Below are 71,774 nucleotides of genomic sequence, written 5' to 3' on the forward strand. Positions count from 1 at the left end.
CTTCTGTAGGTGTCTAAGCAAGAATAGATATAAAGTTTTAGGCGTAAACAGGATTGTACGATTTTCCCTTGACACATTTTGGGAGACCTTTTCCACGTTTGGAATTAAAAGAAGAATGTCTTCATAGTGTTCCTTAACCTGAACTGATTGTAATTTTAACCGTTTTTTTGACATGTATTTTGGTTATAACTGAAGTAGAGGCTCTTAAAATGGTCAGTTGAGCCTTATTTTATTGAATTTAAAAAATAAGTCCTACCTGTTTTTATGTATTTGGTTTTTGGTCCTCCATAATTGATTTAAAATTATTGCTTAATGTCTGTCAATTAATCCATTTTAATATATACATTATATTTTTCTCATGTCCTTTCATTTAAAAGTATTTTACCATAGGAGTGTTTGAATTTGTAATTATTTGGTTGTAATTTTTCAACTTTTTCTTTGTGGCTTAGAGTGTTATATTTCATTTGGAAATGTTCCTCCTAGTCCGAGATTGTAAATAATGTTCTCTTGTGTTTTTTTTCTGTCTTTCTTTGCTTTTGTGTGTGTGTGTGTGTGTGTGTGTGTGTGTGTGTGTAGGTCAGATGTCAGTCATTTCTCAGGCGACATACTCTTTGTATTTTTTTTAAGCTAAAATTTCTCATTAAGACCTGGGACTCACTAATAGGTGAGGCTTGAGGGCTAACAAGCCCCCCAAAATCTCTTTATCTGCGCTTTCCACAGGGATATTGCAATCATACTTCAACATACTCAGCTTTTTCTGTGTGTTTATGGGGTTGAAGTCAGGTCCTTATGCTTGAGTGGCACTTTACCACCTGAGTTATCTGCCCAGCCCTTCTCTTGTGTTTTAATATACCTTTAGAATTTTTATGTGCGTGTTTCTGTGTGTGTATACCATGTCTGTAGGTGTGTACAGAGGGTAGAAAAAGGCATTGGATCTCTGGAGCTGGAGTTACAGATGATTGTGAGCTGCTAGCCGGGGTTTCTTGAGTCTTCGGGAAAACCAGCCAGCACTCATAATTGTTGAGCCCCATAATGTAATATTTTGAAGTTGTTTTTCAGCCTTCCTTTTTTTTTTGACATACCTGTAATCAGTTTTGATGAGAGTAATGAGCTGATTCCAGTTTCTTAGAGAATCATGTTGATTACATGGACATAGACAAACACTACTAGAGATAATTCCAAGCATAAAGCAATATGTACTCTTAAAATCATGTGTATTTTATTTTTATTTATTTATTATTTATTTATTTATTATGAAGATTTTTTATGATAATAAAATTTAAAATCCAGAAATAATGTTTGGAGATGAGGTATCTCATATTCTCCTGTCCAATCACACCTTGGGGATTGAACTTTTTTTTACATGAAGCATGTCTTAGAAAAGTAAGCTATTTCTTGGAGACTTGTAGTTCTTTTGTGAATTATATCTTTGCACCCTTAGCCATTGTTTGTACATACAGACACGGTTCTTTGACTATTATGTATGTTCTGAATGCTTTAGAAATTTCAGTCTGTAAGAGCTATCGAATTGCGACACTATCATTAGTTTTATTTATCTTTGTTTCATTCCTGTCTTCGGTGAGCTGTTCAGTATAATGGGAAGAACACTGAACAGAAGTAGAAAGAACTAGGTTTATGATACGGCGCACCCACAAGCTAGCTATGTAATGTGTAAGCTACACAAGGCAGGGCCCTGCGCTCAGTCTTTTTCCTTGCAAGACGAAGCGATTACCTCAAGCTCCGGTTCTACGGTTTTTATTCTGCAGCCACTGCATTTACAATGAACTTATTTTCTGGCAGATTCCCATGCTTGTCAGTAACTCCTATTTCCTCCATGGATGTGCTGAAGGGAGACCTGGGAATGTTAGTTAATGAGCAGAAAGGCACTGACTTCAGTTGTGAGGGTTGTGGTGGCTGGGTCAAACAGACCCCGGGCCCCAGAGAAGACGCAGAAGGGCTGTTACGTGAGCAGGGACTAACATCTCAGATGGGTCCTTTCCCCTATTTTGATTTCAGAGTTTTTATCTAGAAAATGGGACTTGGGGGAATGGAGGTGAGTAGGAGTTTCTGAGCCCTCCCTCCAGTTCTGCTTTCCCATGACATCACAAATAGGTACTGTTGTGTATCCGGGTCACAAGCAGGTGCCTTTATACTCCCAGGCTGGCTGTTTTTACACTCTACCCTCCTTGCTCCCTCACGCAGCATACACTTTATGAAATTGGTTTGGTTGTTTGAGAAGAAGGCTTCTCAACAACTTAAGAAAAAAAAAACCTTTGTGAAAAACATTGTATTTTCTCCCTCACCATGTTAATTATCAACATATTGCCACTGTAGAAAGAAAAGAGAGTTCATGTAAAAACAAACACACAAAAATCACAAAAAAACCCACCAAGAATCTGAGAATCTGCTATTAGCACTGTATTTCCTTTGATCTTTTCTCAGAGTTTCTTTTTTTTTCTTTACCTATTAGGTTTCTCCATAAACACCATTTAAAAACATGTAATATTAGAGAGAGCTTACACCTTACGTATATGCCATTTTTGTCCCCTTACTCAAACATCATTAGGCCATAGGGGAGAAGAACAGGTGTGACTGTCCCTAATATGAAAGTGGAAAGTGAACACCAGAGCAGTTACCAGGATTTTCCTCGGGGCATTGTGCTGACATGAAAAAGCATGAAAAAGCCCTGTGGTCTGTATTGGGTATTACAGTTAACAGTGTCTTCACATCTTATTTACTTCTCCCAACATTCTCTCAAAAAATAGTGGCCAGCAGCTCACATCCTGTTTCCTGGAGTAAATGGAGGATTAGAGAAGTGACTGTCTTACTCAAAGGAAGCAGAATCTGCAGCAAATCCAAGACTTGAACCACATTTTCTGAATCCAGGTTTAGCCATCTTGCATTCCCAGGTGAGGACTCTTTCCACTAATGTCCCAGTGCCAAGTGAAACTTGAGTGGCGCTAGTGGGCAGCAAGATTTCAGAAGTGGGAGGCCAAGATTGTTGCTAGAGGGAAAGCCAATCCTCTAATCAATTTAGACATCATTTATTTATAACGACAGGAACTCAGAGAAGGTACATGGCAGCTGAGGTGAAGGAAGCAATAGAGCTGCTCTCCAAGGAGCAGGGTGGGCTTCTGATGGAAGGGTTGGCTGTGGGGAAGCTGGGACTGGGGGTGGGTAGCATGGAAGGACCCAGCCTGATGATGATCCTGATGGAAAGAGTCTCTCTGGGTTAATCGAGTGGGTCTCGAGAATCCTCCCACACCTATCACTGTGCGTTAGGCACTTTAAAACAAATACGATTTAGTTCTTTCTCTGCCCAGCCCTTGACTCCCCTGGACAGAAATAACCTGAAAGAAATTGCTCCATTGCCAGAGCAAAATATGGGTTTGGTGTTTCTCCAGAAAGCACTTGTCTCAGCTTGGTTTGTCTACTGCTGACCTGTCCAGTGTGATTTTCCATCAGCACGGAGACTCCTTAGTTCTTGCACTTGGGTCTTCAGAACCGGAATCCTTGAGGGTCACCCCATAGAAACTGCAGAACAAATTTTTTAGCCCAGGCATAGATCCTAAGGCAATGGTGGTATCATGGTGAGATGTGATACAGAGCTGTATTAGGAGTTAGGGGGCTGGGTTTCATCCATCTCAACCACTGCATCCTTTAGGTTGAGACGGTCTCTCTTCTGAGCTCTTAGTTACTGTATCTCAAAATGAAGGGGTTAGAGCATGTGATGTCCAGGGTCTGTTTTAGTTCTAGAGTTCTTCTACTCATTCTGAGATAGTATAGTGTGTATGGCTTGTGTGTAGACTCTGAGTTATAGTGCATAACCTGGGCTTAAATCCTGGTTCCCTCTCTAGACATCTGAGAGAGCAAGCCACGTAACCTCTGCAAGTTCTATTTCCTTATTGATATTATAGAGATGTTTCCTTCCTTATTACATGACTACAGTGGTTAAATGGTTAATTCTTTAAGCATGTGAATAGTGCACAACACATTGTGCCTTATCAACTTTTTTGCTGAATAAATACACATTGTTATTAAGTTCAAGGGAGGTGGGAGTGGGCATCAGATTGGCCTCTTCTCTCCTGGAGGACCATAGATTGGGGTCACAGTTGTTTCCTCCTCTGTGAGGATGGTTGAGATTCCACTAGGCAAGTCAGCGTTGAACAAGTGATTCAACCTTAGTGGCTTTGGGAGAGCCTGCTTGCTATGTGATGTTTTAGTGCTAGTTGGTTTTTGTCAGTTTGACACAAACTAGAAAAAGGAACCTCAACTGAGGAATTGCCTCTGTCAGATTGGCCTGTGAGTGTATCTGTGGGAACATTTTCTTGATTGATGGTAGATATGGGAGGACTTAGATCACTGTGTGTGGTACTACCCCAGGCAGGTGCATAAGAAAGCAGGCCAAGCAAGTCACAGAGAGCTCGCCAGTAAGTGGAATTCCTCTAAGGTCTCTGCTTCTCCAGGTTCCAGCTGTGAGTTCCTACCTTGGGTTCCCTCAATGATGGACTGTGATTGAGAAGCGTAAGGCAATTAAACTCTTTCCTCAGTATTTTGTTACAACAACAGACAGCAACTAAAACAAACTCTTTTCTCAATATTATGATGCTGTCTGATATTATTACCTCTTACTCATAGGTAAAGACAAGGGTGTGTGTGTTGGAGGGATGTAACAGAGAGGAACAGATTTGGAGATGTGCCACGATTTCACCTTGTCCTGTCTTCCTCTGTAGTGCAGAGATGTGGCACAGATATTCCACCCATTGGGAGTCCCATGCTTAAGGCTACTGAATAGAGCTAATTCATTGAGGCCAGAAAGAACAGCTGACCATAAGCCAGACCAGGGGATGTGGGTGACTTTAAGAACTGATTTTACTGGCCGTATTAAGAAAAAAATCTAAAGATTTATCATGCTCTGAAAACCTTGTTTCCTTACCGCTGAACATTTAAGCTATTTTCAATTTTAAGAATCATTATGCACCTATTAAACTAGTAAAATAATTATTTCATTACTTTTGAAGCAGCTCCATGCACATATTGTTGAGTATTCCATAAATTGATCCAGTTTTTCAAGAGAACAATCTAGTAATATTTAAGTACTTTAAAATTATTTCTAACCCTTGACCTGATAATTTCACTTCTGAGAATAGACTCAAAATGGAAAAAAAAAAAGCTCAAAAGAAAAGAATTTGTTCTTAGTTGCTCTTATAAATGCTATTTATAAAAATCTGGAGGTAACCCAAATGCCCAGGCATTGGAGCTTGGCTTAAAGCTCATGGGGTATTTACATTTTAGAATATGATGTCGATATTAAAATGACAGATATGGAAATCCTGTGATGGACAAGTGTGTATGTATAAAATAAGTGATAAGGGGTTAAGTCTTATGCATTTATGATGACAATTACATAAAGCATAGGCTTGTATTTGTTCAGTGAATTGACAAGGATGAGATACAAACTGGTGATTTCAATCTTCATCGAAAGGTCATCGTCATTTGATGATTTAGCAAATGAGCAGGATCCACTACATCATTGCAGGGCCCAGGGCAAAACAAAAATTTCGAGAACCTTGTTTAAATCTTGACAGTTTCAAGATGACAGTGGTGACCTTTAAGGCAAGTGGGGACCTATGTGATTTCTCTGGTAGCCCATGAATGCAACCCTGACTGGCTCAGCCAACACCATTTGCTCATTATCTGTGAGAACACTAAGCTTATCTCTCCTGGCTCTGCTTAGAAACCTCTGCAGCACCATCATTCTGAGGTTCTCTCTCTGAGGCCACTAGCACGGGGAGGCAGTGATGTCGGGAGATTGTGGCCACAAAATGCGGGTCATTTGTCTCTAGGCCTTGCTTGCATCTCCTGCTGCACTTCATCCATTCATCTGTCCACTCATGAAGTATTTATTCATTGGTTATTGTATACTAGGGGCTTTTATTCAGTGGTAGGGACACAGAGGGCAAAACAGCTCATAGCAAAGAGACAAAGAGCTGTACCAGCTTTAGAATAATAGCTAGAGTAGTAGTGGTTGGTACAGGGCCTTTTGAGGTTGCTGACTGGCACTTGTATACTGAGGATTGTACACTTGGATGAAGATGAAGGGTGTCTAGGCCGAAGAGACAGCATGTTTTATAAAGCTCAAGTGAGGACAGTGTGTGGGGATCTGCAAGTAATGGCTTTTTAGATCTGAGTAGTTTATAAGGGATGAGTCAACTAAAGCTCCACAGCCTTTGCCTGGAGAAATGTTCCCAAGCTAGGCATTTCCCTTTGCATTTAATCAGCTGATCTTGTTACTCTTCAGCACATTGCTTTAGCCTAAGGATTTTTAGAAGATGGACACTGACATCTCTTGTGGCTTCATGCCATCTCAGTTTTGATCAGCATACCATCCTTTTCTGCATCCGAATGGCCACAGAGAATGCTGATCAGGACAGGACCAACATGGGCATCATGCAGCCTCCATGACCCTGCTTCCTGGAGACTTTTGAAGTTGTCCATAGGGCTTTGTGAGAGGCTCTGATGAGTATCTTCCTGACCTAAGAATCTTGTGGTAGAGTTTTCAATGCTTTCACTTAGTTTCTAGTTTGTTAGAGTTTTAGAAGCTCAAACATAGTACAGGCAATGAGAGAAAATGAGGATTGTCCACAGTAAGATTACAATGGCCAATAGAAAGCCCACATCTTTCTCCCCATCTTCTACAACACATGCTCTGTTCTGGCCACACGGCAGACCCAACTCTGAACTTCAGTGGTACAAAATTTCCTCAGCATGTGAAGCCTTGGGTTCCCTAGGATTCCCTCATGACCTTGGTCAAAGTCTCATGACTTTGGCCAATGACATTCTCCTATGGATCTCAGGAAAATGTCTAGGAAAGCTGGGACCAAATGATGGCCATGGTACTATTCTATTTTCTTGGGGCCTTTGCAGATTATCCTTCACTCACCTTCTGAGACTGTGTTTACTGCTTAGTTTTAAAATTAACTGACATTTCTCCATTATTTATATTAAAACAGTTGATTATAAAAATAAAATATCTATAAATAAAATAAAAATTCAAATTATAATTTTTGAAATATTATAAAAGATTTCAAAATTATTTGATAAAAATAAAAATATTACTCAAGTTATATTAATCCCCTCCTCTAAAATCATTATTAAAAGTCGAGGTAGGCTGGGCTCAGTGGTGCACACTTGTAATCCCGGAACTCTGGGAGGCAGAGGCAGGTGGATCCCTGTGAGTTCGAGGCCAGCCTGGTCTACAAAGTGAGTCCAGGACAGCCAAGGCTACACAGAGATTCCATGCCTTGAAAAAATCACACACACACATACACACACATAAAGTCTGAGGTAACCATCTGAGGTAAATTTCTCTTTGTGCAGATAGTCATAAATAGGTGGTACATGGATGGGTTTATTGAGACACAGAAAAATTATTTTATCAAAATGAAAACTATCCTGCCATTTGCAACATTTCATTAAAATATATTAAATTTAATTTAACTAGAATTTTAAATAGCACAGTAAGAAACTCAAGGTATGACACAAAACTTCTGAACATTGGAGAGATTTCTTTTTAAACAAGAAATATTGGTTCCTGAAACAACCTGCAGAACTAAGATAAAATTAAAAAAAATACTAAGAAGGTAGAAGAGAGTTTCAAGCAACATTTTAATATTAGACACTTGTTATAAAGGATGAAGAAATTAGCATGTTGCTCTCTCCCCTTCGACATCACAAGCATTCATTCGCTGCATCGCTTCGATGTTTTCCAGCTTAGTAACACACTTCTGCCCTTCTGGCTGTGATTCCTTACTGTTTAATCCATGGTCTGTGGACTACCGAGGATTGCTCACCGGCAGCTTTTTAGCCACAAATTTGCTCTTTGAGTTATTTTGCTTTACTATTTGGTTTGTAAGAGTTGCTGTCACAGCTTGTTTGCTTTCTTTTTTGAGGAAGGCCCCTAATTTTGAATGCATGATGACATCACTGAGAGGTGGGGTATGTCTGGGTATGTTTTTTTGTTTGTTTGTTTGTTTCTCTGTAATAGGGTTTTTCTGTGTAGCTGACCTAGTTATCCTGAAGATTTACTTTGTAGCCCAGACTGGCCTTAAACTCAAAGCTCTGCCTGCCTCTGCCTCCCCCAGGCCGGAGATACCTGGTTATCTTAAATGATGCTTTTTTTTTTCTCTTTAGAAGCCTGTGGCCTTTACTGCCCTGTCTGTGAGACTGAATGTAGTCAAGAAGACTGTGGTATTCCCTTTTTCATAGTCTGAATATGCAAAGTTACCATGACCCAAACTGACCCTCCCTTTCCTGCTATTCCAGTGCCCCCCTGTCTTCTCACACCTCCTTTTTAGTCTTTAAGCAAAGAGAGTTACTCTACCTTCAAAATATAGCAAATTCAGGTCCCTTCACATTTCCTCCACTGTTTCTGTCTCAGCCCAAGTCATCACACTTTTGCGCATTTTTTCCTGTATCTGTTTTTAGCAAGTATTGTTATTTTAATTGTACATATTTTTGGGGTGCTGTGCGATTATTTCATATTTGCATACAGTATGAGATACCATATCAGCATAGTTAGCATTTTCATCTTTGTGAACATTTATGGGGTTATATGAAATGAAGAGGGAAACAACTGCATGAAGAAACAGCTTATAGAACAGAAGAAAAAATTTTCACAACCATTCATTTTATAATGATTTAATGTCTAGGATATATTAAGGACTGAAAATAATCAATATCAAAGAAACTCAATAATATCTCGTGCTGTTATAATTATCTTCTAGCTAATTTCTTGCTTCTATTTTGTCCTATCTTATCCAACACTACAAAAATACACAGTTTTTTTGTTTTTTTTTGTTTTGTCTTTTCCTGCCTGGTTCAGAAAGCAGCCATTTTAACTTTTCTTCCCCACTTAATAAAGGATCTCTCTGTGAAAACAGGTGCTTGGGTGTGTTTCGTGCATAATCTGGGGTCCAGAAGGGAATCCCCGCTGTGTAGGGGTCTCCTTCAGAAACCTCTCATGGTTCCTATCACGTTTAAATAAATACGTTCCCTAAGACCGTGTATTTTCCTACTCAGGTGACACCTCTGGCATCATTTCTGACAGCCACCAGCCACTTGCTCACTGTGTCTTGTTGATCCTTGAAACAACAAGCAGCATCCCAACTCAGGATTTTTTTTTTTCTTAAATTTCAGAACGTTCTCTTCTCCAGACATTCTTATGGCTTCCTCTTCATTTCTTTCAAACATGGCTTGAAGAGTGTCCTCATCCAGGAGCTCTTTTCTAACTGCCTCTTCAGTAGGAAATAAAATCCCAGTTAACACTCTTTCTCTGAACATTGTGGGTTCATGCTCTTCATCACTTACATTCTGAAGTCTGGGTGCTTCTCCTTGCCTCATTCCTCCATTCCTCTCACTAGAAGGATGTTCTCTGGATCAAGAACTTTGCTTTTAGCCAGGCAGTGGTCATGCACACTTTTAATCCGAGCACTTGGGAGGAAGAGGAAGGCAGAGCTCAGAGTGTGAGGCCAGCCTGGTCTACAGATCGAGTTCCAGGACAGCCAGGGCTATACAGAGAAACACTGTGCTGAAAAACCAAAAATAAACAGAAGAGAAACAAACCACCAAAACCCCACAAAACTTTGCTCTGTTGGTTACTTCACCTCAGGGAACTTACATGGAACTCAGGAAACTCACTTGGGCAAGCAGTTAACAACAAAGAAATCAACATTTTTCACATTATATGTTAAATTTTTATTTTCTAATAGTCTATGATTCTTTATCCTTCAAATTCAATACTTTCTGTAGAATATTTAGGTATAGATTATTCTTCATTTATTTTTTTTCCTGCAATGCAATGTAACTTTGCTGTTTTATTGTCATTTTTTTATGTAGGCTTTTCAGGAAAGTTTTATTTTACTGTCTTTACTTTAGTTTTATTTTACTGTCTTTATTTTCCTTATCTTTATTATCTTTTCTCTCTGCACTTGGCAATAATATTTATTTTGTCTTTGAAGATATGCAGCTTTTGTCTTTTGGAGCCTGGCTCATTTCACTTACTAGACCATCTCTACTTCTATCCATTTTAATTCTTATATTTTTTCTTTCTTTCTTTCTTTCTTTCTTTCTTTCTTTCTTTCTTTCTTTCTTTCTTTCTTTCTTTCTTTCTTTCTTTCTTTCTTTCTTTTGTGGTGAAGTCTGACAAAAGGTCACCCTTCTGTAGCCAGTTGCCTCCAAGGCTCTCAACTCTACCCTCTCTCTGCAAAAGACTGACCCTAGTTCCATAGTTTGTTCTTTCCTAGAAAAATAGGTGAAGAGATATGTTACATAGGCTTTGGGATCTGACTTCCTTCGCTTAGCAAAATGCACTTGAGATTCATTGACATCACTGCATGTCCAGAGTTCATTTTGCTTTGTTGCTGAACGCACTGACTTTCCTATTCGGTCGTTGGCTGAAGGACATGTGGGTTCTTCCCAGCTCACGGTGATTGCAAGTACAGCACCTGTAATTATTCACACAGTGGTTTATGTGAGCATTTACATGTTCATCTCTCTTGGGGAAATGTCCGAGAGTGGGATTACTAGGCTACCTGTATGCCTGGCTTTATAGGAAATGATCATTTTCCAAGTGGCTACGTAGTCTGCAGCCAGCGGTGTATGAGAGCCAGCTGTGGTTACCACAGCTGCAGCAGCGCTTGCAACTGTCAGGATTTTTTTCACCATTCTGATAGGTTTGTGGTGGTATTTCATATGTGGTTTTAATGCTCATCATTCCTAAGGCCTTGATCACCTTTTCATGGGCTTCTTTTCCATTTATCTCTTCCCCTTCCCACCCCCCCCACCCCCCGTGTAATAGAGTCTCTGTAAATGTTTTCCTCGTTTTCAGAGGGTGTTGTTTTGTGTTATCATGTTTTGAGAGTTAAAAAAAAAAGCAAACTAGACATAAGTCCTTTGTCAGACATATGATTTGCAAGTGTTTCTCCCAGCATGTGGTCTGTCTTTTTTGTCCTCAATCCATCTCTCTCACAGAGTAAACGGTTTTCATTTTGACAGAGTTCAACTCACCGGTTTCACGAAAAGGACTGTGATTTTGGCGCTGCCTCAGAGCTCCCCGTGACAGACACCGCTGTGTGACTTTTCTCCTCAGTCTCCTCTCAGAAGTTTTATGGCCTTGTTTGACCTTCAGGGTTATGATCCGCTTTGAGTTTGTTTTCACATATGGTGGGAGTGTTTGTGAACATTCTGATGGCTTGCTGTGTGGGTGTGGCAGTGGTGGGGATATAGAAGTCTTTCTAAAGTCCCTGGTCAAACAGTCTAAGGATGAGAGCAGGTGCTGAACCTGATATATGGGAATGAGACAATGTCTCCAGAAATCCTCAGGAAGGCAAGGGCTTGCACAGAGTATAAGCAGAGGGCACGGAGAAATGTTTATCCAGAAAAACAGCTCTGGAGGATGTGAGGTCTAGTGGGAGGAAGACTGGCTATTAACAGGGTGAAAGTTTGAGAATAAATACAAAAGTGATAATGGCTGGCTTTTACAGAGAGCAGTGACCCATACCAGGCAGTTTGCATATAGATACTTTTTAGTTTTTATAGCTATCTGCCAAGGGCAGGCAGGTGTCATCACCCTTTTCGTACAGACGAGAGAGCCAAAGTTCAGAGAGTGTAAGTTACCTACTCAAGGCCACACAGCTATTGAATGGGCAAGCTGAAATTCAGACCAGGTTGAATCCTAAAGCTGGTACTCTGTCCATTCCGAAAGGCTGTCTTCCATCACTCAAGGATCTGATGATAAGACATGGAGGCATTTAAAGGGCAAGGAGAGATGAGGGTGGACTCTCATGAGGCTAAAAAAAATGGACTTACAGTGTCTGTAACTAAAGTAGAGGCTAAGGTTTGGATCAACAACTGTGGTGGCCACTGAGGAGCCTCTCATTGGCTCAGTCCTGCAGGAGCCATCTGTGTCTTCTGTTTTGGATGCTTCCTTCTGTGGCAGAATTAGCGTTATTAGGCCAATCCCACCCCGAGAAACTGTCTGGCTAACTAGGAGACCAAAGACCAAGCTTTTGCTTGCCATGTGGTTACCTACGTTTCCCGGTTGCAGCTCAGGCACGCCACAGCCAGCAGAAAAACAGTCCTTTGTTAACTGGTACTCTGAGGGATAGCCAGAGCCTTGGCAGGGGACAGGGAGTGTCCCCAGAGACTGGGACTGGAGCCTGGAGCCCGAGGAGAGGGATTTTTGACAAAGGACAGCAGTTCTCGACCATTCTGCTGCTCTCTGCGTAAAGATTTTTTTTCCCTCTGCCAAATATGGGGCCTCTGTGGCCTAGGTCACTGAGCTATTCTTGGAAGGTGGGCAGTGAGCCAGTGTTCCAGGCGGGCACCATTCTTGTTCTGTAAATAAATGCAGTGGAGTCATGGCCCACACCCCTGAGACCCACAGCCCAGCCTGCCTCCAGGTAGGGCTCCCAGAGCAGAGGGCCAGAACCACAAGATCTTGAGACAGGGAATATGGAGGGTATTGTGGTCACCTCTGGGTAGTACTCTGTTAACCCCTTGCTGGACAAAGGAGTCTCAGATGCAACCCTATCACCTGGCCTTAGGTTCTGAGCGTGAGGATCCGGGTGACTATGCCAGCACAGCTCAGTCCAACTGAAAAAAAAAATAAGTGAATAACCCAATATCTAACCTTCAGCTTAGATGCTGGAGCTAGCGCTAAAGCTGAGAGTCCTTTCTAGGTCCGGAGAGACAAAAGCTGAGTGAAAAGAGTGGGCAAGAGGGGAGACACCTTGTTCGCTGAGTCCATGAGCTCCATTAGAGTCTGGACAGATGCAGCGATCACCTCCCAAACCAGCATCCTGGAGTGAGGGGTAGCAGTGTTGTGGTGAGAGCCAGCCCCAGTTCCCCCTGGCTGTTAAGTGAGTCAACGAAAATACTCCGAGCCTCCATTTCATCTGCTGTCAAGTTTCAAGGTTACTGGGAGGAGAAATTGATATATGAGATGTGCGCAGCACAGTGCCCGGCATACAGAGAGTGTTACATAATTACAGCTGCAATCATCTGTATTCTCATCATTTGATACTTTTACTAGTGTGTTAGGAGTGAAAATAACCTAGAGTTTAGGCCACTTCTGACATTTAGGCATTAAGTGACCATGGTAAATGTACTTGACCATCATAAGCCTAATTCACAAACCAGGCTAATAATAATAATAATAATAATAATAATAACAATAATAATAATTTTCAGAAAAAATTTAGGATAGCTAAGTGACTAAGTCCTCACAACTCAAGTCTAGTGTAAGCTCCAAGTACAAATATTTAATCATAATGAGGAAAGTCTCTCCATGCTTAAGAAGGTCTGTTAAGGATTTCTCCCACAGAGCACTGCATTCTTACATGGCTGGAGGTCAGTTCATAGGCTTTATTACCCAGGAGATGATGTGGCTTAAAGTCTCAGTTAGGAGTATTTCAGAGTTTAGTAAAGAAACCCAACCCAAGAGAGCTCGAGGCACCAGGGGAAGTCATGGGAGGGCAGCAGGTGCAGCTGGATACAGATGGTTCTATGCTGTCATCGTGCACTGTCTCTGCATCTCTCTCCCTTTTCTATTATGCTGATGTCTCTCACAGACAGACTCTCTCCCTGTGGCTGCAAAGGCAGCTGCTGTTGGCACTGGGTCTGCAACATCCCACAGCTCCCACAGCTTCCTACAGAGCATAGAAAAAAAAACACGTTCTCTCTCTCAGGAGACTAGCTCACACGTCTCACTCTCTTAAAAACAAATTGTTTGGGTCACATGACCACCTCTAAACAAAAGATTGAATCTAGGTCCCAAGCATAGCTCTATGGCAGGACCCTTAAGGTCCTTTGATTGACAGTCCCAGTGCATTCTGTAGTGAGGGACTATTCCCATAAAGCAACAACCGTGTGCAGTTACCAGAAAGGAGAAGGTTCCCTGGGCAGGCAAATGCAATTGCTGTCGGCTAGAGTTAAAAATATGCTCTAGGTAAATCCCTGGATGATCTAATGCATCATCTTAATGGGCTATTTAGGGGAGTGGGGAATGCTTACAAGATTTCATTGTATGTTCACTCCATGCTTTGGCAAGATTTATGGACTTGGTCTCTGTTGTATTGCTTTGTGTTTTGTGTATGGCCTGTCCCTTAATGGCTCCTTTATCTACCTTCACCCTGTAGCCTCTCCCTGCCCTCAAGGCTCAACTTCTCCTCTTGAGCTAGGATATTCAGGAAACTTGAGGGTCCAAGACTGAAAACCATACCCTGCTTAAAAGAGTGCTGGGGGCGGATAGAATGGCATATGGACAGTACCAAAAAGAACTGGGCTTGAGATCTGAAGCCAACGGTCTATGCCAACTCATCTTCCTCACAGCTGCGTGACTTTGGACACACCACTGCCCTTGGCATCCCCTTCGCTAAAGGAGGGGCTAGGCTAGATGGTCTCTGACGTCTCTTCCAGGTCTGACATTCTGGGAATCTGTGAATGTTATTAAATTCATGAATCGGCTTCTTTGCCTGGAACAAGTCAGCTTAAAATACATGCAAATTGCACTAAGTATAGCTGTTCCCTTGCTGAGGAGGCAGCCTGGCATATTTACATAGTTTGAAATTGGCTGCTGCATGCACGAGGTGGGGGTGCAGTAACAGGCTCTGGGCTGGGCCAGCAGGAGCCACCTCAAACCCAGTGGGGTCCCTGAGCTTTCCAAGCCTGGAGTTTGCTAGCAGAAAGAAGGGGAGAGATACTCCATACAGGAGGACCCCTGAGATCCTTTCTTGGCATTCACAATCTATTATCTTATTTTAAGCCTCACTGCGGTCCTTGCTAGCAAGTCAAATGGATCCATTTTGCCAGTGAGAAGTCCCAAGGTTGTAGCTTGCCCAGGGCCACAGTGCTGGTCCACCTAGAGTTTGGAATGCAGGTCTGGTTGACTCCAGAACCCCTGTTCTTCCCTTCAGTAGTTTCTTCTTCACATACCCAAGCCCAGCCAGATATGTGGCTCTCCTACTACAGTCTTCTTGGCCAGTGTTGAAAGTCTTTATTCATTCAACAAACACTCCACAAGCATCTCTTATGTGCTAGGCTCCATTCTAGGGAGCCTAGGAACCAAGACAGGTCCTCTCGGAACTTATATTCCGATGGGAGAGTCGAAAATAAACAGGCGAATAAATACGTGAAGCAGATTGTGGGTTGTGATGAATGTTCAGAAGAAAATAAACAGAGGACAGATGCCAAGAACACGGAGTCCTACTTGTATGGAAAAGCTGTTTAGGAAAGACCTGCCTGCAATGGTGGCATCTAAGCGGAGGGCAGAAGGTTGTCAGGGATGAAGGTGACATCAGCAGCCCTGCTCCATGCCTCTTCTATGCACCTTCAGTGACTCACTCTGAGTTGCGATCCCTTCATCTGTGCAGTGGAGTGATATCCAGCCTTGTACACAAAGTGTTTCAGTGACTGACACATTAAAGGCATCCACTATCTGCCACTGTCATTGTAACTCTCCGACCCCACATGGATCTTGCACTTGTGTTACTTATGGCAGTGCAGGTGCCTGACTGATTACTCCATCTATAGCCATCTCCAAAGATTCCCAAGCCTGACGGGGTGTTCAGGTGCAGGGCTAGGAGTTAGAGCTGTGGTCTCCATGTTAGCTCTGCTTTTCAAAGTCCAGAGAACATACAGGGTCTCAGGGACTTCCGTCAGTGGATCAGCTCTGCCTCCCAGGATAGCTGTGACACCTTAGGACATGACAATGGTTTGGATCCCTCTGCTTACATTAGTCTCTCTATCAGTTTACACGTTCCATTGACAAGGTTCTTTGTGTCTTTGGACCCTATCCATCATCTGCCAAAGAGAGTAACGGTTCAGACCTCTCTGCTAGTGCAAGTCTCAGACAGTATTGAGAATGTGAGACCCCCTTCCTCCCCCTCCCCAGAGGGGGAGGAAACATAATTGCAGGGTTCTTTTTGGTCTTCACCCTTTCCTCCTCCCAGCTGGCAGAGGTAGGGTGGGCTGGGACTGCTTGGACAGTCAGTGGTGGATCACTGGGGATCAGAGGGAAGATATGCAATCTGTGGGCTATCACTGGGTCTCCTACGGTAAAGGAAGGGACCCAGTCTCATGAGCTGCTGAGTGGAATCAAATGATGCTTGCCAGAGTCAGTATTCTCCTGGAACATTCATTCAGAGGAAACTGGACTTGGGTAGAACTGGAAGGAGCAGAGGATGATTAGCAGTGCAGGATCCTGCTGTGTGTCAGTGAATCTTCACACCAGTGTTTCCCAGGTAGGATGGCCCAGTTTCAGAGACTGGAAGGAACTGGCTCAGCCTCACTCAGCTTGCAGATGAATCTGAATCTGCATCCGGAGTGGAAGTATTGCAGGCCCACTGGCTTTTCAGAGACTCCTCTGTGGATCAGCACAGTTGGGCTCTTCATTCTTTAAGAGAAGAAACCGAGGCCCATGAGGTAGAACCAATCTCTGGCCACACTTCAGTCCCTATCACAGGACTGTGATGATGGCTTAGTTAGGGTTTCTACTTTTACGGTGAAACATCATGAACAAAAACTGGAGAGATGGCTCAGGGATTAAGAGCATTGTCTGTTCTCCCAAGAGGACTTGGGCTTGATTCCCAGCATTCACATGGTGGCCCACAACTGTGTGTAAATCCAGTTACAAGACTCTCTGAAGGTCTCTTTTAGTCTATTCAGGTTCTGCATGCATGTGGCACACAGACACACATAAAGGCAAAATACCAAATACATAATAAATAAATTAAAAAAAAACGAATAAAACTGCAATGTTCAAAATTAACTTGAGTTAAGATACACTTTACAGAGTACATTCCATCCCTGCGGGAAGTGAGAGCAGGAGTCTGGAGGCAGGAACTGAAACACAAGCCATGGAGGAACTCTGCTCTTTGATTTGCTCTTCATGGTTTGCTCAGTCAGCCTTCTTCTAGCACCACCAGAATGGAGATGGCGCTGCCTAAAGTGAGCTGGGCCTTACCATATCAGTCATCAATCAAGAAAACAAACCACAGGGTTGCCTATAGGTGGAGGCATTTTCTCAGTTGAAGTTCCATCTTCCAAAATGGCCCTAGCTTGTGTCTACTTGACACAAAACTATCCAGCACAACAGGTCATTTGTCAACTTGACATACAAACACATTACTGTAAAACTATAACCTCTATTTTCTTCTTTATCCCTAATATCTCACATTAATATGAACATCATAATATGAAAGATTCCAACCTTTCAAAGTCCCATGGTCTTAAAAAATTCCGAACCTTTTAAAATCTAGTCTTTTTAGAACATCCAAAGTCTCTCTAAAATTTCAAAGTCTCTTGACTGTGGATTCCTCCAAAATAAAAAAAAATAAGTTAAATGCTTTCATACTCCAAGAAGGAAGAGGCAGGGAACAGTCACAATCTGAACAAAGCAAAACAAAATCCCAACAGTGTAAATAACTCAATGTCTAATGTCTAAGATTCACTCATAATCCTCTGGGCTCCAAAGGGCTTGGGCAGTCATATTTCTCTGGCTCTGCCATTCCCAGCACATGTAGATTGTTTCCTAGGCTCAGGCTGGCACCATTCCACATCTGCTTCTGTCCTTGGTGGTCACCCCTGGTTCTGACATCTCTGAAATAATCTATTGCAACTGAGCCCAGTAACTTCTGGGCTCTCCTCAGGGATTCTGACCCTGTTACATAATGCCTAGCCTCAACTTCTCTTCATGACCTCTTCAATCCCAGGCCCTCTACTTCAACAAAGGCCACCATTAACCAATGGCCTCTTCTGGCCTCTCACAGTGCCAAGACTCAGCAGCTCTGTATGAGCCTTTCATGCCTTCAACAACAGTACCATCTGGGAAACCTTGTATGTAACCAAGTTGGGCTTCCAGCCCAAGGTACAGCCTTGGACCTTTCAGGCCACAGAGTCTGTGTGATGATCCTGAGCAAATATATTTATGTTCCAAGATCAAAGATTTATGATCCTCAATGATTCTCATCTCCTCTTAATCACTGTTAATTTTTTAGTTCCAGCTAACTAGCATCAAACTGTCCCAACAAAGGACAGTTTTGTCCTAACAAAGCAAAGTTTTCACTTAAGTAGTGCTGTTCTCTTGCTAAGCATGGCTTATTCTTCAGCCCCAGCTGACCAGAAATACAGATTCTTAATTCAAAATATCAAACAGCCCCCAAAGAGTCTTTAAGGGACTCACAAACTTCCCCATGCAGCTTCATAAGCCAGACCTCCATTATCTGTACAGCCCTCAACATTAGTCTCCCAGTTCCCACAACAGCTCATGGGAAGCAAGGCAGGAAGCAGTATTACCTCAAATCCAAATGCCTCCACAACTGCTCTCCAAACACATGGTCATGTCTGTCTCAGCAGTACCTCAGTCCTGGTACCAATGTCTACATTAGTTAGAGTTTCTATTGCTGTGGTAAAACACAATGACTGAAAACAACTTAGGAAGGAAAGAGTTTATCTCACCCCACATCTTACAGTACATCACTGAGAGAAGTGAGGGTGGGAGCTCAGAGCAGGAATCTGGAGGCAGGAACTTAAACAGAAGCTAGTGCTTCTGAAACAGAGGGGTGCTTTTTACTGGCTTGCTCCTAATGGGCTACTCAGCATGCCTTGCTATAGCCAGGGACCATCAGCCCATGGTTGGCACTGAACTGGCACATTAGTCATCAACCAAGAAAAAGCACCATAGGCTTGCTTTTAGGCCAATCTGATGGAGGCATTTTCTCAGTCGTGGCTCCCTCTTCCAAAATGATTCCGGCTTGTGTCAAGTGTACAGAAAACTAGCAACTGCAGATTGTTAGAGAGAAAAACAGATGACACTTAGGTCTAAGGTTCTACACAGTGTTTTATAGGTGGATGAAGCCTTTTTTTCCTTCTGTGTAAGAGGATGTAATACCCAGTGTATGGATTAGACACATACTGAGATGTGCATTTGAAGGAGCAAATACATTGTAACGTCACCATAGGGCCACTAGGAGGCCAGAATCATTGCAAGTGCTTGGCCGAGAGGGGGCCAACCATCTAGCTTATTCTACCATCCAGCAGGATGAGGGAGATGCTGAGTGTTGTCATATGATTGGGCTCACGTGTGGAAGTCCTGATCCCAAGCTTATGGCACTCTTGGAAGGTGGTGTGACTTATAGAAAGTGGGGCCCAGTAGGAGAAAAGTATATCATTGAAGAGAGCGCTCTTGAGGCCGTATCAGACCTTTTCTCCCTCCCTCTTTGAGGTCTTGCTGTCATGAGTTGAATAGTTTCCACAGCCATATGTCCCTGTCATGCTATACTGTGTTGCTCCAAATTAAAAGTGACATGGCCAAGTGATCTTGGGTTGAAACCTTTGAGACATGAGCCCAAACTCCCCACTCCTTCAGGTAGGTTGATTTTTCTCAGATGTTTTATCATAGGTACAGAAATATGATTAGTGCAGAAAAGAGAATCAAGGAAGATGGGGAGAACTGCTGGTCATGGTCAGCTACTGGAAAAGCAGACACTGAGACCAGGGGAGGGAGTCTGGGGAATAGGGGGCTGTGTGTTTAAAATGGGAAATAGAGATAGCCCTGAACTGGGTGTCCAGTATTCTGGGTTCTTATCCTTGTTATCCACTTAATTCTGTTGCTGGCCTCAGACTTCTTATTCCTATGAGTCAGATAATTTTTAAGGGCTCTCTGCTTGCTCATGATGTTCCATTTCTTCATAGCTTTGCCAGCTCACCTAAGCCACAAGAATAGTTTTACAACTGGATAGAAACAAGAGATATGAGTTGTCTTTAGAGAGTCCCAGAGGAAGGTGGCCATGAGCCTGGTGGAGAAACTGTGACTGGAAAATGTGCATGGCACTTATCCTGGGGGAGGTTCTAGGCACCATTTTTGGCCTCATTTTGGAGCTGGGGAAAGATGCAATGCCTCAATATGCTCACCCGAGGGACCATGATGGGTGGTGTGCAAGGAGCCCCAGGCAGACATCCAATCATATAGACTGGAATTCTCCACCTTCTTCTTCCTATCTGACCCTGGTGTGCTGAGCTTCTACAGCCTGCAGCTTCATTTCTAGCAAGGTACTCCAATACACTTGGCAACCGAGCATGCTGTATCATTCTAGGAAGCCCAGGAACCCAGGAACCCAGGAACCCAGGAACCCAGGAACCCAGGAGTGCAGTCTTCCTTGGTTCCGCCCTGTTTCCTGGGTCTAGTAATAGGTATCTTCTTGAGTCCCCAAATTAGCACTTGGAGTTCCTCTACCCCAATGCGGAATCTCAGTAAGTTCCAAATAAATCAAGTCCCACTATTTCTGGTCCTGTTTCTTTCCCAGGAATCTTAACGTTCTAGTCTCAGACCACAAGTTTTATGTCATGGAAATCTTTGTTGTCAGTTTGACTAGATTTAGAATCACCATGGAAACACATCTCTAGGTGTTCCTGTCAAGATGTTTGTGGAGTGGCTTAGTTGAAGAGGAAAGACCCACACTGAATGTGGGTAGCACCATCCCATGAGTTAGGATGTGGCAAAAAATGGTGAGTTGAGCACCAGCATTTGTGTCTCCTTGCTTCTCGGCTACGCATGCAATGTGACCACCTGTTTTAGGCTCCCACCACCCTAACTTTCCTACTATGATCAACTGTACTCTCAAACTGTGAGCCAAAAGACACTCTCCTTACTTGAGTTTCTTTGTTTGTTTGTTGTTGTTGGGTATTTGTCATAGCAACGAGAAAAGTAACTAATGTAGTGTCTTAGACCTGTCTTCAGCTGGAATGGAACCTTCTCAGGCTCTGAGTGGCCAGTGACAAGGCCAGTCAAGCTTGCTGGATGGGGCCCAGGGAGCAGTGTGTGAGGCTAACTCCCTCTGACAAGTCCGGGAACTGCACCCCAGGGGCTGGCCAACTTGAGGCCCAGGGACACTCCTGCTGCCAGGGCAGCTGGTCAGATTGATCTTATAATTAAATCAGGACTATGCCTGGCTGACCATCTGGGCTCTATCCCTCTTGGCTTCCAAGATGGGCCAGGCTTACCTCTGAGAAGGCAAAGAATTTATGGCAGGGCAAACGATTTGTGGTAGGATCAAACTGACAAAGAAAAAGAAAACGAAAAAGAAAAAAAAAGTTTTCTCCTACCTCATGCAAGAGATAATCTTGATTTAGTCTATGTCTGAGGGATGTCCTCTAAAGCTCAGTTGTCCACATCCAAGACTGTTGAAAGATTGAAAGATAAATTGTAAGAACTTTGAAGAGCTTCTTGGGAAATTAAACCCTTCAGTGGTTTTGGCGGTTGATTTTTCTATCACTATACCAGGTTCTCAATCCCAAAACCCTGAGTTCTGGATGTTTTTGTTTCCCTTAGACCGAACACCCAGTCTAGCAAAAGACCAGGTGACTATACCTTCAGAGTACCCAGAATCTAACTATTTCATATCACCTTTTTTATAACTTATTTTTTAATTTATTACAACTTATTCATTTTATATCCCAGCTGTAGCCCTCTCCCTCATCCCCCCCCCAAATCCAGCCCTCTCTCCTTCTTCTCTTCCCATGCCTCTCCCCCAGTCCACTGATAGGGGAGGTCCTCCTCCCCTTCCATCTCATCAGGTCCCATTGTAAGGTCCCTGGTAAGGCTGCTTCCCGCCCCTCCACCTTAGGGGGAGGTGATCAAAGAGCCCACCACTGAATTCATGTCAGAGATAGCCCTTGTTCCTCTTACTAGGAAACCTACTTGGAGACTGAACTGACATAGGCTACATGTGCAGGGGTTCTAGGTTATCTCCATGCATGGTCCTTGGTTGGAGTATCAGTCTCAGAAAAGACCCCTGGGCCCAGATTTTTTTTTTTTATTCTGTTGCTCTCCTTGTGGAGCTCCTGTCCCTTCCAGGTCTTATTATATCTCCTTTCTTTCATAAAATTCCCTGCACTCTACCCAATGTTTGGATATGAGTCTCAGCATATGCTTTAATTTAAACCCTACTGGGTAGAGTCTTTCAGAGGCCCTCTGTGGTAGGCTCCTGTCCTGTTCCCTGTTTTCTCCTTCTTTCAATGTTCATCCTGTTTACCTTTCTGAATAAGGATTGAGCATCATACCCAGGGTCCTCCTTCTTGCTTAGCTTCTTTAGGTGTATAGATTTTAGTATGATTATCCTATATTATATGGCAGCTTTATCTGTAATAGCCAGAATCTGGAAACAACCCAGATGTCCCTCAACTGATACAGAAATTGTGGTACATTTACACAATGAAATACAATTCAGCAATTAAAAACAAGGAAACCATGAAATTTGCAGGCAAATGGTAGGAACTAAAAAAGATCATCCTGAGTGAGGTATCCCAGAAGCAGAAAGACACACATGGTATATACTCACTTCTTATCACTTTTTTGATGGCCCCCATCCAAAACTGACATAGTCACTTCCTTATGCCATTGGAATTATCCTTCACTCCACTGGGTTTCCACTCTCACTATACTTTCTGATCTAGCCATAGAAGTTTGTCCAATCAAATCTGAAAGGCCAAAAAGATGCTACAACTTCCTGCTTCACCAGAGCATGATCTAGAGTCCTGTTTTCATCTTACAGGCTGTCACCAGGTCCTCTCTCAACTTCATGCTTTCTTTTTCATTTTCTTTGGTCAGTTTGCTTCTGCAACCCTGGCCTTGAACACACACCTTCTGCTCCCATGGGGACTCTGTCCCCCTCTTCTGGGACCTGCAAAAACTCTTGCTTTGAAAGTTTAAATGGCTATTCCTGATCTCTTAACAGCCTTCTCTTTAGATATTACCTTATCCATGAAGCTTTTCTCACTTGCCCAACATAAAAAGCATCTCCCATCCCCTGCCCACCATATTCTATTTCCTTTCTTTTTCTGAATTTCTCACTCATCGCCCACCAGAAGGCCAAGTCAATACATGATAGCCGAGTTCTGACAGTGTTGTTTCTTAGACTGCCATTCCCTGTAAAGTGGATGGAAGCACTGGGATGTGATAAGTCTCATTCATGCATGCTGACTTGGTGACCAGGCCCCAGAACTTACAGGAACTCTTAATTACTGATGATCTGTCAGCTCTCTAGTGTGTTACAGAAGGACCTTATCACCTCAACAATCAGAGAGGTAAGTGGTGTCACCTCACTTTGTAGATAAGGAAGCTGGGACTCAGTGAGCCCAGTTACACAGACAGAAAACCAGAGTTGCCCAGTGTAGCCATGTGGGCACAGAGCCGGAGACTTTGGTTTACAGGGCACTTCTTCCCTTGAGGAGAAGGCACTATTTACTGCATGGCAGGTATTGTGTTAAGTGTCTTCTCCATTTTTTTTTTCTTCATGGTTATCCCATGAAGGCATTTACCTGCTCTTACCTCTGCTTATAAACCAGGGGGCTTGGTCAGATCTAAAGGAAGGGTGGTGAAGGCGATGCCTTTATCCGCTTGCTGGACCTTGACAATGTAAAGAGGGGACCCAGGAAGAAGCTCAGCAGCTCCATTCCTCTCTTTTTCTCTTTCTCAGGAGCAGAGGCCCAAGAGAGGAAAGCTTTTTCAGGAACTTTTAATATAGCATTTGCTCATTCACACCTTGCAGTCTCATGAGTGCCATTGACAAAAATATCCGAGGAAGGTGATCCAATTCTCCTGCACATTGTAGTCCCCAGACTTCCTGACTCTCCCCTAAGGCATCAAGGTGGTCACATCACTGCATTTTCCTGGAGGCTCCCACGTATCAGAGGGCTCAGGAGAATAGAGTCAGTGTCCTTGCCTGGTGTGGCTGCAGTGTCACTCCCACCTGGGAGCTGACCCCACATAGGCGGCCACGCTTACATGTCCTGGGTTTCAGTGACTTCCGGATGTCTTGCATCTGAGCACCAAATATGCTTCCCGTTAGCTGTGAATGTGCATTAATTTGCCTGTCTGCACTTTTAATTCCTCATCTAAAAATTCACACAGTGACAGTGACCTCACAGTGTTGTGTGAGTTAAAAGAGATTGCACAGGCAAAGTGCCGGGCACGTGGCTGGTGTTCCTTTAACCATGGTTGGGCTTGAATCATGTGTTCTGTCTGATGTACGCAATGCCCCTCTTACTCTTGTCATCTTTCAGAGTCATCTAGAACCTTGCCCTTGCCTACCACGTGCGTGCGTGTGTATGAGTCAACACATGCATCTCAAATTGGTTCTGTTCCCTCTTTACCTCTGAGAGAGGCAGAAGAGAGACACACAGCTATTGTTTGAAGTATCTCAGAAGGCGAGTATTAGAAATGGGTGGAGCAGAAGTTATGGATGAGGGACTGTGTTTTGAACGATACAGTCTAGGGGTCTTGGTTGGGTTTATCTTCTCTGCCGCTAAAATGATTAAAAGGCAGGAAAATTCCCGAGTGCCATACTTGGAAGTGGAGAATCTCAGATACCTCCGATACCACGCTGCACCAGAGTTGATGAGGGAAGTTTATTGGGGTGAAGGAAACACATGCACACAGCAGACATATGGGGCAGGGCTCAGAAAACTGAAAAAATCCAGCTTCTTCTTGAAGGCTAGAGTGCTTTACAGTATCTGAAGAGGTTTCCTCCCCTAATTTAGGTTGGTTGGTTTGGTTAGAGTGGTTTATTGGCCTAGAACTGTTGTGTGACATGTCCTCATCTGTCCTTTAGCTTATTGAGCCAGTAGGGGGCCTGCCCATGGAAGACAAAAGCCTACAAAGCTTTTGTTTTAGCCACCAGGCTTTTGTCTCAAGGCAGGAGGGTGAGAAAGAATCTGGCCATATTGGAAATTCACTACCTTTATTACCTAGCCATGGCACCTCCCTCTGGCTGTCTGCCTACCAGGGAGTCTGTCTAACTTCTAGTCTCTCACTAAGATTTCTGATTCCACCCATTGCAAGAATGCTAGGCATACCAAGCCTAAATGGTTGGCTTGTGGAATGTATAGGCAAGGTGCCCGTCACCTGCTGCCTTGGAGTTTTACTTAGCTGGGGCCCTAGCCTAGTGTCTGTGAGCAGTGTCTGGCAGATCATTTACCTAATACCTTTGGAGTGTTTTGCTCTAGCTTAGCTTCCTTCCTGGTCTGGCTTCTTCCACTCGATGGGGAGGAACGGCTTCTTCTGTAGGCTGGAGCCTTTCTCTGCCCCACAGATCATTGATGACACTTTCCAGGGATCTGCACAGTGGGCTTAAAGCCAAAATCAAGGCCTTTTCCAACCTAGCTCTGCCAGGCTCTGTGGGTAGAGTTATTAAGGTTACTATCACAGGTGAGATTTTCTGATTTGTCTTTCTCTAAGACTTTGAATGCCCTCAGTTACATGGGCAAGAAGGCAATGGTAACAGGAGGATTCTATTGATTGCAAGGCTCATTAAGAAAGGGGCCTCAGCCATACAGTGGCTCTGCCAGCTCTTTGGCTATGTGACCTTGGGCTAGAAATACAACCTGAGTCTCAATGTCCTAATATGAAAATGTAAAGAATAACACCCTTCTTACAGGACTTGCAGGTAAATGAATGACATACCACCTGGGAAGCCCTTTTTTGGAGCACATAGTGCACAAAGTTAGTCCTTGGCAGATGCAGGTAGCCACATACCACCATTACCACTGTGCTACCCTCAAGTACCTTCACATATCTTGTTTTTGTGACCTTCATGTGCTCTACAGTAGAGCAGAGAATGGAACCCAATCCTGACTCCCAAGCAACAAGATTTCCCCAGACTTAGAATCTGGGAATCTTGTGAGAATCCTTCGGAGCTCTCGTTGCTTCGGATAGGGTTGGCCATGGGGCTTCTGTGGGATTTGGCTCTAGAGATTAGATGCTCTGGGACACGTGGTGCAGGGCATTAGAAAACCGGGGGAATTTTGGCCAAGGGCCATTTAAGTCTGGTGACTTAGACCTGCTGCATAGAGCTAAAGGGGTCCTAGACCATCACCCTATCTCTGCAGGACCAACAACAGGGACAGCCTGGTTACCATTGTGACTGGGTGGTGTGGTGTAGATATTCATTCATTCGGTGGATATTTGTTCTGTCTGGACCAGCATCAGATACTAGGTATTGGGAAATTGAAGAGATATGTAAGATGCTGAGGTTAGGCGAGAAAGGCTCCGTAAGTCACAGCAGTTTTCCTTCTCACATGACTGTTGGCTCCTCAAACGATCAGCAAAACAGAGAGTGTAAATCTTCCATCGCAGCAGACCCGGAGAGAGCCAGATTTTCTTTATACTGGCAGCCATGCAGATGGAAGATCTTCCCCCTAACTCCACTACAAACCATTAAGCATCCAGAGCCCTGGCTAGTGTTCAGGATGGAACAGGTACAAGGCCAAAGAACCATGATCTTTTCCTGATAAGGCAGTGATTTGTGGAAGCAGCTGGTTACTGACCTAAAGAGGAGTGTTGGGAGGAGGAGGTAGCCTGAGGGAACAAAGAGAGTAATAGTAACTGTGGTGAGAAAGTCAGGTTGAGAGTGGATCAAAGAGATGCGGGCTTGGCATTTACATATCATTTAAATAGCATGAATTTCACATCAAAACATGTGCTCCTTCCTGGCAGCTATGCTAAGCCATCCTGGGGACACTTCAGGTCTGGACTCTGGGGCTCAAGCCCTGGCACAGCTGCTGCAGAAAGGGTTGGGTAGGGGGTGGCCGTTAAAGCCTGGCCTGGCTCTGTGTCAGCCACTAACACCCCTCTGGGCGAGTTCCTCTCCTCTCTTCCTAGGAAGATGCACCAGGCAAGAGTATCCTAAGCAGCAAGTGCATTTAAAACAAATAAATGAAATAATTCTTGGAAACATCTTTTTTTTTTTTTCACCCCGGTTCATCAGGGTCATGATGAAGTCATCCAAATCTAGGCTGTAGCAATAGTTTTAATTCTGGGGTCCCGGGGACAGTCATGGACAGTTTCTATAGAAAGATGACTGTAATACGCCATGCCACATATGATTTCTGGAGGTTTCAAGCCTTTTGGGGTTAATCTTTGTACAGCTCAGGTTAGATTAGGAATATTTAGGGTAGAGGAGGTTGGTAAATGCTTCAACACCTCCCCCCTCCTCCACACACACACACACACACACACACACATACACACACACGTTGTGTGTAAAGGGCACAGGTTGATGCAGGTGTCTTCCTTAATCACTCCCCACTTTATTTTTTGAACAGGGTCTCTCCCTAAACCTGGAGCTCATCAATTCGGCTAGATTGTCTAGCCAATGAGCCACCTGGCCCTGTCTCCCCAGCCCTGGGATTGCACATGTCACGCCTCAGTCTCCAGCTTTTACATGCACATTGGGGATCTGAATTGAATATTCAAGTCTGCAGCAGGCACTGTACCCACCGGACCATTTCCCCTACCCCAAACCCTTCAGCTTATGTCTCAGATTGCTCAGTATCCCACCCTGTATTTGTCTTTTGTGCATGGGGATTCAAGAAAAGACACATTTTCATAGTTTTGTTGACATCTTATGGTTTACCAGGTGCTCATTTAATCTTCACAAGACTCAATCATGAGTCTTTTCATAGATGTGTGAAAACTGAGGCTCAAAGAGGATGTAAGAGTATGTTCCAAGGTCTCACAGCTGTTGAGGGGCAGAACAGAGACTCAAAGTGCAGCCTTTGGCCCTCGAGCTCTCCTCTTTCACCAGGGCAGGAGAGAACACTTTGTCTCTCCGTTGGAGCAATGCAGTGTTGCTTTTGCCTACTTAACACTTGGCCCCGAGCTAGATGGAGTCTCTTCTCTTCCCAGTAAGTATTCCACCCCATCTCCTTCCATGACTCTGAACTGGGAGTTCCTGGTAGGTACAGTTCAGGGGTCTGGCTTCCATGGTGGAGAGAGAACAGGGCAGGAGTTCCGGACCAGGCAGGGAAGGTCCAGCGTGCTCAGTTGGCTTAGGAGGTCTACACTGGGCTATCTGAGCACTCCCTCTCTAAGTAGAGAGACTACAGGGGACTTTACTGCTTCAGTTCTTACCCATAAAACCTTTTTCTTTCTTCTCCACCTGCTTCCCCTAACAAGATCTGAGCATTCAGGAACAGACAAAAGTCTCCACAGCTGCCATCCTCGGAGTTAGGAATTCCATTTCTGGTACTGTAGGTTAACCAGAGGGCTAGTCTGGGAGCTTGACTCCATTTCCCACTTTGAGAAAAGGAGCCTCAACCTGTTAGTCAGAGTGGTCTGCTCTGCAGACACACAAGACACTCACTGTGGGGTATGTTTCACATGTTTTCATCTTCTTGTCACCAGCTGCCTAGAAACGCAGCCTTCTGAAGGTAAGATTAGGAAGTGAGTGAGGGTGGGGTAGAGTACAGGGAAGGCTTGGCATTTTTCTAGGGACAGAACACGCTAGACTTTGCAAAGGAGAAACCGAGTCTGGAATGGGATGCTTGGGCCAGATAAGGGATGGATGTGGGTGAGATAGATTGTACTTGTTGGTGGCTAAGGGCAAGGACTTTGTTGTGGTCATACCCTATACCATGGAAACTTTGAGGCACCTGAAAGGTGAGAAGTTGGTTGTAGTAAATAATGGTGTGTTGGGCTTTATATCATCTATTATTCTTTGTCCGATGATTATTGTGGCAGTATTATTTAACTTGCTCTCCCCCCAAAAGTAAGAGACAGACACCTGTTAGATTTTATAATTGCCTTATTTACCTTGGGCCAGGCAGATACATTTCTACCTACACTATTTTAATAACCTCAGCCTCCATCTCTTGGCCCCCATCCAATACCATCCACCATAACCATCTTTATCTGAGCTACCTTCTATCCATAATCTTCTGAATACTTGCTTATGTTTGCTGTGTCTTCCATTCACACCATCTTTGGAGTCCTTTCTCCCAGCCCACGAGGTTCCTTCTCCATGTTAACCCACTGTGGCATACCTTTTTCTCTTCTCTTCCTTTCTGTCTGTTTCCCACGAGTCTCCTGTCTTCTAAAGCTCGGGAACCTTAGCCATGCCAACCCCCTTCTATCCTGCCCAAGTATAGGCCATTTAATACCAATGAGGTATGTCTTAGGCAGGTTTATACAACAAAGACAGGCATATCTGGGGAGTAACCAGATCTTGAGGGCCAGCATCAGAACAACCCCCAACAGAAGTCCAGTTCTGGATGCACTTAACCCTGACAGCAAGAAGACACATGCAACTCAGCAACGTGTCAGAACTTCCTCCAAGAGATGCCTTCATAGCTGGAGAACCAGGCACCCCCGTCTCTTAATTTTATTTCATTTTTGGGACAGGCTCCACGTATTCTAGGCTATCCTCAAACTTGACGTGTAGCTAAGACTGGCCTTACATTCCTGATCTGCCCGCCCCCAACTTCAGAATGTAAAGACTATAGACATGTGCCATCATGCTTTCTTTATGCGGTGCTAGCAATTGAACTTGGGGCCATGTGAGTGGTAGCTCTATCAAGCTATATTGCCATGGCTATTTCTTTAGAGGCCAAGGTAGACAGTACCACTTGAGAGCTGAGCTTCTAGTTAGTCCAGACTTTGTGGCACCTGCAGTGATGAGGAATGAGTTTGGGTATGAAGGCAAGGGCTAGCAAAGGTATATGAAGTAGAAGTTAAACGAGCTTTGGACTTTGTACTAGGCTTCCCTTTCCCGGACATTCTCAAGCTATATGGAAGATGCAGATGTGATGGAGGAGACCCCAAGCCCATTTATGCCGTCCCCATGTCCCACAGTGTCTACATGAAGCTTGAAGGCATTGGCAGATGGGCATACAGCCAAAATGGTCCTTGATGCACCACAAATGGGCAGCCCTGGTCTGAAGAGCTTTCAGAAAGTGGAGAGGAAGGTAAGCACATTTTTATTTTGTAAAGACAATAGTCCAGACCCCCCCCAAAAAAAGAGGATAGAAAGCATTGGTGTCTGTCAAAAATTTTATTTTTGTCATTTCACACAGAATGATGTTAAAATAAATCCTCAGTAATATATATTTATATACTTATTTACTTGTGTCAATATTTACAAAAGACTGTGGAGCTCTATGAAGTCTATGTACACCCATGATAAGGTGAACAGGCAATGTTCATTGAGGCACATATGTACACATATATGTATAATCTATGTACATATATCAGACCCTACTGACACAGGAACTCTCAGCTGCAGAAGTCCTGGGTGGGGCAGTGTTGGTGGGGCTGAAAGCTTCCAGAATATGTCAGCAAGAATGATAACATCTATACATACTGTGCAATGCAGTTACAGCTGGTGTCTAAATTTTCATGAAGCAAACAAATAGTTAAATGACTCCCAACTCCCATGAGTCCTCCCCACAAGTCCTGCTCCGCCTTCAGCTCTCATTGGTTCCCTGTCTCTTATCACCATGGAGACCTAAGTTCCCCTTCAGCATCATCCTTAGGAAGCTTTGCCATCAGCCTTGGAGTTCCTTTTCTTATTGATCCCGAAGAGGCTTATTTATCTTCCCCTCGTCTTTGAGTTTTCAGTGATTTTTAGAGACAGGACATGGGAGGGTAGCTGCAGAGTCGTTCATGAACAGCAATGAAGCCTGTGGAAACCCTAATTAGTCTGTGCTGCATGAGCCTAAGTGAGCAGCCATTTCCACATTGTGTGTATAAATATACATACACACATATATATTTACACACATATATAATATATATGATATATTATATATAGATATGTTCTCCAGAGACAGCCTATATAATAAGCACGTGAGCATACAACAGCCCTCACTCATGAGCTTTACAGCTCTGTGTGTAATGGAAACAGGAGAATCCTTGTTTGCTGGCACCATTAATCCTGGCTGTTCCAAGATTCCCCTCAGTGGAGAGAGGGGTGCATGGATGCAGAAACCTAGGAAGAGGCCAATTTGGCTGGGGCATTGTTTGCTCAGCAGGCTGGAGCTCAATCATGGGACTTTCCAGCTTCCTAGAGCCCTTCAAATGAAGGAACCATCCAAGCACGACAACAAAGGGAAACTGGGTCGCTGGCTCCCACGTGAAGGAAGAACTGGGGCAAGCAGAGCATGTTCAAACTCTCAGGAGCAGAGGCTCACCCTTGCCAAAGCCATCCAGGCTTCTCCTCTTGCTTTTCTGTTCCAGTTCCTAGCCTTGAGCTTGTGTGCTCCTTTCCAGCCTCACCTGGCAGGGCCTATGCTTCTCTGTCCTATACCTCTTAAGTTCAGAAGTCAGTCGCCTTAGCAGCTAATAAGGAAGTTGTCTGCTGGCAAAGCACGCCCCTGAATAGTCTCTTCCCTAAGCTCCTCCTTTGCTTTCTCTGCAGCTCGAGTGTTTATGCAGTCAGACAAACAAGGCAGTGGTGTCTAGGGAGTCCTTTTCAAGGAGAAGCAGGGCTTGGAGGCCTCTCACAAGGACCCAGAGACACAGCATGGAGTCCTCTGGGTAGCTACCTAAGGTCCTGTCACCCAGCCACTTCTCTACTCCCCTTAATTATGTAGCTGCAGCAGCAGCTGTCCACATTATTATGTAATCACACCTGCCCTATGCATCTGTCAGTAGAATGATGCAAGGACTTCTCAGCGGCACGCTCATCTGGAACATATCTGCCTATTTTAGGAGTGTAGAGGAGCACGGGAAGTTAGATTAGTTTCCATGCTGAGGCTCATGCAGGATGAGAATCGGCCGTATAGACAGGCTGTTTCTACTGCAGCACTTAGCAGCTGGTCATGCCAAGTCAAGGGTTAAAGGCTTCTGCTATTGGATGACGGCTCACTTGACCAGACTGTCGAGATTCTATGAATGCCGGGGACATGACAGCCACTGCTGTATCACCTCAATTGCTTCGGATACTAGTGAGGAATCCCTCCCACCCACTTCCAAGGAGAGTGCACACAGTCTAATGCAGGAGATGAGGCTGAAAAAAGTGTTTTTTGTTTTTTTTTCCATGAGTTTAACACTGCCAGGCAAGATAGAAAGAGGGCATGCTTCGGCTCCCACCCAGCAGGCTCCTGAACTGAGTGTATACAGCTCATCCCCAAAGAGACAAGTGAATTTTAGTTGCTCTAGGCCCAGCCCTCTGCCCTTGCATTTAATCAGACTCAACCAGATGTGGTTTAGTTCCATCAATCGACACGAAGCCCCCCTCCCCTTTGTTCATTCTTCACTGAGGATGTTTCAGAACTCATGAAATTCAAACCTAGGACTCTAACACTGACTAAGAGAAAGCTAACTAGACCAGCCCTGGGCCAAGTCTCTGAGTATTCCACTCCCCTAGACTTACAGAGTTGGGCATAACTTTTCTAGTCTTTAGAGATGAGATTACAGCCAACCAAGGCAGGCAGAATAAAGGATAAGAAAGCACCTGGCCCTTGGATCATGCTTCCCTTTGATCCTTGAGGCAGGTAGCCACCTGGCAGGGAAGGGAAAGAGGGACCCTGAGCCTGTTCTTTTGTTTGGATAAATGCCCTCTAGAGAGGTTCTTAAAAACAAAAAACAAAAAAACAAAAAACAACAAAAACAAAAAACAACATAAAAAAGAGCAGAGCTGGAGAGGTGGAAAGAATATAAAAAAAAAGTCATGTTAAAATTCAAGTAAATGCAGCTTATTCCTTAAAATATCAAATTGATTCCACACTAGTGAAACTAAAGAGATTGGTCAATGCTTATTTGTGTGATTTTTGAAATAATGGCATACATATATACATATACTATACATATACACACACACACACATACACACAGGTATATGTATATATGGAAAATCTCCAATAACTCAGGACCAATGAACTAAAACCTTTATTGGCAAGAATCATGATGTCTCTTTATACTTTTTGTAGGAGGAGGCAGGTGACAGCAATGGCATCATCTGAGAAGCCATGGTGTACCCCTCAGCCCACTTCCAGATCTACTTTGCAGCTAGCATCACTCAGCCTGTCTCTTTAGTCTGCTTCATCTCTGTTTTCATACACCAAGCACTGAGGTTTAGAAGGTTAACTCTCAGCCATGAAAGACCTTCTGTCATTTCCCAGTGCTCTACTTAACTACAGCAAGAGCTTATAACTAACCTATTTAAGAAATACTACTTTCTGATCACAAAGGCTTAACCAACCACACATTTTTCTCACCTCTCCTCAAATAACCAGGATTGCGAGACATCAGGGGCACTCTCCTCCCTGAGATTTCCCAAGGTTAGGCTATGCAAGGCTGTGTGGAGCAAGGTAGGCTGAGAAGGAATGGAACGGACTCCTGGGATTGCCAGTCTTCTCTGATTCCAGTCTGAATGTTAATAGTTCACCTCACAGATGTTCCAAGAAAGGGGTCCCTTCCAAAACCCTGGGTAATAAGGGAACTATTTGCACAACTGCACCCTGTAGTGAGAGGTGGGGTTTATTTCACTAATGGTATTCCCTGACCACCCACACTTCTAACCAAGGCCATAAGACTTGCTTTGCTCTGAAGCTCTGATGGAGTCTTTTTGGTTGAGCAAGTCAGCCTATTGTAACCGAGAATCAGAGGGAACTCCCAAATCTGCCCAAGTAAAGGATCCCAGGTTTATACCTCAGGGCTACATTTCCTTGTATTCATCTCCCTGGAGAGGGCTGCAAGAGAATCAAGTGATGGCTTTCAGTGCATGGAAAGGATCTTCTGTAGTGGCTCAGGATGCTTTATTCTTGTCTATCAGTAAGCTCTCTCCATTACACCTGACAGACAGACACAAAGTCAAGAGATGGGCTGGCATGAGGGTGTTCAAATGCTTAGAAATTTCCAGGGTGCTGCTAAAAAAATTGGAAGGAAGCTGAGGCAGGGGCAAGGGGTACAGAGACACACATACAGAGAGGTGCACAAAAAAGGGACAGAATGACAAAAGAATGCCTTCTGTGGGCCTTTCTTGGGTGCACACTGCACCTTTGTGTATTTGTTCATTCCGGAAGGAGGTCAGACCTCAGAAGACAGGAATCATTCATGCGATCGTGTGGGAAGAAAAACTACAAAAACTGTGAACAGATGTCCAGAGGTCAAGGGCATTATCTGATGATCTATGTACTATCTATCACTTTTCAGTCCTGAGAGCAAGATTTGTGAAAAGAGCTATTGCTAAAGAAAACAGTCACTATTGCTTTTATTGCACATTTCCTCTTTAAAAACATTAGACACAAACTATGAGAGATGGAGCTGAGTTCTGGAGGTAAGGGAAGCAGAAAGAAGGGCAAAGTAGGCTAGGCCAGTTGAGGAGCTTGTAAGGGATCCCTCACCCTTCCTTCCCTGCTTTCTGCTCTGTGTGCGTGTGCATGAGCGTGTACGTGTGTGTGCGGGCACACATGTGAATATGCATGTGTGTGTTGGTCTCAACAGGAGACAAATCCGAGGGAACAGATGATGGTCACAATAACTACCAAGACAGCGCCCAGAATATACTCCATGCTGGTTGACTTGGGTAGCCAATGATGTTAATGAGTTTGAAACCTGGACGATGGACACTTTATCAAGGCAAGAGGAACCTTTCCTGTGTAACCTGGAGTAGCCTACATATCAGAGCCATCCCATCCCTCACATGTAGATCGTTATAACAGGGGAGGGGAAGTTCACGGGAGAGCTCTAGGGTCATCCTCATTCTAGGTTAGCAAGTCAGAACACTGCACTCTCCTTAGGGCCTTCACATGCTGTTTGTACTTCTTGGAGTTTTCTCTGGGGAAGTTGAGTTTCTACCTCCTTTCCATGACTGTGGCTGCCACTGAATTTCCTGCCCAAGGATCTTCAGAAGTGCTGACTTTTCTCACCGAGACTTGACTCTAATACATCGCTGAAGTCCCAGAAAGGTACAGAGCCTTAACTGAATTAAATTCGGGTTCCCGAATTAAACTTAATTAATCAATGAAAACTTTCCTCCCGATAAATTTGCTCAGAAAGTCAACAGCTCTTTGCTTTCTCTTCCTGAAAACTTCTCTACCTCTCCCGGACTTCTTCCTTTCCAACCTCCCAGGAACTCCAACTTTTTAAAAACTCTGAGGCCACAGACACATCTCAAGAAGCTAGGGTGGATATCTATACCTGGCTTTGGAAACACAAGTTCCAGTGCGTTAAAGGTACAAGTTTTGGACCACATACCCATTCTCTCTGTTCTTGTTGCTTCCTCTATAGAGGCCTGAAGGGAGGGTTAAGATACCAGGACTATAGGTCTAGAGGCCAGGAAGTTTGACCCAAGGCTGGATGCAACTTCTAATTTTCATTTTGGGTAATGCCATTGCCAAAATGGGCTCTGGCCCCAGCTGGTCCTTTAGCAGGAAAAAGCAGACCCCAGGGCTTTATGACAGTGAAGAGGGGATCTTACAAAGCATTTAAATCTAGGGTTAGAATACAAGATAAAAATCGGGCCCTCTAAACATTAACTGCTTCTCTGGCCCTAGGTTAAAGTCCTTCATCACATTTTACTTCAGCTAAATTTGCTTGCAATCTTGTCAAGGCACAATGATTGAATAGGAGGCCAGGCTTTCCTGAGAGCCCTAGTTGGGAAACAGAGGGGAATGTGCCTAGATTGAACACTCATAGAGGGAGAATCAAGAGTTGACTTTAATGGATTCGTGCCGAAGAGTGAGTGAAATGCCACAAGCAAGGAAGGGTGGCTCATTTTAAGAGCTAAGTCTATACAGAGAATCAATTTTCTGAGCTGGCTCCAGACAAAAAAGTGCTTTGGAAGGGGGTAGTAATAAGATCTTTTGGCTTAAAGAAGATTGGGGGATTTCAACCTGGTCCAGGATCCAGAATCCTATAGTTTCTTGAGCCATCAGTGTTTCAAGAGAATAGGGATAAGTCTGGAGATCTCGGACACTTGGAGGGGAGTTTGGGTCATTGGTGGGAATTTCATCTGAAAGAAAAGGATAGGAAGGAAGCCCATATTACGTGTCTAGCTCTCTAGGTCATTTCACACATTCTGAGGGCCCTTTGGAAGAAGGTGAAAGGTCCAAGAGATTCCAGGCCTTGATGTGGTGGCACATCTTTATGCCTGAAACCTCCAGAGTTATGTCTCAGGAATGAGGCTGGATGTCAAAGATGAGGCTCCTTAGAGAATACTGAGGGATATTGATATGGGCAAGGAAAAGCAATAAAATCAGATCCCTTGCCTCCATCCATCAAGTTTTAGATGTGGAAGCAGAGGCATGATTAGTGATGATTCAATGTCTACATTTTGTGTGTATTCTTAGGCATGGGTGCTGATTGTTTTATGTGCACCTAGTAAAACTCTGTGCTCTGTGTATGTAAGCTGAACTTGTGTGCAGAAACAATGACAAAGCATCATTTACGTATTTTGCATCTATAACCATTTTCCCCCAGTTGGATTTGTATATTTTGCATCTGAGTTGCAGGCTGTATACATGGCATAAATACATCTCTTGTGGATATTCTATGTTGGTATGCACAATGTGTGTTTGGGCAGCACATATATGTTTTGTCTATTTTTTATGTGTATGCCTTTTGTATTATTTTGGCTTGTATGTATTTTGCATGTATGCTTCATATTTTGTATTTGTACATGACAATGATGTATGATTTGTTTTACAATGCATGCTCATTCATGAGTGTGGACATTTCATGGTTCCCAGGCCAAAGATTTTTTGAAAAGATAACTTCCTCTGGCCTAGGCCTTATGTTTGGTTTGCTTCAATCTTCTACCCTCCAAAGTATGTCCCTCCCACTCCATGTCATGAAATTCAGCACCACCTCCCACAAAGGAGAAGAAGAGAAGCAAAGAGGCTCTGTGCCTGGCATGGGATACCCTGCAGTCACCTGGGGATATTGGTGACCAGGAACTAATGAGCACCCTGGGCTAGCACCCTGAGCTGGTGCCCCCTCCCCCAACAATTATAGATACCAACTAGTGAACAGTGAGGCCTAGGCTGGAATCAACACTGAACAGACTGACCATGATTTATTGTTTGGGGAATTTAAGCCACTGTGTCAAAAGGCAAAGAAACCCAGCATGAGGAGGCAAAAGCTGTCCCCCACAACTCTTCCTAGGGCCAAAACATTCTCTACTTTGAGGTTGTACAGTGCTCATTTATTTTTACCTGTTCTTGGGGTGAGGGTAATTCTTTGCTCATCCTTTGGCTCTTTTTTAAAAAGGGCAGCTCTTATTACCAGTGTGCTAGGGAGAGAGTCTGAGGTTAGTAATCAAAATGATGCTTTGGGCCATTTAGGGAATCCATCCCTTGGCTCTGGAGGCTTCCTTTAAGTCCAGATCAGTAGAATCTGGTCCCAGGGAGTTATACTCCCTGGTTTCAAATCAGAGGATCCATCCTATGAACCAGTTGAGAATAATGTATGCAGAGCCAAATGACAGAGAATCAAATGGGGGAGAGGATAATAATGGAGACAACTAATGGGATGGATTGTAGGGAGGACGCCTGGGCAGGCCTGGCCCAGGATAGCTGGAGCTGTGAGGGCTTAGGACCCTTGTGCACTCAGTAAGACAAGCTTCAGCCTTGGGGAACTGAAGCCGCAGCACATGGAGGGCAGAGAGACAATTCTAATGTCTAGGAATCCATGAACACTGGAGTGTGTCTGAGGCAATGACAGCAAACCCAGGCCCAGTGGGTTTACCATACCCATCGGGCTTCTTATACAACCAACCCACCAAGCAATGGGTTTGCTCCTGAATCTAAACTCCAGAGAATGAATATATATGTGTGTGTGTGTGTAATGTACATACACACACTTGTGTATGTCTATATATTCTAGTGCACATAGTCAAACACATGCATAAATTGCCCTGTGTCAAAATATTGCATAAGCGTATACAGTGTTCAAATGCAATTTTTTTCTATAGAGGAACACGAGAGAGAGAGAGAGAGAGAGAGGAGAGAGAGAGAGAGAGGAGAGCGCTGATATATATTTATATACATTGAACCTACAGACCTGCCTGTCCTCAGGACCAATTCTCTGATAAGCTGTGCAGTCATGCCCATGACTAGATTAATTCCTAAGGTTCAGTCATGTGAGTGTTTAGACTCTGACTTTTCTGTTCATTCTTCTGGTGTGACAGGCTCTGTGCTCCCATTGAAAGACAGAGAAGGGTGGGCTGGGCAGGCCAGCCAGAAGTTTTGGTTCCCCGATTCCGAATAGTCTATTTGTTTTGCCCTGATGGAGGACTCTTGCCTTCTGGTGGGAAAAAAACCAAACAAACCAACAAACCTTAGTTCAATACCATCCCAAGGCTATTAATACTCTAAGTAGGAATACTGTATAGGCTACTAGGAAAGCTAGGTTTATCTCCTGTGTTTTAAATATTGAGATTCATGCAGTGAACACCCATGCAGCTCTATTGCATGACTGATATATTCCACTGCAGTGTCAGTGGAGCCTGGCCACACCACCAGGAAAGCAGATGTCTACAAACTCTAGAGTAAAAGAAGGAATCAAACGTGTTCTGTGACCCCAAAGCTGGCAAAATGGTATCTGAAGCTGAGAAGTCCCTGAATTAAGTAGCTTCTCCCCTTAGGCCTAAGGGAACAAATGTGAAACTTGGCAACTCATGTTTGGTCATATTAACTTTCCCTCCCCCACCCCCTGGGCTCCCCTCACATTGACACTGCAGAGAAAAAGCAGAATGCAGCATTTTCCCGTTACGAAACATAAGCCTCCGGAGCATCTAGTTGGCAACTGCATTCACAAACCCCAGCCTGTGACACAGAAAGTAATTCCAACACACAGGACTGTGTGTCCTTTCCAGTGCAAAAATGGGAATGACCTTTGGGAGTCACCAGAACTTTCAAACTAAGTCATGATGGTGTTCATCTGTGAATGAGCAGGTGGGCTGAGGTGGGGTGGTGGGCGGGGCAGGGAGTACGCACCCCTCAGGTGGGTTTGCATTTAGTTAGGAAGGGAGGATGGTGTGGATATGACGGATTGTGTGGGGGCCATGAGGTGGCTACCTTGTGCCTTTCTGAGCTGCTGGCTCCCTGGGTGACTCTGGTCTTTGGAAACCTGTAAGTCGGTGTTGAAGATTTCATGAAAGCCATGATAGATATTCTGTGTTCTAAATCAAAAATCAAAAGATCGAAAGTCACTTGCACGACTATTGCTTTCCATGCAGAACCAGATGCACACTGTAGAACACTGACTACAATGCAGGCTATTATGCAACGTCTGCATTAGTCCTGTTGAGCTGTGAGTACATTAGTCGGTCTCACTCAGACATCAGTTAGCATTTTGGTAATATTCACATAGTTTGTGTTAGCCAAGGTACAGTTGGCTGTTTTTAAGTTCTCCTCTCTAAAGTCCTCATTACTGTTGTTGACTCCCTCCTGGATCTCCATGTAATCAGACTTACTTATGGTAGAGGCACTTCTACTTTTCTTTAGGTCAGGGGAGGACGGGATCTTTGGACAGCTTGTCACTTGTAAGTACTGGGCCTGCTCCTCTCCCTCTGTCTCCCGATGGTAGAAGTAGTTGAAATTGGACACTATGACAGGGACTGGTAAGGCAATGGTTAACACACCTGCAATTGCACACAGAGAACCCACTATCTTTCCCCCAATGGTAGTTGGAACCATGTCTCCATAGCCTACAGTTGTCATGGAGACGACTGCCCACCAGAAAGCATCCGGGATGCTGGGGAACTGGGACTCTCGCTCATCAGCTTCTGCAAAATAGACAGCACTGGAGAAGAGGATGACCCCAATGAAGAGGAAGAATATCAGAAGGCCCAATTCCCTCATGCTGGCTTTGAGGGTCTGACCTAGGATCTGCAGACCTTTGGAATGTCTGGACAGCTTGAAAATCCTAAAGACTCTTACCAACCGGATGACACGGAGAATGGCCAGTGACATGGCCTGCTGGCCTTGCTGGGCGTCCTCTGGCTTCTCAGCTAACTCTGTCCCCAGGGTGATAAAGTAAGGGATGATAGCCACAATATCAATGATGTTCATGATGTTGGTGAAGAAGCCGGCTTTGCTGGGACAGGCAAAGAATCTCACCAGGAACTCAAAGGAGAACCAGATGATGCAGAGAGTCTCTACGATGAAGAAAGGGTCAGTAAAGGAGGTGGACTGCTGGTAGCCGATGGTGCTGTTGGAGTAGGTGTGGAAGGTCACCCCACCACCGTGCATGTCCTCATTCTCATCCCGGAAGATGGGCAAGGTTTCCAGGCAGAAGCTGACGATCGAGATCAGAATGACCATGACAGACACAATCGCTATAATCCTGGCAGGCCCTGAGCTCTCAGGGTATTCAAAGAGAAGCCACACCTGTCTCTGAAACTCATTTTCAGGCAGAGGACGCTCTTCTTCCTTGATGTAGCCTTCATCCTCCCGAAACATCTCCATCGCTTCTTCTCCTAGCTCATAAAAGCGGATTTCTTCGGAAAATATATCTAAGGGCACGTTCACGGGTCTCCTCAACCTGCCCCCAGACTGATAGTAGTACAAAATGGCATCAAAGCTAGGGCGGTTGCGATCAAAAAAGTACTCATTTCGGAGGGGATCGAAGTACCTCATCCGTTTCTTGGGGTCCCCTAAGAGGGTCTCTGGGAACTGGGCTAAGGTCTTTAGCTGAGTCTCAAACCGGAGGCCCGAGATGTTGATCACCACCCTCTCACAGCACTCGTGGTCTGCCTCTGGGTCATAGGTGTCCTGTGGATGCCCAGGGAGGGCAGCAGCCTCATCCACTGGGTCTCCGGTAGCCACTGTCATAATTGGAGCTGAGCAGCGTGTCTGAGTCTATGCCTTCCAGCTGCCTGCAGCAGGGAGCTCAGGGTGCTGGTAACTGGGCCCCGGGAAACACAGAAGCATCAGTCTGTGCTCCTGCAGGAGAGCCCCAGAGTGCTACGGGAGTTGGAGACACAGCCTCGCTTAGCTGAAAGAGAGGTAGGTAAGGACATGAGCCCGCCAGTCACTGGCAACCTGACATGAGCTGTACTCAATGCCCCTCCCCCCATCTCTCTCAGCCAAGAGTTCAGGACCATGACTGTACCATCACTTGCTGCCACTCCTACTTTCACCTCGTCACTTGTCTAGGGATCAGTAGGGTTCAGGGGAACAAGCTCTCAGGAAAGCTATAGAATGGCCTGCACTGTGGTCAGGTGGCTGATACAGGCCCCTGTGTACCACACACCCTAGGACATAGCTCCATGGGAAGAGGAGGAGAGAACAGGGCCCTCTGCCAGGCACTGTGCTAATGTTGTGGCAATACCTGCCCACAGGAGGTACTCATGGTGGGGTGTTTGGGGCCTGATTCTCCGTCATCGATACCACCCAGTGACTCATTATGGCTGTTATTAAGTGATTGATTGGTTTACCTGGCCTGGCAGGAGCCTGAGGTTCTCTTCCTTGACGAGCAGATCAGATGCCACGGGAATCCTAGATACACAAATAGGCAGCTCAACCCCCTGTCACATCTTCTCACTTGAGCTGGAAATAATGGTGAGTCATTCTGAGCAGGAGGGCAGGCTCCAGGTCCTGGAGGTGTGCGCTAGGACTGGACAGGGCTCAAGGGACCGTGCGATGCTTGGCCAGGGATATGCACGACTTGAGAATGGTGGAACTCGGGTCTGGAGCCTTTGGCAGGAAGGAGGTAAGATGCACGGTTCAGCAAAAGCCAGAGTCCTCCTGGTTATCCTCAGGAAGTGTGACGTTGCCTGGAAAACACGGCGACAAGGTGGAACCAGGGCATTCAGGCAGCTGGGACCAAGACTTGGAAGGGCTGACAGATCCTCTCACAGCAAGTGGCAAGCCCCACCCCACCCCGACATGCCTACAGGGTGCTAGTGACTGAGAAGCACCCTGTAGCCTCCTAGCCTCTCCTGGGTAAGCCTTCCCTCCCATCAGCTTGAAGCAGCACTTTCTCCCTAGTCCTCAGCTGTTACCTCGAGCAACCCAGCTTGCCCCATCCCTGGGTCAGAACACATATCTCCCAAGGGGAGGGTTTTCCTCTCTGACCTTAGCCATGTCCCGGTGAAGAAGCAATCCTTCCTACTCAATACACACTCCTTCCCAGTTAGAGAGGCCCTAGAAGCAGCAAGATCGCCTCTGCGGAATGCTGGATAGCTGGGGTCGCTGAACTTACTCTCCCTCCGGGATCCCTGGGCCTCAGGTCTTGCTCTGGGTTGAGTGGCATTTGAGCTGGGCAGGCACTGGACCACTGTTTTCTTCCCCAGAGAAAATCCCTCACATCTCGGCAGGGAAGCACAGAACAAATGCTCAAACCGCCTGACTGCTAGGCGGATTGGCTACACGGAGAAGGAGGGAGCCTAGAGGAAGGTGGCTTCCGGGGCTGGCCCCCAGCCGACCCAATACCGAGAGCCCGGGCCTGGGGAGGGGTCTAGGCCCTCTCCCACCGCCCGGGGCTCCAGCCGGGATTCCTCCGGGCGCGCTCCTTCAGGAATCGGGGCGGCTGACCCGGGTCTGCAGCGCCGGCCGGCTTGAGTGTGCCACCTTAACCCTTCCCTGCGCAGCGCGGTGGGCTCCCGCTGCGGGCCCGAGGACAGCCTAGCAGGTGCCTGCGAGGTCCAGCCGAGGGACCACCACGGCTCCGGCTCCGCCTGAAAAGAGAGGAGCCTGAACTCTGAGGGTGCAGGGCAGGCTTCGCCAGGCAGCTGCCCCAGATCTAGCATCCTTTTAGGCAAGGGTTGGGGTGGGGGTGTACACGGCAGCCCACCACCCCTGCCAAGTGGGAAAACAGCGGCTACAGGGAAGCCTATTTTACTACTCTGCCGAGAGGCAAACGCAACCAGGAGGACCCAAGTGACTCGGGTCCTACCCACCCACTATTTACCAGACATGGCTCTGCAGTCAGTCAGCTGCATTCCCATCACCCGCCAGCTCCAATCTGCGCCCTCCGCCCTATGTCACGCACAGACCCCAGGGTCCCCGAGCCCATTCTATGCACTCTTCTGCATGGACAAGCCTCCCTCTTAAGTCCTCCTCCCTCCAACCCCGGGCAGCCTGGCGCGGCTCCATAACCCTCCAGGCCGACCCCAGGGGTCGGCACCAGCTCGCCCGCCCAGACTACCGTGGTGCCAGGCAGCCCCTCTGGGCGCTGCAGCAGGGCAGAGATGGCAGCACGCGCGACCGAATGCCGGGCACTGATTTACCCTCGCGGGTGGGTCCCCGAGCCTCCATGTTCCTGGGTGACCGCCAGCGCCGGCAGAACCCGGGCAGCGGGCGGTGGCGGCGGTGGCGGCGGCGGGGTGCGGGCGGCCAGCCGGGAGCCGACTCTGCAGTCCCGCGGGCGGCGCGTACGGAGCGCCCGGCCGCCGCCCGCAGCCGCACCGCGCCGCACCGCGCCACGCAGCGCCGCACCTGGCCCCGCAGCGAACTCGGAATTAAAGGGGCCGGCTGGGGCCAGAATTAGCGAGGTGTGTCGCTCGCCACCGCCACCGAGCTGGCCACCGGGTTAGACGCCGCCCCCCCACCCTACCCCCGTGCCTCCGGACCCCCCATTCTTTGGCAGAACCTTGGTTACCAACCAAACTCGGTGCAGAGCTCAGCAGGGTGCTGCCTGGGCCGGGAGAGGTGGAGAGGGCAGAAGTTGAGGAGCGCTCGAGAGGTTCTTGCCAACATAATGAAGTAGGCAAGATGAACCGATCAATACCAACTATCCCAGGCCCGAGACGGGATCCAGCCCCGCGGGAGATGTGTTGCTATTATTACGATGCTGCCAGACAGATTTGCTGGCAGACCCCGGGCCCCCCTCTGACATTCTGCTCCTCTATTCTCTCCTGCAGCCCTGAGCCCCACATCGCTCTTACCCAGCACAAATTTGGCTTCTCAGCGCAATGCAGCAGGTGAGGGCCTGGCTGCAGGGTGTCAGAAATTCAGGGGAGTGTTAGGAACAGCAGAACTGCAGGGCCCAGCCTTTTGCCATTCTGACTTCCTTTCTCTAAGGCTCTGGAGAGAGAAGGCTCGGGGAGGGGGGGTGTCACACAGTTGCCCTTGGGAGAGCGGGCTCCTCATGAACGAACACTCTCACAGATCTTGACCACACTAACTGGCTCACGTTATAATCTGAACACGGGTCGGGGTGGGGGTCGGCTCACCCTAGCCTGGAATGGGTAGACTAGGATACCTTTTGCCTCTGAAAGAATTTGGGTTGGAAGTCCTTGGCTTTGTTAGGGATGGTTGTTAGGGATGGTTGCATGGACAAGCCTCCCTCTTAAGTCCTCCTCCCTCCAACCCCGGGCAGCCTGGCGCGGCTCCATAAAGGTTGGCTTGCAAGCCATGCAAAAGACCAAACCTTCACTGGATCAGTTCTGCAGACCCCTGTCAGAACCGCCTGTGTAGGTACTCCACAGAGAGACTCACTGAGATGGGCCACGGAGCTCTGTTATGGGAAGAACTCTTCTTGGGCCCTCCCTGCTAAGACAACCTTCTCTATGCAAGTATGAGAGGCTCTGAAAATTGCTTTCCCTGCAAGGGAAGGTTCTGAGGCATGTGGCCGTTCTCCAGTGGTAGTCTGCAGGGTGGGGTTTAAGACTGGGACTCTCCCAGGAGCTTCAGGAAGCGCCCAGAGAAGGTCGTGGCTTGGGTGGACTTAGAGGGAAACGGATGATCGGATGATTGGTAAGACCATACTAGTTTGGCTGCTGGCTCCTGGAAGACGGGCTGTTAATGCAGGATCCAGAGTCTGGGTGTTTTGCCTGCCAAACCCAAACAAACTTCAGTCTCTCCCAGTTATTGGACTAAGTAAGTCTACAACAAAAGAGGAAGCCTGTAGGTGGTAAATTGCACATGAAGGGTTTAGCATCTAATAATCACCTGATAAACAATGGTTTCTGTCTGCTGTCCTCAGACCTCCTAGCCTTCAGTTTGTGTTTCTCCTTGTACCTAACCACTTGTCCTTGCTTCTTATTCTTCCTGCTTCCCACAGTCTCATCTCTTCAGCAAAACCATACTACAATGCGCTGCTGGATGATTCCCCCGAGGGTCTCTGTTTCTCCTATTCGCCATGCTTACATCCACTGAAGAGTGTGTCTGTATTTTCCTTGCTTTATTTGTGGAACAAAAGGTGTGGATAGCAAAAAAAGAAACCCTTGTAGGGTAATTAATAATCATCTTAATTGGTGGCCTGTGCTTGCCGTGTGTCAGATGCTGCGCTAAGCACCTGTGACCCAGCACAACCTTCAGTCCTCACAGTCTTGTGACTTGCCTGTCAGTACCAGTCATGGGAAAGGCAACAAAGGCAGAGAGAGCGAAGTGACCTGCACAAGGACAAGAAGGGTGGCACTCGGTCTTGAGTCAGTGACTAACCGGGTCTTGGGATCCCAACTCCCTACCGTGTGTGTGTGTGTGTGTGTGTGTGTGTGTGTGTGTGTGTGAGATATTAGTATCCTCTGAATTTCATTTCCCTTTGGGATTTTCCTGTGGTACTTGCTATTGTCTCCTCACTTGGCATGACACGTTCCCTCTTCCCTTTAAAATCTTGCCTAAGTGTGAATAGCGATGGGGAAAAAAAAAAAAAAAACTAAAGAAGGAGAAAAAGCTATGACAACAGTTCTTGCCCTGAAAGGTCCCTTTCTGGATACTTTTTGACAGCATCAGGGCTGGAAATGAAATAGTAAGAAAGAGAACACGGGTCCATTTCTCAGCATGGATACTTGTTCGTTGTGAGAACTATTATCAAACTGTGTGAACAATTATCAAAAATCTTTGAGCTTTAATCTCTTAGTCTGTCAAACAGGGAGGCAAAGCTCTTTTACCATTGTGGGAAGGGCTAAGCTATAAGAAGCGGACAACTAACTAGTTTCACTGAAAGGGGTTTGAAGGGGTTTGATCATCAAGTCCCTTTTCCAAGTCTCCAGTTCTTAGTTTTGGTTCCAAGAGAAAAGCCAGAGGGTCCCTTGTTCCTTTTCCAGGGTGAAACTCCCACTCCAGACCTTTCCTTCCCCTTTTCTTTGGTTTCCTGTTTGGGATCCAGGCCTTGCCCTTAGGGAAAGGCTGTGGAGACCACTTCCGGGGAGTGGCAAGGGACTATAGTCCTTAAAAGAAGGGTTTATGTGGATAAATACTGAACAATCACACTGAGTGTCAGCATCGTTGTCGGCTCCATTTACCTAACACTGCATCTATAGGACAGGAAGGAGGTCAGGAGTTGCATGGATTGAAGTACTGGGAGGGGCATGGAAGATGGACTGCCAAGGGATTTCTCTGGGGGTGGGGCGATGGCTATGTTTATTATCTTGAGTGTGTTGATGGTTTTATAGGTATATACCTATGTCAAAACTTTTCAAAATTTTAAGCAATGCAATTTATTGTACAGAAAGCATACAGCAATAAAGTACTAGCCCCACCCCCCAAAATTGGGGATTATAATCCTCTGTGCACCCACCTCATCCTCCTAGGAGGGAGAAGCTCTCAGTTCCTCCCACCACCGTTTATGAACCCAGAAGGACTCCGCAATTCTTTCTGTTGGTGTCACCTTGCTGGTATGACCAGTACTTCTTTTTGGTGCTCTTATACCTGCTGTGTGCTGGCACAGTCCTTTTAGCCCACTGGCAGGCAGGGCAGGAAGGGCACCGTGGGTATTCGATTTAATGCCTATCGCCAGGCTTGGGGAAAGATGTGACTGGTTATTTCACCAGAGAAAAATACTGAAGCTCAGAGAGGGTCAGACAGTGGCTGTTAAGTTAGCTGGTAAAAGGTATGGTAGGGCTCTCATGATTGGGTGAGTGCAAAGGTTGCCATGCCATCCCGCCAATGGGATTCCAGGCTTCTTGGTTTAGGATGTGGATTCCGACCATTAGAACTCAAACTCCAAATGCACATCCTTTAAACAAAGCATTCATTTAATCACTTCATGACCTAATTCCAGCCCCTCCCTCTTCTCTTCTAGTCCCACTCTCACCTCCTTCCTCCTCTTTCTCTTCCTCCTCTTCTTCTCAGAGAAGGGGAGGCCTCTGATGGCCTCTCTGACACCTCAAGTCACAGTAGGACTAAGTGCATCCTCTCCCACTGAGGCCGGATAAGGCAGCCCAGCTAGGGGAAAGGGATCCAGTGGCAGCCAACAAAGTCAGAGACGGCCCCTACTCCCATTGTTGACCAAACTGCATATCTGTACATATGTGTATGGGGTCTAGGTCCAGCCCACGCAAGCTCTTTGGTTGGTGTTTCAGTCCTGTCAGCCCCCCATTAGTTTACTCTATAGTTCTTTTGGTGTCTTTGATCCCTCTGTCTCCCTCTTTCCATCCTCCCACTCTTCCACAAAACTCCTGAGCTCTGTCTATTGTTTGGCTGTGGGTCTCTGCATCTGTTTCCATCAGCTGCTGGATGAAGCCTCTCAGAAGACAGTTAGGCTAGGCTTCTGTCGAGTGCACATCGTCTTACCCTGGGTGGGGGGACGCCAACCTGACAGGAAGATGGTCGTAGGAAGGAATTGAAGTCAATGGTTACCGGGTCACATGTTAACTCGGGGACTGGAAACTGGTGGGAGCTTCCAGACTCCAATCCAATTTGTTCCAGGAAAGAGCTCGGTCCATAGTTCAGTGAATGCCTCTCATTTTTGCCCAGCCTTGGGCTAAGCACTGCTCAACCTGGTGAAAGGAGAGGACCAGACAACATCTGGTTTCAGTCTTGGTGGGAAGTGCTGTGGGGTCCATGGGATATCCACTTGCCCTCTCTTTTCAGGCCTCAGCTTGTGAAGTAAGTGCCACCTTTGCCCAGGCCCCACCTCCTTGTTCACAGGCCGTAAAGAGAGAAGAGAGGGCAGAAGGACTGAAGCTAACATTCACAGCTGGTGCATACTAACATCTCAAAGGCTCAAGGAGCTTTATGAATGGACTTGGCAACGCCCGTTGGTGAACGGGCTCAGCAGTGGACATGGCTGCTGTTGCTGTAGCTGCTGTGGTGTTCTGCCGGCGTGTTCCACCAGACCCTGGAGAACATCCTTGAGAGTAGAGCGCTGCCCCCTTCAGAAGTCTGCTGCTTAACTCAGAGTCAGGGTCGGTCTCTGTAGGAGTAAGTAGTAGGTGGCTAGATTAACCTCAGCTCCTTCCAAGGGGCCCCTGGGTAGACCCTGAGACTTGGCTCCTGGCCCCAGTTGTCTGCGGTATCCAAACCAAGGCTGGCTGCAGAGAGTGTGCTTCTGCCTCAGGCTGGGCTGCCCTGGGCTGGACTCCCTGGTGCACCCATGAGTGAAACAGCACAGTGATAGGAGCACAGCTGCACAGGTGCCAGCAGGTGGAGGAGGGCCTGAATCCGGCCTGCCGAGCTTTAGCTGTGACTCGGTTTACTCAGCCATGTGATTCCAGGGTGAAGCTGGAGGGTAAACCACTTGGAATGGAGCCAGTCCCATGCCGACACAAGTGTAACACAGACAAGGACAGTGTTACTGTCCTCCACGGGAAATGGGGGATGAGGGGTTATGGCAGATACGCTGAGGGTTCTCAGACCACCTATGTGGGATGCCTGTGAGCACAATGGCCCAGAAAAATCCACTCACTGTCCCCGGGTTTTTCTGACTCAAAGCTCTCTCTGATGTTGGCACTGGGTGTCCCTTAGGTCATGCCACACAGGTGCTCCTTGATAGTTCTTAGCTGGGATGGGGCTCCAGCTGCTCACACCTGTAAGGGCTCCATTCGATGGGAACAGGATAAAGTGTGGAACACAGGTCGCTTGACTGTTCTATGGGCCTGGGCTCCAAGCAGCTACTCCACTTTGTGGCTACACTCATGACAAGTTTCCTGGGATCTCTGCCTTCTGCCTGGGACTCGTGAGAACTTCCTTTCCCAGGCCTACCTCTGTCATGTTCCTTGTGTTGTGAGACACTGCTATTTCTCCAATCTGGGTGTCTGGGAGTCATGATAAGATTCACACTACCTCTTCCATGAGGACATCCTCTACTTCCAGCCAGTCACATGGCCTTGACATCCCTGCATGCTCTCCCTAACTCCTCCTTCCCATATGGCCCGATTTAGCCATCAGTGGGCATGGTCACATCTCCCCAAACCCATGAGTGGCACTCATGGTTCTCTGCTTTCATACTGGGGTCCCTCTGCCATCCTCTCTTTAAAGTGGCTGTAGTCACCTTTCTCGTGTGTAACTTTGCTTTGACTGTCATCAACCAACATTTTCTAAAAGGCAAACAAGGCCTTCTTTCCTCCATTATCCTCACCTTAGAAGCCTCTACAGGCATCATACTAAACTGGCGTGAAGGTCTAAGTGGCTTAATCTAGATGGATAAGGTTAAGATCTGAAATAAGATGGGCTTGGAGTCTGCTCCTTCCTACCTCTGCTGCTCGCCAGACATGTGGAAATCCATTTCAGTGATGGACTATGGGAGCTTCCGGAATATGCAAGTCTTCCTGCTTTAGCTTTAGCAGACCCTCAGCCAGACCCTAACCCCATCTCTGCCACCCAGGAACTTCTAAAACTCTGTTCATGCTGTGCCTTTTAGGAGGCCTTTCTGTCCCTCTCTCTGGTTCTCCATCTACTGACTCTATGCCTTGGACATGAACCTGTTACATCAGGTTTTGAGATGCCCCATTGACATTCTTTACTATTTTCGACTAGGCAGGTGAGGCTATGTCTCTTCATTATACCCCGGTGTTCAGTCTAGCCTGACTAAGAGTGGCTTCCCTGGCATCCACTGTGGTATCCTGGTGCACTCCAGCAGATGGATGAACTCTGTGGCACATCCTGGCTTCATCATCTTCTCTTGTCTTGCACCAACCTGGCCATTCTCTGAGACCACTCTTGTTTCTGAGTGTCTGTAGCCACACCAATGTCCCTAGATGGAAACACCTTGACTCAAGTGTGGTCCAACTGGCTCAGAGGTGGGCACACCTCCCTGAGTGCAGCCTGGCACACACTGGCCCTTAGAATCCATGTTCCACCCTGGCTGATCTGTGCCTGGCTGCCTATCCCTGACCCCTGGTCTTTCTCTTTTCTTCTTTGATGATGGAGAAGGAGCACAGAGCTCAAGAGAAGTCACTTAAAATCATGCGATGACCCTGCCCTGCCAGTACTAGATCAAATTCTGCTACTCCCTAGGTAATCATGGAGTATGAGGCATGGTCAGTTATTTTTTCCTCTTTTGTTCTCACTTTACTCATTTGTAAAATGTGAAAGTTGGACGAATATATGACCTCTTTTTGTCTTAAGACAAATGCATTGGCTTTATTTATTTAGGGGACTGGAGCCTCAAGTAAGCAATGGACATAATCCCTTCTCTCCTATCTACCATCCTAGGTTCTACTGTACCTTATACCGAGAGACACTGAGGCTCAGAGACTTCAGGGTCACTTGGTCGTAGTAAGTGACAGAGTAGGACTTGAGCTCAAGCCTGTCTGTGCTCCAGGACAACAGTTTCCATCACAGCTCTCTCATGCCTGTTTAGAGAGGAGGGAGGGATCTGGAGAGGCCAGATCCCTTCAGAAACAAGTGCTGCAAGAATTCCAAACAGTGCCAACCAGATGCTTGGCAGGGCTGTCACCAGCAGAACACAGGGAGTCTGCAGTGCTGAGGCATCATGGGAGACAGTGGGCTCACTCACACCACCCAATGGAATGAATACTCCAGGTCAGAGCAGGAGCCTGGCTGCTATTTCCAACTGGATGCTTGCTAGGTGCGAGGACCGAGTACAGAAGTATCAGATAATGGGAGGAAACCGTGGAGAGAGAGAGAGAGAGAGAGAGAGAGAGAGAGAGAGAGAGAGAGAGAGAGAGAGAGAGAGAGAGAGAGAGAGAGAGAGAGAGAGATTGTTCAGGGAGCTCAGATCAGGGGCCCAGAGAGACTCAGTCTCTCTGACCCAGTCTTTGAAGCAGGGAGTGGGAAGCAGGGAGCTCTCCTGGTATTGGAGAGCAGAGATGCAACTGAAAGGTGAAGAGAAGATGATGTGAGAGAGGAAGAGGGTCTGGAGGTACAATGATCAATGATCAGGTAGTAAGAGAGGCAGGGGTAGGAAGGCGCCTGGTAGAGACCCGTTGGTTTTCCTTCTGCACTCATCCAACCAGGAGACTTGGACTGCCTACTGGTCGCCTGATATTCCAGGGTCATCCAACAGCGCCACCCAGTGGCCATGTAGAGAAGATGCAGGACAGTGCTAGGCAGAGCAACTGGGTAGGCAGAAGAGGAAAAGGCCTAGATAATACAAAGGGTGGAGGGAACCCAAATATTTTCTTGAATTGGGGATATTGTGTAGGAGTCCCCAAGAGTCTCTGGACATAGTCAGAAGCAAGTTTTTTAAATTAAATTTTTATTTTTATATTAATTACAGTTTATTTATTTTGTATCCCAGCTGTAGCTCCCTCCTTTATTCACTCCCAACCCCACCCTCCCTCCCTCATCTCCTCCCTGCTCCTCTCTAAGTCCACTGATAGGGGAGGTCAAAGAGGCAGCCACTGAGTTCATGTCAGAGACAGTCCTTGTTCCCCTTATTAGGGACCCACTTGGAGACTGAGCTGCCATGGGCTACATTTGTGTAGGGGTTCTAGGTTGTATCCATGCATGGTCCTTGGTTGGAGAATCAGTTCCAGAAATGATACCTGTGTCCAGATATATTTGATCCTTGTGGAGCTCCTGTACTCTCCAGGTCATACTAAATCCCCCTTCTTTCATATGACTCCCTGTTCTCTGCCCAAGGTTTGGTTATGAGTCTCAGCATATGCTTGGGTACACTGCTAGGTAGAGTCTTTCAGAGGCCCTCTGTGGTAGGCTCCTGTCCTGTTTCTTGTTTTCTCCTACTTCCAATGTCCATCCCATTTGTCTTTCTAAGTGAGGATTTATCATCTTACCCCGGGTCCTCCTTCTTGTTTAGCTCCTTTAGGTGTACAGCTGTATATTTATCCTATCTTATATGTCTAGTATCCACTTATAAGTGAGTATATACTGTGTGTGTCTTTCTGCTTCTGAGATAACTCACTCAGGATGATCTTTTCTAGGTCCCACCATTTGCCTGCATATTTCATGATTTCCTTGTTCTAAATTGCTGAGTAGTATTCCATTGTGTAGATGTATCACAATTTCTGTATCCATTCCTCCATTGAGGGACACCTGGGTTGTTTCCAGGTTCTGGCTATTACAAATAAAGCTGCTACGAACATGGTTGAACAAATGTCCTTGTGTACTTGAGCATCTTTTGGATATATGCCTAGGAGTGGTATAGCTGGATCTTGAGGAAGCACTATTCCTAATTGTCTGAGAAAGTGCCACATTGATTTCCAAAGTGGTTGTACAAGTTTACATTCCCACCAGCAGTGGAGGAGGGTTCCCCTTTCTCCACATCCTCTCCAGCATGTGTTGTCACTTGAGATTTTGATCTTAGCCATTCTGATGGGTGTAAGGTGAAATTTCAGGGTCATTTTGATTTGCATCTCCCTGATGGCTAAGGACATTGAGCATTTCTGTAGGTGTTTCTCTGCCACAGAATCAAGTTTTTAAAGGCTGTTCCTGCTCTGAAAGGTTCTCTCTCTTCTCTGAACTCTAGCTCACAGATCTGCAAACCTCCTCAAATTTGCTGTTGGGTGTACAGATAAAGATCTGAGTACATGCCTGACAGCTGGTCCTCCCCTCGTGCATCCAGAACAAGTCACATTCACTGCCCTTGGAGCAGCACACTGGGATGCAGATGAGAGGGCAGAGCCACTTCACTGGAGATCTGAGAATCACTTCTCTTTCAGCCATGCCCTCTTAAGACTGGTGAACTTTCCAGAAATAAACACAAGTTTCTTCTCTAATAAAAGTAGGACCCAAAGCTGGAGCAAAAGGAAGGTGGCATGGAATCAGGGAATAAGGGTCTTCTTTCCAGCCATGTGTGAGAAGGACAGTGACCTAACAGAGGCTGGCACTGTTTTCATTCCCATTAGATACACTGACACCAAAGCTTAGTGGGGTAAGGTGACTGCTCATGGCCACGGAGACCATAGATAGGGAACAGGCAGAAGGAAGGATGAACCTTGACCTGGCTGGCTCCCAAGGGCACTGGGTCCACCTCTGTGGGGGACACAGAGCCTGGCACACACATATTGATTGAACTTGTAGATCCTAAAGGGGAAAGTAACCAGCTCCTGTTTCTGATCCAAGGCTGAAAGTTGGCTTAAGCTGGGCGGTCAAGTGGAAAAGTGCATTTGAGAAAGAAAGTCTTCACAAAGGGAAGCTTGGGAAACTGCGTGCTTCTTTAAACATGAGATCTACTGTGTTGCCTAAGATGGCCTCAAATGTGTGGGCTCAAATAATGTCCCTCCCCTCTAAGGTTTAAGCCTCTTTAGTAGCTGGGAAGGTGTGTTCCTACTAGGCCTGGGTGGGGTTTGGGCATTTGAAGGTGTATCTGCATGGTCTACCCTTCCTTCCTTCCACTCCTCCCTTCACCCCTCCCTCCCTCCCTCCTTCCTTCGATCCCCTCTTCCTTCCCAAGCAGAAGAAAGATTCTCTAGAGCAATCTATTTCAAGCAGCTCTTGTTATTCCGCCCTTTATCACACCACATGCCTCTTCATATGATGTGCCTTTATCCACCAATTGGCTGAGTATGTACTTTTGAATTGTCTTTTCCTCCTTTTACTGGAAATCGAACTTCCTGAGGAAGGATTAAGCACTCTGGGTGCTCAATTCATATCTTCAGAACAAACACTCATGTGGATGGGTGAACTCCAGGGTAAGAGGACATTGGGTAGAGCACAGAAACAGCCTCTGTATTCTAAGGAATGGTACACCTTGCTGCAAGAATTGAGCATACATCATGGAAGATCACAGTGAGCCATGGGAGGACATTAGAGGAAGATTCAGAAGGGTTATAGGAGGGGTTTGGTTCTATCATTTCTAGGGGAAGAAGGAACCATTGAGGGTTTGGGACAGGAGACGACAGACACAATCTAACCCGTGCTCCAGAAAAACAGCTACAACTGAAGACATCCTCAGAAAGATGAATGTGCAATTTATTAATAAATTTGTAATGGAAATGTAGTGTAATGAATGGATCTGGAAACCAGTTAGGAGGAAGTTGCTCCCTGATGAGAAATGTCAAGGGTGTGGACTCAAGTAAAGAAAGGTTAGAAGGGAAAAGGGCAGATATGACAGAGATAAGAGTGGCAGCTAGAGGCTGTTGGGAAAGGCAGAGTTCCCACAGCTGGGAAGTTCTGGCAGGTTGGAGTGTTCAGGGGTCAGTGTAACAGCTTCCTTCATTGTCACTCAGATGGTAGCAGAGGCTCTTGGGGTGGAGAGTTCCAGTCTGTGATCAAGGAAGGACATTTGATATCAAGAGGGAGAATGAGGCTCCCCCAACCCCACCCTGGATGACAGTGTAGATGGAGGGAGGAGGTACAAAGGTGGCAGGGAGAATTCTTCAGAAGGTTGATGTCATGGAGAAAGGGAGGGAGAAAAGGGTAGTCTTTTTTGTCTTCCAAGCAAAGAATATGGCAGGTTGGATACCACCATGTCCCTGCTCAGAGTCACGACTTTTCCCTTGGGAAATAATAAATAATTCATTAGCAGCATCTGTAGAGTTAAAATGAATACTTTTAAAGAAGCCTGACAAAAGTTGTGTAGGATTAAAGCACCCCATTCTTCCTGTTCTTCTGTGTGTCTGAGGAGACTGTGGTCTGAAGAGGACACCCAATTTCCAGAAGTGAGCTCCAGATGCGTGCTCTGGATGGGGCTGGGATATGGAAAGACCCTGGAGCTGGCAGATGCTGATGGGAAGAAAAGACGAGGATGCCTCCTCCTCAGGGGGCTTGCTCGCCCAGTGATGGCGCTCAGATGCCACCTGTCTCGTGCTGCTGATTGGAGCATAGGGAGGTCACCTGCCCTGCAAGGTGGGGTCTTGACTGCTTACAGACAGGGGTCATGGGACCACACACTGCCATGATGGAACCTTTCTGTGCTACATGTAGGCTGGCCCCTATACTGTGGAAGAAGACTTTCTTCTAATCCGAGGAACTCAGAAGCCTAACTTCCTTCCACTTTGCCATTTAGCTGGGTGTGGCTTGAAAAACAATTACTGACTCTGTTTTGCTGCCCTTTTTTCCCCCTTTTATTTGGGGAGACGAGAAAGGCCAGATCCTCAGATGAGAAAAAGCAGGGAGAATTATAAGAGAACAAAAGAAATACAGGGACAAGGCTTGCTGGCCAATGCCTGCAACTCCAGCACTCAGGAGACAGAGGCAGGAAGGTCCCCACAAGTTTGGGGATAGCCTGGTCTGCGCAGCAAGTTCCAGGTTAGCGAAGGCTACACAGAAAGATCCTGTCTAAAATAAACCAAAACCAAAGCAAGCAAGCAACCAGGCAGCCCCCAGGGTTGGCTGATGGGCGGAGAACTCTCTTGGGTGACTTTGCATCAATGCTATCAGACAGCCAAGGTTGGCAAATTTTCATTTGCTTTTTACACCTCCAACATCCCCCACCCCTCCAGGTCGAAACACTCCTTAATTGCTCAGGCCCAAAGCCCAAGATGTAGCCGGTGACTAATCCACCTCTGATTGCCTAATCCCCTCTGACGAAACAAGTCCAATATCAGACACTATACTATTCTTTTATGTGGGCTCTCAGCCCCTCCCCTTCTACTTTCACCTCTTGCAAAAACAAGAGAGATTAAAAAAAAAATCAGGTGTTGTTATGACTTTGTTCAAAATTCAACGGTTGTTCTCAGCCTCAGAAACACAGCCAAAGTCCTCTGTGGCCTAGAAGGCTCTCCACCATCTGTCCCTGCATACCTCTCTGACCTCATTTCCAACCACCCTCCCTGTGTTTCATTCTGCTGGGCCAGCTGCCTTCTTGTTGGGCCTCAAACTCAGAAAGCACATAGACGGACAAGGCTGGGTTCACTGGCCGTCCCCAGCGCCCGCAGTCTTGTGACTCCACCCCTTCAGCGGTTCTTTGCTAACACATCACTTCCACGATACCCATTAGCTCAGTGCCCAGCATCTAGGAAGCATGTGTTACGCATGCATGCCCTGGTAGCCAGGCTCGTGCAGTCTGGCTTTGGGAATGAAATCTGCTCCTACCACCTTAAACAGGTCATTGGTAAAAACATGCACCCCTTTCCTCCAAGAGCTAAGACATAGCCTCAAGCACACCGAGTCGGCTGCATGTGCGATCATCAGCCACCAGAGGGAGCTACACGCGACGGCGCTGCAGACGGAGGCTGTAGCAACCTGAGGTCCCCAAGCTGTCCTAACACCCACGCACCAGGGAGGGAGAGGCGCAAGAGGCGCCTGAGTTTCTAAACCAGCTGCACCGCCCCTCCTCCCTGCGCACACACTCCTTAAACAACATCCTGGGGGATTTTTTTTTTAAAGGAGAAGGTGAGATTTTGAGAGTTTAAAATGAGCTTTCCCACCTATCTGTCAAGCCCCAAACCTCAGCACCTGCAGTCACCTGAGGTCACATCCCTTATGACACCCTCCCTTCCCTATTCTAAAAATACAGAGTCTAGAAACTGAAGCTTTAGTGAGGTTAAATAGCACCCATCTCTGTCCCAGTCTTCTCTGGAACAAACATTCCAGTCTTCCTAAGATTATTTGGACCTAGCCAAGGGCTCCCTCACCTTGCACACAGCGAAAACTGCTGTTAGCTGTGTGAGCTTGGGAGGAGTAGGGGAGCAAGTGGAGCGGAGCACATTAGGCACTAACTTGGGGGTGTAGCTAGAGTCAGGAGGCATCTATCAGACGTCGAACCAAAATTGCCGTCGCTGGCTTCTCTGCCCCTGACCTCACACATTCATGTCTCTCCTTCAGGATGCTTCTTCCTCTTCCCTTTCTTCCATGAGGTCCCTTCGCACGCAGACCAGTCTCGTAGGCACTGAGCAATGACTTAAAGATCACCTTAGAAGTTCTTGGGCTTGCCTAATTACCACAGGTGTCAGAAGCTCACCATCCCTTTTGCTGCACTTTGTCCCAGTGTCATTGGTGGCGTGTCTTTCCCCATGGTAAATGAACCCTGTCTCCTAGGCATGGCTGCCTGTATCCCTGGCTGACTTCTCCACCTTTTCTCAGGGCCAGCACTCTGAAGGAAGGTAGGCAGAGGTGGGGGGCGGGGCAGTGCTGGCAGGGCGTCAGTTGTGAACAGTGGATCTGATCTATAAGGCTCGGAATGAGAGGGGTGGTGGATGATGAGCAGGGCTCGCTTAAGGCTCTGTATGAGGTGGAGTCAGTCTCTGAGATCCCCAGTCCCTCACGAAGCACAGGCCCCTCCCACTTCTCTTAAAGCATCCTCCTACCCATCCCCCACGGTGTCCTATGTGGCAGATTTTTTTTTTTTTTTTTTTTTTGCCTTCAAAACTCCTTTTATTATGCACGAATGAGTGTGGCCATGCACCGTTAGCCGAGTAACCATCTATGACAGCCAGCATAGCTTCTGGCCACTGTGAGAGGCTGCAAAGGCCTCCCTGATGTGTGAGAATTCAGCCCACAGTAAAGTCACTGGACATTCTGTTTTGTCTCGGCAGCCTTGTCAAAAGTAAAGGTGTAACTTTTCCTCAGGCTTTTTAACATTCTGAGGTCACCAAAGCACTGGTTACCTTCCCTTTGGGCATCTACTCTTGTGGGATTTTTGGGTTCAGGCACTGGCCTGGGTGTTTGACTTGCTCCATCCTGCTAGATCTGCTCATTGGCTACACAATGGCTCATTAACTAATGTTTTAATGTTTCCATAAAGCGTGGGTTTTAAGGTTAATTTTAACTTCAATCCTCCCAGGCTGTATAATACACTGACTCCGTAAAACGTGGGAACTGTGCAGAATAAATTGTGTGGACAGCCCGATTACAACTCCATTAGAAATGACTAAGATTCCTAGCGATCTCAGAGAAAAATGGTTGAGAAGCTCTCCAAAACAAATAATGTGAGATTGGATTAGATTGTTAAAAAACAAACAAATGAGACCCAAACCAAGCAACTAAAGGAAAACACACACACACACACACACACACACCAGCAAACCAAACCATCTTTTAAGTTAGGACACTTGAAATTGCTCAAACAGTGCACTGAAAGTTGCACATCTGGTAAGAATGTGGGAGATTGTCTTGTTCTCTTGTTTAAGACTCCTTCCTCCCCTTGCACCCGGGTGAGTCAGGAGAGCTATGGTTTCACAGAAGGTTGCCTTGGCTTGGAGAAGGAGACACAAGTTCGACCTGAGTAGAGTTTTCAGTGCCCAGAGAAAACCCGATACAGAGCAGCTAGACCTGCTCTTCGCCCTGCTAGTCTGAAGCTGTTGGTGGGGAGCTGAACCAATGGGCATTTCCGCGACCTTACAGGAATCTGGGAATAAGAGAGCTTCAAAGGGAGTAGATACTCTTTCCACACATCTGTGGCTGATCAGGAGGCTGTGTTTCTAAGTTCTGGGAGGACCCGATGGAAAGCAAAAGCTGACTTAAAACCCTCCTGTGCTTTGGACATTCTTTATGTCCCAACCCCGATCCATTGCTGGTGGAAACCTGACTCAAGGTTTCAAAGTTTAAAAGCCATCATCAACTTGATCGGAAGAGGAGTCACCTATGGTTTACACCTTTGGGCGTGTCAGTGAGAGTGTTTCCAGTGAAACAAGAAGGAAGACATACCCTGAATGTGTCCAGCGCCGTGTCCTGGAGCTGGGCACCAGCAGAGCTCATTTCTTTTTTGCTTTCTGACCTTGGAGCCCACGTGACCAGGCGCTTCACAGCTCCATGACTGTCCTCTCTAAAGGACTGTATCCCTTCAAACCAGGAGCCCAATTAAATCCTTTATTCCCTAAATTGCTTCTATGAGATACTCTGTCCCAGCAAGTAATGAGAAAATTAACCAATACAGCTTGAGCCCAACTTCTGAGTCATTTTCTGGCTATTCTTCAGAAACAAGGGCATCTTTTTTCCCCTAAGTAAGTCTGAAAAAAATTTTAAAAAATAAGAAAAAATACACCCAAAACAACAACAACAAACACAAAAAACCAAAACCAACCTAGAGAAACTGAACAGAGACATTGGTATCAGCAGTTCCATACAAGGAAGAGACACATAACACATTGTTGTTACTTTGTTTGTTTGGTTGATTATGGTTTGTTTTGTTTTTTAAGAATCTGATCTAATCTCACATTATTTCTTTTATCGAGCTTCTCAACCATTTTTCTCTGAGATTGCTAGGAATCTCAGTGTGTGTGTGTGTGTGTGTGTGTGTGTGTGTGTGTAATTCAGGCAAATTATTTGAAAAGTGAAGTCAAATCAAACAGAAAATCAAAAATAATTCTTACCATCATTAATTAGAATTTAACTGATTAATTTTTCTTGGAGAGTAATTTGGCAACAGTTTTTCAAGCTAGAAATATATTTGCCTTTTAACTCAACAACCATGTGGGCTTTGTTTGTTTGTGTTTGTGTTTTTTTTTAATTTATTCTGTAGATTCAGCTGAGTTTTTAAAAGTGACATATTCCCAAGGCCTTCATTGTACAATGGTCTGTAACAACAAAAGACTGAACCCAGCCCTGGTGTCTATCACTAATCAGTTGATAAACTATGTTCTGTTGAATCATAACTATACAAAAAAATTATGAGCCGGGAAGATGGATCAGTGGGTGAAAGCACGAACCATGTAAACTTGATGAACTGAGTTCAATTTCCAGAACCACGATAGAAGGGTCAGAGTGCTGTGCATCTGTAATCTCAGCATTTCCTATGGCAAGATGGGAGGCAGAGGCAGCAGCAGAAGTTCTGGCCTGGATGCTACCAGGCCAGCTTGCCTCGGGTGTTCAGCACAGTCACTGTAACAAGAAGAAAGGCTCTTGCCTCAACCAGATGGATGGTGAAAACCAACTCTCTAGAGTTGTCCTCTGACCTCTACACCTGTGCCATGGGCATGTACATGCCTGTGTGTGTGTGTGTGTGTGTGTGTGTGTGCGCGCGCCCACATGCATAATAAATAACCACATAATAAAACAAAAATATTAAAAAGAATTAAGAATGTTTCTATGTTTTATGTAGAAAAGTTCTAGAGATATGATAAAGTAAACAATAGAAACACAAAGATTATATATATGTATATATATATATATACACACACATACACACACATACACTATGGTATTTTTGTGACAAAATCAGGAGAATGAAAATATGCATGTTTGTATAAAGAAACAGAATAATATACAAAAATAAATCTCAGTGATTTCCTACAGGGACTATGGAGTGGGGCAGAGAGGGCAGGGTTGTGAATGAAACATCTCAATGCATTCTGAAAATTACTTTAAAAAAACTTTTAACTTTATTTATTTAGTTGTTCACTTCACATCCCCATCGTAGTCCCCATCCTCCTCTCCTCCTGGCCTCAACATCCCTTCCTCCCTTCTCCCCCTCCTCCCTCTCTTACTCCTCAGGAAAGGGGAACCCCACTAACCTACCCCAGCACTTCAAGTCACATCAGGACTGAGCACATCCTCTTCCATGGTGGCCTGGCAAGGCAGCCCCACCACAGGAGGTGATCATAAAGCATGCCAACATGGAAAAGTCACACACACAAGGAGCAGAGGCCAGAAGAGGTAACTTCAGGGTGGTACAGCATGCTGATTTTGATGTTTGATGTAGAGTTCCACTCCAGCTCCTTCCTGGAGCTATGGTCTTAACCTAATCCTCACCAATGCAAGAATAATAAAAATGGCCCCCTCATGAGTTTGCTCAGAATCAAGGAGGCACAGGAAAGAAAAGCACATAATAGGTGCCCAATCATTGGCTGGCCACAAAGTCCAGGCGTTAACAAAGTCCATGTGTTAACGAATCCTACCCACTGTCTGTACTGAAGTCCTCCTTTGAAATGAGAAAGACCAACTCCTAAGCCTCTTGGGTCACCAACACCATGTCAGCCAAGGCCAGATTATCTTTGTCTGTCTTTACTTGTCTTTATTTTGACAGTTAGATCATAGGCTTTCTAGAGACAGGATCAGCTCCTAGGGCTCTCTGTAACCTTCACTGGATTTGATTCTTAATATGCTCAAGAAGGATTTGTTGCTTAACTAAGTCTGGAGAAAAGGATTATGGAAGGAACATAAAAACAAACAAACAAACAAAACAGAAACAAAAACCAGCCAACCAACCAAATAAGCAAATCCAGAGAAGAAATCTAAAATAAAACAAAAGACATTTCAAGGTCAATTTAATTATAAAAACCAACCATGCCAGGCTTGCACTGAGGAGGAAGTGAGAGGGGCAGAAGCTCCTATGATGTGGACAGGAAGTGAAATACAAGAGCAAGATGTGTGGAAAGAGTATTGAAAGTCATATAAGTGATAAGGAAAATCTTCATATTTAGAAGAATTACGCTCAGGCAATGCCAAGTTTCCTCATATATATATATATATATATATATATATATATATATATATATATTAATTTAGTAAGAAATGGATAATTGAAATGAAATTAAAAGGCCCCTGCTAGGTCCCAAGTGTCTTGGACTGTCTGAGGGCAGCAAGGCACCGCGTGTGAGTCATTAAAGGACTATAAGCAGTTCCCCATTCTGGACATCTTTGGATTTGGGATTAGTTTCCAATTTGGATTTTTAAAAAGGAGTAGCAGGAAGAAGTCTACAGTCAAGAGCCTTTGGAGAAGGAAAGGTTCTCCCTCTTTTTCCATCTTCACCTCGGAAATTCCACACATTTCTTAAGTGTGCAGTGAAGTCAAGTCCCTCCGGAATGTCAGAGGGACCTGATCACACTCCATGTTGCTGTTCACTGGTCTCTACCCAGGACCTGTTTTCTACCAGAGCAATGGGAGAGACTGCCTCTCCTCTCTCCAGACTATGAACTCCTTGAGTACAGAAATCCATATTCTTCATTTCACTGCTGCTTCATGGGGGCCTTGTCTACTGGTCTGGAGCCTAACAGAACAGATATTCTACATGCATTTGCTGACTGAAGGCTTTTTGTAGAGGACAGGTCAAAAGGGAGTGACTCACAGAGGTTGTAGTAGGTGTCAATGTCATGGATTTTTCAGCATGTGCTGTTCTTCTATATCTTATCTCCAGCCACACAGGATTCACTTGAACATGGCAGTTCCCTCTCCTCCAGGCACATCTTCAAGAGCAGAGCCTGGCTACTTGTGTTTAGAGTAGGCAAAGTCAATGCTAAGTGATTGCTGAATAAACTGACATGAGTTCATTATTCTGTGGACTGCTTCAGAGCTCAACAGAGCTGATTCTCCTGGGAATCATGGGCTTGCCCTTTGAAGTCAGAGCAAGTTCATGACAGCAGGACTTGATGTACTCTCTGAAAACTCAAATTAAGTAAATCCATCTCCTGGTAAGTCCATGAGGACCTTCAAGAGTGGCTTCCAGATATGTCCACAGTTTGTTTTTTTTCTTGGGGAACTTCTAAATTCTTGATGTACAGGACACCTTTTATATCAGTTAAGCTAGAATGTTAAGGAGAACCTGGCATTGGTGATGCTCCAAAGTTCCCCATAATCCCAAAGCAATTCTTGGTGACCTCAAGACCCTGAGTGATTCTCATCCAGAGATTTCTAAAGACCTCTCATCGTCCCAAGGTCTTCCAGACACAAAATCCCAATGGACAGTCAATTTTGGGAACCATTGGCTTAGGAAATACATTTTTATTATTGAAGTTGAGTAAATATCTAAATCACAAGATTGTCAGAGATACCCAAGCCTCGATATAAGTGGAGTTTTAATTACAAAATGTTTGTAAGAATGAAGAGCCTGGTGTAAGGGATGGGTTGTGTTCACGTGCTTTAATGTCCGTTGACATGTGAACATTTTTTTTTTTTATTCAGCATAACACCTTTCTCCTTCTTCTGTGGATTTACTGTAATTATTTATTTCCATACTGAACTGTGAACATCTCAAAGGCTTGGACCACAAGCAAAGTGAGCGTCTGACCCACAGTGGATGGGTGACATGTTTGTGATTTAAATGTGTCTATGCATTGTGTGACAGAATTTTCTTAGGAGAAGCAACACACACACACATACATCTATTCATCCCAGATAGGGAGTCCATGACAAACCAAAGTACAGGTACCACCGAAGTCCAACTTAGTGAGCCAATGAGTTTTATTGGGGTTAGTTACAGGAATGTGGGTGAGGGGCTACCTACCTGGGAAGAAATAACCCAAAGATCACCAAAGCACACCCCAGCATGGGAGATAGCTCACAAAAGCTGGGAACCTGGAGCACACTGCACAGCCCGCAGGCAGCTAAACAGCTTGGCGATGTCCTTTCCAGGTGACACTTCTAGGCAGCTGGTGTTTTGTTTCCTTTAGGCAGTTTGGCTGATCTCTGATTCTTTCAAGGAGCTTGGTTGGTCTCTGCTTTTTCCAGGCTTGTCTGGGAGTAACTCTCTGCAGACTTTATTGCTTATACGCTCTTAGGGCTAGAAAGTTCTAGTGAACCTGGTCAGTTTTGAGGACTTCCTAAAACTGTTTTAAGTTATTTATTCCCTGTTTTAACAGGCTTCCCTGCAGGATGGATGTTCCCCCTTCCCTTGGAAGGTCCCATTGTTTCACTTTCTTGTAAAGCATCCTGTCCCAAAATATCCTATTGTTCCATTTTTCCTTTATCCCATGTCTTAACAACTTTCCCTTTAAGGTCTGTAGATACTGCTGCAGGGAAACTACTATACAATACTAGAAAGTCCCTCATTAACTTATGCATTAGTTAATGCATAGTAACTTATGCATTAATTCAATGGATGATGGTAATGACAGAAAGGTGCAGCAATGACAAAGGAGTTAGTTAGGAGGAAAGAAAAGAAAATAGATCCTACGAAAAATAGAATTAGGAGTGGAAAGGTCAAAGCTGAAGAAGAAAAGAAAAAGGAATTGTATTTATTTCTAATTAATACATAGGTCAGGGGTTGGTGAGTTACGTTGGGAGAAGTGTGTACTTATAACCCTACACACTGGATAGTTAACTTCTGTAAGTGCCACGTACTTTACTTTTCCCCGATAGGATATTTATTGCAATAAGATCAATTTGTACGCTATTACTTGAATAATACCTCTTTCCTCTTCCAAGCTTTTGGTTCTAGTAGAGTAAGCTTTTCTCCAGGAATTCATCCTTGTGTTCTAGTGCCAGCACAGCACAACATATTGCAGATACTTGATAAATATTTATGAAGTGTCTTGATGATTTCTCATGGCTTTCGGTTACTTTTGTTAAAAGCATCAGCTTCATTTTAACATTGCCACGAGGAGAATTTCAGTGAAATGGATAAACGTCTAGTGCATGGCAGGCAGGCATCATTTTAAAATTCAGTGCTATCATGGAGGAAAACAACAGGCGCAAAATACCTGCTCTGCTCTGTTTGCTCTGCCATGCGCTGGGGAAGAGGGGCAATCGAAGGTGCAGTAGATTGTATCTTTTAGGAAAGGTAAGGGTTGGAGAACTCAAGAGCTGCCGGCAACTTCCTGACCACCCTTTCCCCAAATCATAGAAACTCCAGCATCCACTAAGCTACTACCTGACCATACACCGGGCAGCCAGGCTGAACCATTAAGACTCATATTCCAATCAGCCACCAGATGGCAACATAGACCCCACCGACGGACTCGCTAAAAACTGGCCAGGTACCAGCCAAAGCTTTTTCCTGGATCTCTGAAAAACACAGGGGAAGAAAGAGCTTAGCACGCTGCCTTCAAGTCTTCTTACGCTGTTTGAAGATTATGTCATGCTTTGAGATAGGCACCTTCCTTTCCATTTCCAACCATCAGTCAAACTCTACCCTGGGGTCACCCCAACACTGAAGGGTCCTCATTCAGTAGCTTCTCCAGGGCATCTGGGGTGCTCTTCCTTGCACTGTTATTTGCTTAAAGATGCCCTACATTGCTTTTGTGGAGAGTTGAAATTTGTTGTCTAACCTTGAAGCTGCTCTCCTGGCTAAGCTCAAATTCTTTTTATTTTTTTAAATTTTTTTTTAATTTTAAGTTTTATTAATTACACTTTATTCACTTTGTATGCCCACATAAACCCCTCCCTCCTCCTCTCCTAATCCCACCTTTCCTCCCCTTCTCCGTGCATGCCCCTCCCCAAGTCCACTGATAGGGGAGGTCTTCCTCTCCTTCCTTCTGATCCTAGTCTATCAGATCTCATCTATCAGATCTGATGCATTGTCATCTTCTGTGGCCTGGTAAGGCTGCTCCCCGCTCAGGGGGAAGTGATCAAAGAGCAGGCCAATCAGGTTGTGTTTATTTTTTATATTAATTACAGTTTATTTACTTTGTATCCCAGCTCTAGCCCCCTCCCTTTTCCCCTCCCAGTCCCACCCTCCTTCCCTCATCTCCTCCCTGCCCCTAAGTCCACTGATAGGAGAGGTCCTCCTCCCCTTCCATCTGACCCTAGTTTAAGCTCGAATTCTTATTCTTACATGTCCCAACAAAGGCAGGGGTTTGCCTCTTCCTTGGCTCATGTCAGGGTCACACATCCACATCTCCATTCTCTGCCCTCCTGTCCCCTCACCTGCACAAGAAAAAACCCAGAAGAAAGATTTTCAGTTTTACCCCAGGTGAGGTCTAACGCTTATTCCCTCCCCCCCCCCCCCCCCCGTGCTTTCTTTCTTGGTAAGAGCTCACAGCTAAGTGCTTACAGCTAAGTTTCAGGTTTCAGGGGATATGCATGATGCCTTATCAGAAATCTTCAGGGGTTTCCTGTCACACAGCATGGGTGGGAGGAAGAAATAGAATTTTTTTTGTCCTTTCTAACTCCCTGGCTGTACCCTATATTCATTATATTCTTGCTGATGGTTTTAAGGGAGAAAGAAGCAAGTGTGTAAGTGACATGGATTGAGGAGAGGTGAGATGCTTGAGGGCAACCCAGCATTCCCTGCATCTGAGGTTCCTTGGAACAGGAAATGAAGAAGGGAACTATCAAAGCTAAATGCCCCAGAGAAATTGGATTTTTTTTTTTTTGGAAATGCAGTGACTTTTGAGACTTACTGGGAAAACACAGTTCTTTCCTTTCATTTATTTTTGACATGTGTATTGAATGCTATTGGCCTGTGGATACTGGTAACTTAAACAAAGATAAGATCAAGTACCAGTCTTCAGGACTTAATGGGTGAGACAAGCCAGTATATTATCAGTATGGCTCAGGAAAAGTAGATTGCTGTGAGGGCATGCAGAAGAGTGGAGGGGTCGGTCGGCAGAAGGCTTCTGAGTGGGCCTAGGAATGGGGTACTGAAGGACTAGGAGGAGCTAGTGAGCTATGCAGAGTTGGGAAGAAAAACAATCATCACTGTGAAAATGTGGAGGGACATCAGTGAAGGAAGTCACTACAGCAGGAACAAAATCGAGAAAGGATGAAGACAGAGTATGGGAAGAGTAGGAGGCGCCAGATCTTCAGAGTTAGCCTGGATGCTTCTTCTGAGGCTGGTTGTACTTTCCTTTGGTGGTATGGGGACTTTGAAGAGTTTAAGCAGGTGGGCATCATGACTGATTTTTCTTAAGGAAGATAATTCAGCAGCTGGGGGGCATGTGGCCATGGTTGTCAAGGATTAGGAATTATACAGATTCCTGACAGGGAGACAGATGGGGAGAGAGCAGACCACAAGAAGCTAACAAAGATAGGAAACTCTGGGCCTGATACAAAGACCTGGCATGTTTATTCTCCTGCCAGTAAGGCACACCTGAAAGTTTATGCCTGACAACTTCAAGACCGGGCCCAGACAACATTTACCCAAAGTTGTTGGTCATCCATCGGCTTCTCTCTTTATTAAAACTGACCAGTCAAAAATTAGGGGAAGAAGATTCTTCAAAGACCCTTAAAACCCCAGGAGGGAGTGGATTTCAGGCTGCCATGTTTTTCTTTTCTGCTTTGCAAAGGATTTTCCTCTCTGTGCGCCTTGTTGAATGCGTTTCTTCATCCCTCGCAAGTCTGTCTTTCTGGTTGGTGATGTCTGCTGTATTAGAGATTTGCTACAAGTTCTTGCATTCAAGATTTCCCCTGCTTTAATTCTTTAACTGGCAGAGAAAATAAACCTGATTAAGACTCTTAGATTATAACATTTGGATGGGGAAAGGGTTAATACCGGAGGTGAGGAAACTATGGTAGTGGTCCAGGCAGAGTCCTGTGCTGAGAAGGGCTACACAGAGGCAGAGTCTGCAGGCTCTGTAATCCACATAGACGGATAGATCCTGGGAGGTGGTAGGATGGATAACTGGAAAATTTGATATCCCTGCTTATAGCTCAAGACAGGCCTAGGATGGATCTGCAGGGAGAAATGGAAATCAGTACAGACAAAGCCTCCGTGGCATGAAATTAATTAAGGCCTAGGAACAAATAGAAGGAAGAGAAATATATGAGAGCATATCAGGGCCCGGAAGAGAAGATGTCAAAGGGAATGAAAGGATGGGCAAGATAAGGAGAAACATCAGAGGGAGGGATGTGTTTGCTCAGGCGTTGCTTTGCTGCAGTAACTATAGCAAAGGGCTATATGAGTTAGACATTTAGCACTTCAAGCAATGACAGGCAGAGCCTGGCAGGCTGGAAGATGAGGGTTTTCTATGTGGGGAGGGAACCAGCAAGGTGCCAGTGATCAAGTATGTGGCGTAGGAGAAGCAGGAAAGCCTAAACGATTGGGTGAAAGTAGGGGGTTGATTGTATAATTTTCAGGGAGTAGCATGTCCAGATGTATTACTAGGATGTGAATCTATTTGAGATGCTCAAGTAAGATCAGTCTGTGAGAGCCTGGGATGGAGAAGGTCAAAAGATATTGGATAGATCATCCTGAGGTACCTGGGTATCAGGGTGATGCCTGGATTCTAGGAGAAGCCTGTGGGGCAAATGCCAAGAGGAAGAATGGGGACAGGCCAGGAGATAGATGGAGAAATGAAAGGGAGAAGCTGTCCTAGGAGGTATGGGTTTTCATTGGAAGGCAGTGAGAAGAGCCATTTGAAAGGAGTTTGTGTGTGTGTGTGTGTGTATGTGTGTGTGTGTGTGTGTGTGTGTGTGTGTGTGTGTGTGTAACCTATAGAAGAGTAAGGCTTCTTTAAATTGAGGAATGTGGGAGTCCAGGTCCAGGTCCAGGAGGTGGATCAAGAAGGGAGAATAGTAAGGGGACATAGAATGTCTTGAGCCTTGCTGGTATGAGATCCTGGAGTATTTCTAAGAACCTCTGCCCTTTTACTCTAGCCCACTCTCCTTTTCCATGTCTCAGCTTCAGTAGCCCACATCCCTTCTGATGGCATTTTAGCCCTTCCTGCTGATGACAGGGGTTGTAAGAGCTATAGAAGAAATGCTTTCCCCCATGTGGAAAGTGGCTTAGATTAAGCCGTACAGAACTCTGGACCATACAAGGCTCTTCAGGCTGGAGTCCCTATTCTCTACACACACTGAAGTTTTGCTATGCTGAGCTTGAAGAATGAGTAAGCAGTTCTGAGAGAAGGCCTTGTACATTCTGGATGCTGAAGGTTGAGCAAAAGATGCTTCAGGAAGCCACTTGATGTAGGTCAACCTTTCGTCAACTGAGTGAAGTGCCTTGACTGAGGACAGGCAGTGAGAAAGTGGCTGGCCATATCAAAACGGAATGAATCTAATGTGTGTGTGCTTTCTTTTCCAACTTTCGCCAGCAGCCCATTGGCATAGATGTTACAGTTTATAGGAAGATTGCTTTATAAGATTATTCTTTTATTCTGTTGGGTTAAAAAAAACACATATTTACCACATGCCCTTGGGGAATGCCTCATTTTCTTCTGTGAATAATAGGAGTTGAAATAAAGTGTTGGCTTTTAATTATGGCAGGGGAAGACTCCATAATTTGGCCAAAGAGTACTATGTGTGGAGTTAAGGGGGATTTTGGTGGTGTTTTCTGAATCCACTATGGTGTTGATATGAGGATCTATCCCCTATCCTTGGATGTGCATAAATGCTGTGCTTTTGTGTGAGATTTTGTTTGGAATGAAGAATCTGCTTCCTAGCATAGCATTTACATCTGTTTTCTGGCCTGCTCTCACTCTGCATGTTTGGCTTGTCTATAAAGGCTTTCCTTATCTTTGTATGTTGACTGTAGGGCATGTCTGGTGGGTGGCCTATCTTCTGCATAGCTCTGACAGTTTTGATGTCTAAGTACTCAGTGGGTACACAACATCCCTGGATATCTCTGTAGTGTGTGCGGTGACCAGTGGGTGCTCTTTGGTGGTAGTAGCAATGCTCTTTCTAAAATTCAGCTTTACACAGTGGGCTTAACTTTTCCCAGGACCGTTAGTGATGAATCACATCCTGAGTCCAGAGAGCAGACAGTCAAGTCCTGTGGCCAAGCCTGGACCTGTTCTTTGTCACCTAGCACCATCTGGGAGCCCTGTCTCAGGCATGACAGCTGGGACGGATCACGGGACCACCAGGAGGCCTTCCCAGCTGGGACCATTCTGAGAACCTGTGCCGGAGAAGCTACATCTGTGCTCACTACTCAGGAGGAAAACCCAGCTGCTGGGCTAAGCCTCAGCCCCGGTAGCTATGGAGAAGGGCCCAAAGGCAGGATCAAGAGAAGCAGGCCACGTAGGCTTTCTCGATTTCGATAGAAGCTTGACATATTTTCAGTTCCCCATTTCACAAAGGAAGTTGAGAGAAGGGACTTGAACCTTTCAGCAAAGAGTGTAGCTTGTGACTGTGGAGGGTAAAGATTTTTGCTCCCCAACCCTCTGGAGCTTCCCTCTCACATCTGGCCCACAGATGACTATCTTCATGCTTATGGTGTGCACATGGTGTTTTCACTTCCATTTCTGTCCCTCACAGGTAGCTATAGTCATGTTTATAGCCTGCACATAGGAATTTATTTATTTTCAATTTAACTTTATTTTTTTTATAATTTATTCACTTTACATCCTGATTGTAGCTCCCTTCCTCATCTGCTCCCAGTCCCACCCTCCCTCCTTCTTCTCTCCCATCTCCCTCCCCTATCAGAAAGGGAGAGCCTTCTTCCCCTACCATCTGACCCCAGCCTATCAAGTCTCATTAGGATTGCTTGCATCCTCTTCCTCCGTGGCCTGGCAATGCCCTCCCACCAGAGGAAAGTGATTAAAGAGCTGGCAATAAAGTCCATGTCAAAGACAGCCCTGCTCCCCTTACTAGGAATCCACATGAATACCGAGCTGTCTGTTGGTTACATCAGAGCAGGGAGTTTATGTCCTCTTCATGCATGGTCCTTGGCTGGTGCATCAGTCTCTGCAGGCCCCCATGAACCCAGATTTTTTGGCTTTGTTGGTCTCCTTATAGAGCTCCTGTCTGCTCTGGGTCCTTCTATTGCCCCACTATGACTCCCTGTGTTCTGCCCAAAGTTTGGCTTCGATCCTCTGTGGGGTAGAATCTTCAGCACCTGCTTCAATCCTCTGTGGGGTAGAATCTTCCACGTAGGATTTTATGATCACTGAAAATGTTAGCCTCAGGAAACTGGCCTTTACACCGTACCCATACAAAACATTAAAAAAGAGGCACCAGAAAGAGGATGGACCTTGCTTCATAACTCAGAACATTGGATTCTTGGACCATGGATTATCTTCTCTGAGGGAATGTTTAGCCAGATGAGGCATGGAAGCCACAGATGTTAAAGGATTATCTTGGGGCAGTTCATGCAAGTACTCAAATGACTGGGAAAGCTTTTCAGGACCATGGGGGGAAGGAATGGTGGCTGCCTTGTTTCTTCTCACAACAGTGACAATCATTGTTGAGACAGAGATGATGCTGCCTAAATGGGATGTGGAGACCTAAATGCCTTCACCTAAACTGAGGTAAATTCTTAGTTGCTAAGGAAGCTCAGTGAAGTTGGTTCTGCTGTTGTGTGAGTCCTTGAGGCCTGGGAGTCCCTCTTAATCTGCACAGGCCAGGTGTGAAAAGGTAAGGCCCAAGCAGTGGAACTTGATAATCATGTGATCAGGCTGGACTATGTTATTGTGTACCTGGAATAATGGGGTCAGAGTATCGAAGTCTACAGAAGAGGACAGGAAGATGGTGTTGCGGAAACAGCTACAAATGGCAGACCTGAGGAAGGTAGATGGAGATCTTAGGGAGAAAAATTGTGATGCATCAGTAATGAGCATCTTTAATCGTTTTAACATGCAACAGTCTGCTAGTTAGGATCCTGGGCTCCAGAGTGAGCCATGATGGGTAACTATTGGCAGTCTTACTTACAGGTGTGCTTAGAGGCATCTGTGAGGAGTCAGTGTAGGTGTCCAGAGAGATTTCGAGAAATTGCATTATTGCTAATACAAATTGGAAAATTCTGTATTAAAAGTCAATATTTATAGGTCTTCCTGAAAAATATGAAAATTGGACAAACCGGCTTCATATATGTACTAATAAATGAGAGCTGGGTGGTAGCCGCCTCTTCTACCCCTATTCATCAAAGGTCCTGCCTCCCTGAACTTTTCTTCCACTTGTTCAACATCAGGGAGGTCAGATGTCTAGCACCAGTAACCTCCCAGTTATCCAGTAAGTATTTTAGTTTACAACCCTGTTCTAGTCAAAACTTTAGACTATGAGTTCCGGGGTTATTATTTGAAACTATTAAACAAGAGATCCAGTTTCCTTACCCTGGTGTGGGATAATATCGTGAATCTTGGGTAGTAAGACACTTTTCAGAAAGGTGTGGCTCCTGGTTGCTGCATAGCTATCCAGCAGGGTGGAGCTTTGTCTCACAAAGATTTGAGAGCACTGTTCCCAACATCAGGACTGATCTGGCTGAAAACCTGGGCTGGGAAGGATAAATAGTCACGAGCAATGTCTGAAATACATGAGCCACATAGAAGTTCTAGATACTTCTTCTTAATTAATTAATTAATTAATCTTCTTAATTACTTATTAAAAAACTTTTTATTGATTCTTTGTGAGTTTCACATCATGCACCCCAATCTTGCTTATTTTTCAGTCCCCTCATGCCTGCAAATTGCCCTTGCAGCCTTCCCTTCAAAATAACACACACACACACACACACACACACACACACACATACACACCTAACAAAACAAAACAA

At 45.6% G+C, this 71,774-nt stretch overlaps 1 protein-coding gene across 7 annotated transcripts; it reads right to left on the reverse strand.

Moving 5' to 3' along the window:
* Positions 1-37,754: 37,754 nt before the first annotated feature.
* Positions 37,755-43,801, reverse strand: Kcna2 (potassium voltage-gated channel subfamily A member 2). 7 transcript variants are annotated; one of them, XM_060392916.1, is made up of 3 exons: positions 43,668-43,801; positions 41,217-41,555; positions 37,755-40,774 (listed from the first exon to the last, which is right to left on the reverse strand). In XM_060392916.1, the coding sequence occupies exon 3, from the start codon at positions 40,609-40,611 to the stop codon at positions 39,112-39,114; it is 1,500 nt and encodes a 499-aa protein (XP_060248899.1). In that variant the 5' UTR covers positions 40,612-40,774; positions 41,217-41,555; positions 43,668-43,801; the 3' UTR covers positions 37,755-39,111. The 7 variants fall into 7 exon arrangements, with proteins under 7 accessions (XP_060248899.1, XP_060248898.1, XP_021508752.1 ...); XM_060392915.1 differs by lacking the exon at positions 43,668-43,801 and adding an exon at positions 43,386-43,540; XM_021653077.2 differs by lacking the exon at positions 43,668-43,801 and adding an exon at positions 43,011-43,165.
* Positions 43,802-71,774: the final 27,973 nt, after the last annotated feature.

Source organism: Meriones unguiculatus, chromosome 10 (assembly GCF_030254825.1).
Source record: "Meriones unguiculatus strain TT.TT164.6M chromosome 10, Bangor_MerUng_6.1, whole genome shotgun sequence".
Taxonomy (NCBI): Eukaryota; Metazoa; Chordata; class Mammalia; order Rodentia; family Muridae; genus Meriones; species Meriones unguiculatus.

Excerpts from the sequence above, each read along its gene's own strand:
- Kcna2 (XM_060392916.1), bottom strand. The coding sequence starts at position 40,611 with ATGACAGTGGCTACCGGAGACCCAGTGGATGAGGCTGCTGCCCTCCCT.